General features: G+C 31.8%; 8 protein-coding genes and 1 non-coding gene across 9 annotated transcripts; 5 read left to right on the forward strand and 4 right to left on the reverse strand.

The window, feature by feature from the left end:
• Nucleotides 1–4,633: 4,633 nt before the first annotated feature.
• Nucleotides 4,634–5,278, forward strand: LOC131600247 (uncharacterized). Its single transcript, XM_058872436.1, has 2 exons — nt 4,634–4,699; nt 4,784–5,278. The coding sequence occupies exons 1-2, from the start codon at nt 4,642–4,644 to the stop codon at nt 5,113–5,115; spliced, it is 390 nt and encodes a 129-aa protein (XP_058728419.1). The 5' UTR covers nt 4,634–4,641; the 3' UTR covers nt 5,116–5,278.
• An 8,913-nt stretch (nt 5,279–14,191) lies between these two features.
• LOC131595870 (phospholipid-transporting ATPase 2) lies at nt 14,192–27,530 on the forward strand. Its single transcript, XM_058868374.1, has 25 exons — nt 14,192–14,406; nt 16,075–16,302; nt 16,827–17,040; nt 17,496–17,612; nt 17,775–17,867; nt 17,991–18,165; nt 18,254–18,420; nt 18,914–19,018; nt 19,310–19,407; nt 19,499–19,641; nt 20,038–20,134; nt 20,275–20,384; nt 20,471–20,635; nt 21,660–21,814; nt 21,888–21,968; nt 22,187–22,307; nt 23,073–23,179; nt 23,779–23,910; nt 24,194–24,347; nt 24,569–24,686; nt 25,118–25,291; nt 25,513–25,564; nt 25,768–25,895; nt 26,552–26,702; nt 26,999–27,530. The coding sequence occupies exons 2-25, from the start codon at nt 16,178–16,180 to the stop codon at nt 27,335–27,337; spliced, it is 3,321 nt and encodes a 1,106-aa protein (XP_058724357.1). The 5' UTR covers nt 14,192–14,406; nt 16,075–16,177; the 3' UTR covers nt 27,338–27,530.
• LOC131600935 (small nucleolar RNA snoR26) lies at nt 14,472–14,581 on the forward strand. Its single transcript, XR_009283537.1, has one exon. It is a non-coding gene; the product is annotated as a small nucleolar RNA snoR26 (small nucleolar RNA).
• A 3,750-nt stretch (nt 27,531–31,280) lies between the features above and the next one.
• LOC131598291 (uncharacterized) lies at nt 31,281–31,808 on the reverse strand. Its single transcript, XM_058870907.1, has one exon. The coding sequence runs from the start codon at nt 31,806–31,808 to the stop codon at nt 31,281–31,283; it is 528 nt and encodes a 175-aa protein (XP_058726890.1).
• A 5,014-nt stretch (nt 31,809–36,822) lies between these two features.
• LOC131598292 (uncharacterized) lies at nt 36,823–37,350 on the reverse strand. Its single transcript, XM_058870908.1, has one exon. It carries the CDS (start codon nt 37,348–37,350, stop codon nt 36,823–36,825), a length of 528 nt encoding a protein of 175 aa, XP_058726891.1.
• A 9,150-nt stretch (nt 37,351–46,500) lies between these two features.
• Nucleotides 46,501–47,649, reverse strand: LOC131598293 (albumin-2-like). The gene is made up of 2 exons (XM_058870909.1): nt 47,609–47,649; nt 46,501–47,507 (listed from the first exon to the last, which is right to left on the reverse strand). The coding sequence occupies exons 1-2, from the start codon at nt 47,647–47,649 to the stop codon at nt 46,517–46,519; spliced, it is 1,032 nt and encodes a 343-aa protein (XP_058726892.1). The 3' UTR covers nt 46,501–46,516.
• A 33-nt stretch (nt 47,650–47,682) lies between these two features.
• On the reverse strand, nt 47,683–48,346 carry LOC131598294 (uncharacterized). Its single transcript, XM_058870910.1, has one exon. The coding sequence runs from the start codon at nt 48,295–48,297 to the stop codon at nt 47,683–47,685; it is 615 nt and encodes a 204-aa protein (XP_058726893.1). The 5' UTR covers nt 48,298–48,346.
• A 7,375-nt stretch (nt 48,347–55,721) lies between these two features.
• LOC131598295 (uncharacterized) lies at nt 55,722–56,282 on the forward strand. The gene has a single exon (XM_058870911.1). The coding sequence runs from the start codon at nt 55,722–55,724 to the stop codon at nt 56,280–56,282; it is 561 nt and encodes a 186-aa protein (XP_058726894.1).
• Nucleotides 56,283–59,015: 2,733 nt separating this feature from the next.
• On the forward strand, nt 59,016–59,684 carry LOC131598296 (secreted RxLR effector protein 161-like). The gene has a single exon (XM_058870912.1). The coding sequence runs from the start codon at nt 59,016–59,018 to the stop codon at nt 59,682–59,684; it is 669 nt and encodes a 222-aa protein (XP_058726895.1).
• Nucleotides 59,685–72,089: the final 12,405 nt, after the last annotated feature.

The raw sequence follows: 72,089 nt of genomic DNA on the forward strand, positions 1-72,089 counted from the left end.
TTTGTGTATGTAAATAGTTGAACTTATCGAGACTTTTTGTTAATACTGTTTGAATATTTGTATCGTTTTTGTTTTGTTACGTTTTCGTATAAATATGTACCGTTCGATAGTTTTGTTGTCTTTTTGTAGGTATTTCCGCGTATTCGGAGCTTTAAGGAATAAAGTGACGAAGACACAGCTGCGAACGTGTTTTGAAGAAATAAAATTTATTGTTCTGTTGAGTGCACTTAGCGCGCTTTTTGGGGCTTAGCGCGGTCTTGGAGCTAAAAGATCTTGGTCTGGCAAAATGTAGGGCGCTTTGCGCGGTTTTTTGGGGCTTAGCACGGTTGGCGCTTAGCGCGCTCATCAGCAAAGGCGGTTTGATCAATAAATGAGGGCATGCTTAGCGCGGTTTTTGGCGCTTAGCGCGGTCTGCGGTTTTCAGTTTTTATATTTACAGTTCATAACAGATTTTTTAGGTTTTTTATCATCCATTTCCCCCCTAGAGTGGCTCTGATCCATTTTTGATAGTTTAGAGGCTTAGGAAACACCATTGGGTGCTACATCTTGTCGATTGGCTATGGATTTGTCTCGATTGCTTTGACACGATGAAAGTTTTCGGTTCATCTCCTTTTTCCCTATGTTCCATTCCAATGGTGGGTTTTGTATGTATATTTTTCCTCTCTTGTATGTATATTTGTTGATCTTGGGATCGTTTAAATATTCACTTTACAAATCATCATTGTTGTTGTTCTTGATCTTTTTGCTTAAATGCTTCGGATTTGTGTTGTTGTAGAAATAGACATCATAGATCTTGATTAGGAATGATAACTACTAATTTATGAATTGTATAAATAGATTTGGGGCTAATAATCGTAATAGGTATCGAGTTTAATGTCTTCGTGTTGTTTGTGTCGTTGGAGAAATTGCTGATGTGAATAGTACGGTTGAGCTTCCGTTGGTGTTGTAGAAATGGACACTGATGTGGCGTCTCGCGTGATGCCCGGTGATTTTGATGCGTATTGTGAGTGTTGAGTGATAGATCTTCAGATTTAAGTATTCGACGTGTAGAACGAAATGCAATTCCATAACTATTTCTCTTAGACTATTATGATTGTTTATTTGCTTTATTTACTTTTCTCGCATTTTACTTTCCGTAACCAAATCATGAAACTTAGAATACGAGAACATTGAACGGCAGTTTTTCTCTATCAATCTTTGTGGACTACGATACGATATAACCTATATCACTCGGTAATAATAAACCTATTACTTTTTGCTTGCCGCTTTACCGCTTCAACAATGGGCTACTGAAAAGAATATGCATCTTATCGGTATAGGTAGTACCAATTGATCCTTATTAACTTTCCTTCAATCATGCCGTCACATACCAGCACAACCTCTGAATCTCTCTCATTCCGATATGGCGACCACTCCTTGCTATATTCGGCTTGAGTGTTACATGAGGTGTAACCACTCTTCGTCCTCTTTGGCCTCGGGTGTTTCACATTGCATTATTGTTGTTAACTTGATAAATAAGTTGTGTGATTGATGTGTGAATTTTATGATGATTATTTGGAATGGTGTGGATGTGTGAGATGCGGAATATATGACTATGCATGATCATATTATTATATGTTTAATATTAAACATTCTTTTTTATTGTTGAGATATCTCATCCCTTATGTTTGAATGTTGCCTCTGCGTGGGTAACGTGCAGGTAGTCAAGATTAGTCTGCTAGTAAAGTAGCTTAGAAGATGTTGCTCTTCATCTTTATTTTGAGTTTGACGTCATTGCTCTGATACATAACACCACAGGAGAGATAAACGCTTTGTTGTTTTATTATTTGATAGTTTGTTTGGAGTCGTAGGAACTCCTAATTATCTAAATAATTAATATTGTTTTAATATTGCTTTGTTGGATGCAATTTGTGTTGAGAAATATTTATGATACTTTTCCGCTGCATAATAAAAGTTGAAAACTGTGTGATAAATAAATTTTGAGAACCCGTGTTACGGAGCTGGACATTTAATTGTGAAGTTTTTATGAAGATGTGACACCGTTGTTGGTGGTTGTAAGTTGATTTAATTCGTATTATATGGAGAATATTCCTTGTGGGTTAAAAGGGTGTTACACTAGCCAGAAGTAAACCTGCACTGCCCAGCAGCTCAAAAGAGCCAAAGTCGATGCCCCGCGTCGATTCAATCGATCTCGACAACTGCTTCTCCAAGGACGATCTGAAGGATCAGAGAAAGAGAGAAAAGAAGGCCCAACCGACCGCGATAGGTTCCCCGACATCAACAAGCGACCAAGAGCCTGCAGATCCTCTACGTTCCATTCCTGACGGGGAGTTTGAGGTTATCCTCCTCAGCGATGATTCCATCAAAGGAGTCAAGATTGGTACCGACTCGGAGAGGAAGCAGTTCGAGGTTTGCTTGAGGGAGAACGCTGACTTATTTGCGTGGAACACCTCCGAGATGCCCTATTATATTTCTCGGAGGTGACTTATTTCTCAGAGGTGTTCCACGCTGACTTATTTCTCGGAGGTGTTCCACACTGACTTATTTCTCCGAGGCCCTATTATAAAAAGTTAAAATAAAAACCCTATTATATTTTTTGTAAATAAAATTAAAAGTATATTATTTTAAGAGTGAAGTCCAATTTTAGTCCCTCACAAAAACTGTAGAAGTTAGATTAGTCCCTAAGAAAAAAAAAGTCCCTATTACATCCCTTACAAAATTTAACCGAGTCATATTAGTCCCTCAACTAACATTTTTTTAAAATCGGTTTTTTCTTACTTTTGAACCGTGACTGGACTGCTAATAAAGACTCATTTTAGTCCCTGACAAAAAAGAAAGAGTTCAAATTAGTCCCTAAGAAAAAATAGGTCTATATTTAATCCCTTACAAAATTTAATCAAGCCATGTTAGTCCCTCTTTTAATATTTTTTTCAAATTGTTTTTTTTTTTAAATTGTGACTGGACTCCTATTTTACGACTGTTGAATTGAAATTATTTATGAAGGGATTGTAGATAAATCATCGCGATACCACGACGTTCTTTTCTTTGTTTGGTTTATTATCAGGCTTATGAGTTGGTGACTATGGTTTTTGTTGTTATATATTCTTGTGTATTAGGTGTCGTTATTGTTTTAGTTGTTAATGATCTTTTAGGAAGGTTTAGTTTTGTTACTAAGGTGATTTAGGATAACTTCTTGCTTTTGTAAATAATACTTCTGAAAGCAGGTCTATCTTGTCAAGTCCAGTCATAGTTTAAAAATACGAAAAAAAATCATTTGAAAAAATATTAAAAGAGGGACTAACATGGCTTAGTTAAATTTTGTAAGGGATTAAATAGAGACATTTTTTTTCTCAGGGACTAATTTGGACTCTCCCTTTTTTGTGAGGGACTAAAATGGGTCTTCACTGGTGGTTCAGTCACGATTCAAAAGTAAAAAAAAAATCGGTTTGAAAAAAATATTAGTAGAGGGACTAACATTGCTCGGTTAAATTTTGTAAGGGATTTAATAGGGACTTTTTTTTCTCAGGGACTAATCTGACCTCTACAGTTTTTGTGAGGGACTAAAATGAGACTTTACTCTTATTTTAAATATAATATGTTTGTTAGTACTATATTATCTTTTATAAATCCTATAATTTAGTTTTAAATAGAATACATGTCTAAATTGTATAAAATGATATTTGGATATTTGACATTAGAGAAAAACTAATAGAATATAGTGAAAGAATGTTGATTATGTATAATTTTTAAAAGAGAAATATTGTATAGAATAGAGATAAAATTTAATAAAGTGAAAAAAAATCAATGTATTATTTTGGAGTAAGACAATATAAATATAAATATATATTTTTAAAATATATAACTATACGGATCTAATGGGCTATCCATGACCCTTATGAATTAGTCCCAATGAGTAAAAGACTCTTTAAGGCTGGACTAAAAAAGCTGAAAAAAAATATGGACCTTAATTTTAAGATTCAAGTTTTATAATTTTTCGGGTCTGACGGACCGGCCATATGGACCCGTCCATTTTGACCGCTGTTCCACATCATGTGATTGTATCCCACTCATTTAAAATACGATATAACCATGTATTTGAATTCAAAAAAGAGAGCGAATTTAAAACTTAAGTATTTTTTAAATTGGATGACTAAGTCTGTGAGCTGGTGAAAATAAAGAGAAACAATTATAATCAAGCTTTCTAAAATATTAAGAAAAATATAAAGATAACAAATATTCAAGTTATTTTAAATTTGTTTTTTTTTTAATTTGTAATAATCAAATTAATTAATATCCACATTTACTACAAAAAAAAATCAAAAAAAGAAGCTGTAAATAACATGTTCCCAACAATATTATATTCAAGAAAAAATTAACATTTTTTACGAAGAAATTATTATTAAAATTGAAATTACCAAATAAAAAATAAAAAGCAAATTTTTTTAATATTTTTTATGGCTTTTTTGTAAACCTAAATTTAATAACATTTTGTCTTGGTCAATTACTATTTAATAAGTTCATTAACTTAAATGTAAACTTTATGAAAATGAATATTATTAAATTACCTTATACTCCTATTCCTTGATTAGGTTTTCAACTATAAATAAGACAACACAAGAGTTAACAACAAAAACAAAAACAATGGAATCCACATTCAAGTTCCTCATTTCCATAATCTTCTTTACCCTTCTTATCAATGGTATTATACTCTTATATATAATTCTCTTAACTATGATTTTTTTTTTAATAGTTTTTAATCTTAACCCTAATTTTTTATTTTCAGAATCATCAAGCTGTGCATTGAACAGCCTTCAAATTGTCCAAGAAAATACTGGGGCACTTGAACAAGGCAAGCCTGTATGGAAGGTCTCAGTTATCAACAACTGTGATTGTGGACAAAGCCAAATACTTTTATCTTGTAAAGGTTTTCAAACTGTGGTACAAATTGATCCATTAGTCCTTAAAATGCAAGGAGACAATTGTCTCTTATTCAATGGCCATCTCTTGAGTTATAAAGATATTGATGCATTTGAATATGCATGGGATACATCCTTTCCTTTTGCTCCTGTAAGTGCTGTTACAAGTCCTCCTCCATGCCATAGCCCAAAAAATTAAATACAAGTATAGTATTACTATTAATTAATGTAGTCAAAAAAATAATATGGATTTCAAAGGATTTAGGATAGAGTCTTTCTTTGAATTCAGTGTGAGATTGTAATTTTTATATTTTTATGAGGTTGATGTTCTAAAGTGATGAAAACAAGAACCTTATATATTATTTATTGTTTGAAAGTTATCAATTTAAATGAGGTACAAAAAACTTGCTATAAATATTTGTTCTAATTCATTTGTGGTTGGTAGATGTGTTTATATAGTAAATGAAAATTTCATGGCTAATGGTTGGATAGGTATGTATGATCACCTTGACAAAAGACCAAGCAACTGTTTGGTTTTTGTTGTGTGTCTCTAAGGTTTGTTTCTCACATTCAAATGTTCATGTTAATGTGATTTGTTGAGGCTACAAACTCAATCCTAATATCTAACGCGATCATCTTAATTAGGGCTCAAAATAACAAGTCATAGTTTAAAATTATACATCACTTTGTATAAAAAATTGGCACAATTAGAGTAATTATACATCAATGATAGTTTATTTTTAGTTGAAAATTAAACGTACACGGTACTTATTCATGGGAATGCCTATTTGTGCAATGCCCATTTATTATTTGGAATAATATGAAAAATTGCAAAAATCCCTAGTAGGCCTAATTTTAGGCCTTAAATGTGAGGCTTAATTTTAGTCCTTATAGATGAATAATTATATATAACTTTCGGGAACATTCATTCCATCTTTACTATTTATCTTTGGCTTTGGCTAATATGCATAAGGATTTTACTTATGCACCATGCATAAGTCTACATAAGTCATTGGATCATGTTTTTAATCCAGTATTGAGTATTGAGTATTGAGTGGTGAGTATTGAGTATTGAGTAATAACAATTGATGTCTAGAATTTGATCCAATGATCCAAGGGTCCATAATAATCTATGCACGGTGCATAGATTTTTATCTATGCACGGTAACTGCACCCTTTATCTTTCATTTTGGTGAAAAATCGAAAAAATATCACTTTTGTCTTATATCACTATTACGGAAAAGTGATATCAAGACGGTTGGAGAAGTTTTACCACAACGACTGACCAACTGTTGTGAGGTAAGGTGTGATTGTGTGTACGAAATTTTTCACTATGGTTGCATGATCGTTGTCATAAACTATGTAGCACACTATCTGTCACAATGACTAGCTTAAATAACTGTTGTCATGAATGTAGGGTCATGAGTTCAATACTCAGTTGCAATCAAAATTAAAACGCTTAGAAAAATTACATTTTACTACGGGTATATATCAAAACTGTTGTGATATATATAAGAGTTTATTATAAAATATGGGATTGCTTATTTTTCCTTGCCCCTCATTAATCATATACAAGATTTTTAAGATAATAATGTGAAAAATTAAATTATGAGTGAAATCTCATTTTAGTCTCTCAAAAAATTGTAGAGGTCAGATTAGTCCCTAAGAAAAAAAGTCCCTATTAAATTCCTACAAAATTTAACCGAGCCATGTTAGTCCCTCAACTAACCTTTTTTAAAAATCGTTTTTTTTTTACTTTTGAATCGTGACTGAATTGCTAATAAAGACTCATTTTAGTCCCTCACAAAAAAGGAAGAGTCCAAATTAGCCACTAAAAAAAAAGGTTTATATTTAATCCCTTACAAAATTTAATCAAGCCATGTTAGTCCTTCTTTTTCAAATCGAATTTTTTTAAAAAATTGTGACTGGACTCCTATTTTACGACTGTTGAATTAAAATTATTTATGAAGGGATTGTACATAAATCATCGTGATACCACAATGTTCTTTTCTTTGTTTGGTTTATTATCAGACTTATGGGTGCGTGACTATGGTTTTTGTCGTTATGTATTTTTGTGTATTAGGCGTCGTTATTGTTTTAGTTGTTAATGATCTTTTAGGAAGATTTAGTTTTGTTACTAAGGTGATTTAGGATATTTCTTGCTTTTGTAAATAATACTTGTGGCGAAAATAATACACATGGTATGTTGGAAGAAAATTAGTTTATACCATATCACTTAGGTTTTGATGATAACAAAATATTTAATGAACAATTAGGTACACTAACATATGTTCAAGTGTGCAGGATCATTAGTCAAAGAATTTACCGGACTCTGACTCTGATAAGAACATATGAAGATAAGCTTGAGACTCAGATTATGAAAGATCAGAATATGATGACTCAAATTCTGAATAATAAGATTTTAATGTCTCACATCTAGGGAAACCAGCTTCTGGTGGAAACTTAGACTATTGAAAATGATTTCATTACGATGTCGCCACAAGCACCAGGGTACTGCCATCCAGATTTCACCGACTCAATTGTTGGCACCTAACGGTTTCAACACATTCACCATTTGAATAAAATGATCACAACAATTAAGCTCTTCCACATAATATAAACCCAACCAAAGGAAAATCTTCCTCCAAACCACCCTTGCACAATAACACGAAATGAAAAATTGGTTAACCTCCTCCAACTAATCACATACAAACACACATACAGAATCTCAATTTTCCATAACTATTCCCCTTTTTCAGTTGGAACTTCGTAGGAAGCCTATCATGCATTAATCTCCATCTAAATATTTGCACCTTTGATGGAACTTCAATTCCATATCACATTCAACACAGCCCTCGCACTACTATCACCCACCACAACCATAGAGTCTTGCACAAGTTTAGCATAATAAGACATGACCGAATAACAATGTGAATCTTATAACGGCCAAACCAACACATCCCTATTCTGACCAGATGGAACCACTCGATCCAACATTGCCTTCATGCCTGTTAATTTAGTATTGGCCAATTGATTTAAAACCTAAAAGCAATTATCACTGTCCATTCCCAACCATTTCCTTCCTAACACCCCGTATTATGAATACTATTGTTAGCCTGTTAGGTTCCTTAACAATCTGATATAAATTTGGAAATGTGTATCTAAAAGCTCTATATCTGATTAGTGCCAAATTGTAGTTATTTTTGTGTATAGTTTAGCGGCACTTATCTTCTCTTTTTCCTCAATTTTGATGAATTTTAGTGTATATTACATAAATATGTAGATTTTGTGTTTAATCGAGTTTTTGATTCATTTATGTGCCAACTAATAGTTTTTCATTCATTTTGTAGGTATTTGAGCATGTGTGGAGCATTGAGTAATAAAGCTTCAAGGATGCAATTTTGGATCAATAAAAGAAGAATCAATTGAAGAAAATAAGAAGCTGCTTCTGGTGTGAGTCGCCCGGCGGAGCAATTGGCTCACCGGGCGAGCGTGGAAAATTTGTGGTCTCACTTCTGCCTTGGCCCGCTTCTTGGTCGCCGGGTGGAAGAACAAGGAGTCACCGGGCGAAGCAAATCCTTGTTGATTGTTGTCTTAGATTTTTGCTCTGTGCTGAGGATTTGGGTTGTTTTAGAGATAGACTTCTTGAATCCTTATCTACGATGATTATCTGTTAGTTTCTGAATTTTAGATATACATTTAGAGCTAACAATCTTTATGGGTGTCGAAGCTTAATGCTTTCGTGTTCGTTGTGTCAGTTGAGAGATCGTCGATACGATTGATATGGATGTCTGCTGTGTTGTTGAGGTGTGCTGAGAGATCGTCGCCGAGATGATATAGTAGTTCTCTCTACTTTAGGTTAGAAATGACTCAGGGTGTGAGCGATGCCGGATGATATTGACGAGTATTGTAGGTTGAGTGTAACTGGTCGATAAGTTTAAGTTTGTGAGAAGTCGATTATATACCAGGCTTGATAAGTCTTTTATTTCTGAAGAATAAATTCTTTTTGTGTTCATATTTACTTTTATGTTTTTATTCTTTAAATAATTCAATCAAAACTCATAACTTTGGAAACTGTTGAACGACAGTTCAATGCACTAGTCCCTGTGGAGACGATAATTTCCCGGATAAATACTTCCAAATCTTTTATTGCTTGTCGCAATTTACCGCTTCAACAATGTCCCAACCATTGAATATTCCAAAACGAAGTTGAATCACTATTACCCATCCTGCTCAATGTAACCCGAGTAAAACTAGTGTTTTCGATCAAATCCCCTAACGCCATCAAATCTATCCACCATTGAGACTCAAGGAATTTTATTCCAAATTGTGCCATAAAAAACACCTATGAATTTTGATAATGTCACACTCCACTTTGGTCGGAATTTTGAAAAATAACATATGATACAACGGCAAATTAGTAATAACATAATTCAACAAATTCACACTTCTCCCAATCGATAATAACCTCCCCAACCATAGTGAAAACTTAGTCTTCATACCTACAAAAATCGAATTCCAAAAGCTGATTTTTCTAAGATTTCCCCCCACAATGAGACCTAAAAATTTGGATGGCAATCTTCCCCATTTCCAACACAGAAAATCTCTAGCAACATGCAGGAATGAATCTTCCACTCTATACCAAACAACTTGCTTTTCCACATATTTATCCTTAATCCAGACACCATCTCGGATCCTCTGAAAATCACCTTGATAGACCACAAGTTCAACCATGTCACTTCACCCACAATAATGGTATCATCGGCAAATTGGATAAAATCATAAGGTTGATGACCATTACATGCAAAACCAGAGAATTATCCTCTCAGAGCAGCCATAAGAAACATTCCTGCCAACCCTTCCGTAACTATAGTAAAAAGATAAAGAGACAATGAGTCTCCCTGCCTCAAACCTTTGAGGATGATAAACTCTTCAGTTGGGCTTCCATTCACTAAAACAAACATATTACTCCTAAACGCTCTACCCTCCATCCATCTCAACCATCTCCCTTTATACCCCATACTTATCATCATTTCTTTTAAGAAATTCCAATCTACACAATCGTATTCTTGGATAAATTCCACCTTCAAAAGTATACACCTTTGTGCATAATCCACAATCTCATTAGCACCAACCACCCCATCTAAAATTTGTCTTCCAGGAATGAAGGTTGTTTGGGTTTTAAATATCAGTTTCCCAATAACCTTACCCAATCCAGTCGCTAGAAGCTTTGATATGATTTTAGAAACACACAAAATTAGACTAGTAGGCCTAAACTCCTCCAAATTTTGTGGGCTATCCACCTTAGGAATAAGGGCAAGAAAGGCTGCAGTCATAACCCGAGGAAGCTTTTTCCTTAAAGTAAAATTCCTGCAAGCAAGACACAATCTCCTCGCCAAGAAACTCCCAACAACGCTTCACAAAAGCCAAATTCAAACCGTCAGGCCCTGGGCTCATATCCCCCCCACAACTGATTACGACCTCTTTAATTTCATCCCTTGAAAACTCCAACTCTAAACCATCCCTCTCCACATGTGAGAGTCTATTGAATTCAACACCTACAAATCTAGGTCTTGGATTTTGTACCTCTTTAAATTTATTCTTGAAAAAATTGTTAACAAAACATTTCAGTTCCCCCACCTGCTCCGACATCCTTGAATCTGACCGTAGAGAAAAATTGCATTTTTTCTCACCCTATACATCTTAGACATGTGAAAGAACTTGGAATTCCTATCCCCCTCTTTAACCCACCTCAATCTTGCTTTTTGTTTTATCATACTCTCTTAGAAATTTAGATTCCTCCATAATTCCGTTTGAATATGATTTCTTCTCACAACCACTTCCTCAATCACTTGACTGCTACAACTCATAGCCTCATATTTTAACACATTTAATTCCTCCACTTGATCTTCTATTTTCAAATCCAACTTCCCAGTGAAATTCAAGTTCCACCATCTGAGCATGTCGCGAAGAAATTTGAAATTTTCTCTTAGAACAAAAGCGGCATTACCTTATACAACACGAGAGCACCACTCCTCCTTTACAAATGTAAGAAAATCCCCATGCTCGAATCAACAATTGAACACCTTAAAAGGTTTCGGGCCCCAGTATAACGATTTTGATTTTTCCCGACACTTGCGTCACCAGCTTCCAACCATTAATAATTCCTTTAGATAATAAGATTCTGTCAGTTCTGCTTCTGACTTTTCCATTTGAGTTGATCCAAGTAAATTTGTTTCCAAACAATGGAAGATTCGTAAGTTCCAACAAGCTCAAGAAATTAGACAATTCCTCCGTATCATTCCTACAATCCAACAACATTCCTTTTCTTTCGTCCTTCGATTTAACCGCGTTGAAATCACCATCCACAATCCACCCTCTACTGGTAATCTTTGCTTCCAACCCAACAACTTCAACCACAAGATTATTTTATCCCGAATAAGACAAGGAAAGTAAATATTAATAAAGTAACAATTGATACCTTTCCACAAAGCATTGATACCCAAAATTCCATGGGCTTTAAAACTAGAAATTGGAACAATCACTCATTCCCTCCATACCGTTAGCAAGCCCCCTAATAGCCCTTCAGCTCTTAATTCAGACCAATTGCAATCCGAAGACCCCCATAAATTATAAGCAACGAACTCCTCCATCTTTTTCACTTTAGTTTCCTAAAAGAAACATAAATCTGCCTTTGCCTTCACCATTATTTGACTAATTCATTTTCTCTTAGACGAATTTCCGCCCCCCCGAATATTTAATGTTCCAATATTCATGGGATCCTGATTATTTTCTCCTTCTCAGCTTCAAAGCAGCTACGATATCTAGGTTCAATGTTCCTAACAATGCTTTCAAAAACCTCATCATCTTCCTCCAGATTGTGTTAAAGTTGATTATGTTATGCTTTAGAGATGCTTAAAGATGAAAATAACAAAATCTTATTGATGTCTATAAAAGATTCTACAAATGCTTTGGTAGAGTGGATTCTATATAAGTATGTGTAAGAGAAGTATGAGTGACAAAAAATTATATAATATTCGTTTAGGATTTAAATTTTTATTTTGTATTTTTAATTACTTTTACTCTTTTAGTTGAGATTTGGTTTTATGATATATTTTATAGTTCTTTATTTAATTTGTTATTTGTCTTCAACTGTTTGGTTATGAATTTTATATTGAGATTTATATTTATGCCATTGAACTACTTTAAGCAAGCATTAATGTATTTACATTTATTTTATGATTTTTAAATTGACTATCATATATCTTCAAATCAAATCAAAGAGCATTTAAGAAAAGTTAAAAAAATAAAATACGTTCCTGAGACTCTAGACATGTTTTGAAGAGATAGTGATCATAATATTGTGGATATGTTCCTGAGACTCTTTCAAACCAAACCTAATAAGTTAGTCAAACCATCTTGATCAATGTGACTAGTGTTTCGAAGATTGGGTCTCTTCATACTTAGTTATTTTTAAACTTGGTTATTATCATTCTCTATCGAATCCTTCAGCTAAAATTTCAAGCTAACATATGCCCTAAAAAATGCCACTTTCGATCATATGCATGAGAGGGAAGAAAGGTGGCATTTTTAGTAACTGCTCGACACTGTTCAAGATAGTCTGCACACATCATAGTCATCAAGACCACCTTTCTCCAAACCATCACATCAAGGACGTGCATGCAGATTGTCATCATCACTCTGATTTCCTAGGACAATCATGAGCCATAAATTTAAATCATATTAAAAGAAATGATTTAATTTAATTTTTTCTCAAAAAATTAAATGCCAACTGCTTATTTCGAGATGCCGCTTATCCAGATTTTTAGAGGGAAATTGAAAAGTTTTCTCCTTGTGGCTATATATACGCCAATTCCTCATTTCTTTTTTTCTTTTGTCTATTTTCTTCTTCCAAAGCAATTATACATGGTTTCAATTAGAGTTTATGTCCAGTTTGTCAATATTCAAACATATAAGTTCCTATTACAAATACTTTTTTGTTGTATTTTTCTGCAAAAATTGTCTTAGGATTTTTTCGAGTTTAATCCATTAAGTGAACTAAAACTTGTGATTTAATTTATTAAAAATACCAGTAAAAAGAGCGGGGTAAAAGCACAAGTATGAAAATGCATTATCGCATTAATCTGCAACTCAGGAAAAATAAAAAATGGCAGAAATGCATAGAAAACTAACTTTCTCAAAACACATTGCTCATCTAAGTTAGGATTAGATATACGATCATCCCTGTCATTGTAGCGAGTTTTAATTTTTCCCTATTTTTTTTTTGATTTTTCCCAGTAATAATTTTTTTTTTTGAATTTCCCCCCTAAGCGTACAATTTTAACACTGAATTTGGGAGATAAATAAAAAACTTTTTTTTTACAGAGGGTAACTAGTGCCCTTAGGAGGCAAAAGACATTGATTTTTTACATTTCAAGGGGGATACAATTTTTTTTATAGGGATTAAACCGAATCTCGCCTATATTCCAAGAGCTAGTGGGTAAAGTGGTATTAACCCTCTAAACTATCTATTCAACACCATGTTGGTCAATTAAATAACCTATATAAACTACATATTACATAACCTATCAAACACATTGCTCAATTTTTACAAATGTATAAAGAAATAAAAAATGTATAGATAAATAAAAACTTACTAAATGCGAATTTGATGGTGAACTCTTTGATCGATTGATTGTTGATGATAGAAACTTGAAATTGAGCTGAGAGAGTTTGAGAGATTTTGAGAGGTTTTGAGAGAATAAAATATAAATGAGAAATGAGAAGAGTCTGACAAATTTTTGATCAAAAACGCGTTCGAAGGTGCATTTTCCTAAATTATACAAAGATACATTTTCGTATTAATTTTTGATATAAAATTGGCGTCTGATTCAGTAATAACTAAAATATATGAATGAATTGTGTTCTGTCGTATATTTCCGTATTATAAGAATAATTTTATTTTTTTACTAAGATGTGAAAGAAATCTTTAAGTAGTAATCCTTATGTTTTTTTTGACAGGTAATCCTTATGTTTGGATATATTAAAATAGACGGAGCGAAACAAAGTGGAATGAAGTGAGTGTAACGAAATGAAATAAAGATCTTATTCAATTATTTAGGTACTTCACGATGGAATAAAATGATTTTCTCCTTCCACCCAAATTGAAGAATAAAAAAATAACAAATATAATGAAATACATTTCATCCCTCAATTCCATTCATTTTTAATTAGTACAAACAATAAAATATAAATTTATTTCATTCAATTCCATGATTCCAAACAAAAGGAAATTCAGTAGAGAGTTGCGCTCATCTTATAAAATAAAAAAGTTGGACTAATCGGCGAAGACCGAATACAAATAAGAGGGTCCGAATAGCACCGAGAGGGTTTTACACGGTTCTAAAAATACTGAAAATTCACCATCATTCCACACGCAACTGATAATCGGAGACACGATCCATCCGCAATTCGAAGAACCAGATCCAAGGTATGAACCTATTATCCTTTTTTCGATTTTCACAATCAACTCATGAAGCTTCGTATTCACTCTTCCGAGCATCAGTGACGAACAATTTCAATTCGTTATCCTTGCACTTTGATTGTTGGTGAAGAAACTTACGGGGAATTGTTTATTTTGTTAGATTAATGGATCTATGATGTTATTTTAAACTGCGTTATCTATATGAAACTTCAATAAGGAACTGAGGATGAACTATTATGCTGAGATCAATTTGATATATAATCTGTAGAATTTCCGTGTTGCAGTTGTTTGTTTTGTTTAGCGTGATATATAGAAATTCACTAGGAAATATTATGAAATGACACTTGTGAACTATTTTAGCATCCATATCAACTAATTACGAATTGTAATACTAAAACATTCTAATAAGAGAGGAAATGAAATTAAGAGTGAAGTCCTCTTGCATAGGTAAAGATATATCGACGAAATTGGAAGAATGTATACGAATTTGCTAAAATTAAAAGAAATACATAAAATTAAGTGCAATTGAAGTTGGATTCTGTAAGCAAAACATCTAAAATATTATGTGTTTGGTTTGGATGCTGAGAGAGTATACCCATGTGAAAATGATTCTTGTTTCTTCCTTTCGCTCCGATTCAATCATATGAATTACGAGTTTCTCAGATTTAAATATTTCTTCGTCAATGTCTGCTTTTCGTTGGGCTTTGGGTTTTTGGAGCGGCTGGACCCATCCAGGATAAATTATTATAGTAATGTTTTTTTGTTGACAAAACAAGATGTTAGACTTTCATTTCAATTTTTTTTTGACAGTGTTATTATAATTTTGGATTATTTTTAATGCTATTTCATCCTTAAAGTTTTTTATGCATATTATTTAATAATTTTATATTGAAAATATATAATAACTAAAAGAAAGTTAATAGTATTTTATTAAATTGTCATTAATTATTTGGAAGTTTTAATGCATTAATCATTATTATAAATATAAAGTGGAATATAATGTTATGTTAAAATTGATTCAAGTTTGTCAGATCACTGTCCTATTTATCTATTTGTGGATTAGTTGAATTGGTATCATACACCTTTACGTGTGTTGGATTGTTTGTATGGGTTATAAAGAGTTTGTCATTAAGAAATGACGATTGTTCAATTTATTTGGATGAGATGGGTTCGTTTTGAAGGAGAAATTTAAATTAATCAAAGAAAGTCTTGAGGAATGACATTTAAATCATGAAAGGAATATTATAGGGAGACTAAAAGTGGTCAAAGAGGGAGGAAATTCAATTATCCTAAATTGTGCGCGGAGTTCTTTAGAGCATTTTGCAGTTAGATAATTCAAGAATAACAAAAGAGAAAATATGGTAATTTTTTGTTTTGTTTTTGGTACAAGTTATTCGAGAGAACTTATTAAAATAAGTTGGAAATAACTTGTGTATATGCCATAGACTATTGTTATAAGTTCTCCCAAACACCCTGACTCGTGCTTATGTCATATAAGCTCAAATGAGGTGTTCATTAGTCAATCCAAACAAAGTTTAATATGACCATGTATGCTACTTATTGAGATGCCCAATTTATTTTAATCATCTTTGATGATATTCTTCCCCTGCATCTATTTTTCATGAGATCGTGATATATATTTGAAACTGATTTTTATCTCCTTGTTGGTTGCAGGATATGCCTGTTTGAGATTTTTTAGAAATTGTTCTAATTGAGCATTGCAATATAGGTGTAGAGGATATCTATCTATCCACAATTAGATGCTCAGAATTCGACAATGAAGCGTTATGTTTACATCGATGATGATGAGTCATCTCATGATCTTTACTGTGATAATCGAATATCAAATAGAAAATATACTTTATTGAACTTTCTTCCAAAAAATTTATGGGAACAATTCAGGTAAATTTTCTTCTGATGCTGCTTATTACTCATTGTCATTACATTGCAAGTACGACAACATTGATGCACCCACATAGGCATTTTTGCACACCTTAAAGTGTTTTTAGTGTGATTTCATTTCCTGGTATACTGGTTTACTGATACTAATCAACAAAGGTTTTTGATCGCAAGGAGGGAAAATTCATTTGATTAAATCCTCAGTTTGGACATGCACCATATAGTTTGCACTAGGGAAACATGATTTAAAAGAGTGAAGATGTAAGTAAAAAATAGAACATTAGCTGTGTTTATAAATGTAGAGGATTAGAACAGTTTTAATTTCACATTAATGGAACCCATTTCAGATTCCAGGGATCCAGCCTTATTTTAATTTCTTATATTGACCAATCTTCGAGTGTTTTAATGATTACAACATATATTTTCCTTAAGAAAAAACTAGTTTTGCTTTGGTGGGAAATTTGTGTGTCAAATTTCTAATGAATATAAATATTCTTTAACCCAGCTGATTTTCCCCCTTTTTTCAGCCGGTTCATGAATCAGTACTTTTTGCTGATAGCTTGCTTGCAGTTATGGCCTCTCATTACTCCAGTAAATCCTGCCAGTACATGGGGTCCACTTATCTTTATTTTTGCAGTCTCTGCATCAAAAGAGGCATGGGATGATTACAATAGATATCTTTCAGACAAAAAGGCAAATCAGAAGGAAGTATGGGTTGTTAGGAAAGGTGTCAAGAAACTTGTAAGAGAACCATACTTTATTTCTTAAATATATTTTTGTTTTGTTTTGTTTTTTAGCTTACTCAAGTAAATATAATTTAGCTAAAAACAAAGCAGCCCAGAAGTAAAACAAGTTAAAAAGAACTTAGCTTAAGTTTCCTGTAGTTGGTCTTCAATAACTATCCTTCATTTTGTCTTTTAGTTTATAAAAGGATAATCTGTTGATTTGTTTTGAAGATATTGGTACTCTTTCATTTCGGTATTATTTACTGAGTTTAATCCAAATTCTTTGCATAAGCTATATGTTAGGGTTTTTGAAATATCAGGAATTATGTATAGGTGTTTCCCTGTAGGCCTGTATCAATGTTGGAGGTAGTAAGAGTGATGTGTTCTTTCTCATTTTAAATGATTACCGTGTTCCTTTTAATCAGTAAATTTAACTAGTTTTTGGTGGGGGTTTCATTGACGGTGCTGCAGATTCAAGCCCAGGATATTCATGTAGGTAATATAATATGGCTACGTGAAAATGATGAAGTGCCTTGTGACCTTGTTTTGATTGGCACGTCTGATCCCCAAGGAGTTTGCTATATAGAGGTAACTACGTCATGATTCATGTTAAAAACTGGTCTTCTACTTGTGTGTGGCATTGCAATAAAGATTCCTCCAGCACTCTTTTATATTTCCTATTTTTTGGAAAAGAACAACACAATTCATTGTGTACATTTCAATGACTTTACGATATGGCATTATGTCCAGACTTCTGCACTGGATGGTGAAACTGATTTGAAGACGCGGGTCATACCATCTGCTTGCATGGGAATTGATGTTGAACTATTACACAAAATTAAGGCAAGATTTATTTATCGTAGGAACTATATTTTGTAGAACTGTTTGAAGTTTACTGTCAATAGTAATTATGTATGACCATTTATTACTTACTCTTGTTCTTTGTATGTGTGTGCATGTGTCTAGGGTGTAATTGAGTGTCCCAGTCCAGATAAAGACGTCATGAGATTTGATGCAAACGTGCGTTTGTACCCCCCTTTTATTGATAATGATGTATGCCCTTTAACCATTAAAAACACAATTCTTCAGTCATGTTACTTGAGAAATACTGAGTGGGCATGTGGAGTTGCTATCTATACAGGCAAGTCCATGTATTACATATTAAACTCTTAAAATCATATACTTTTTCAGCAAGTTTAAATTTGTATCTGGTATGTTGTTTTCTTCAGGAAACGAAACCAAATTGGGCATGAGTAGGGGTATCCCAGAACCAAAGCTCACTGCTATGGATGCCATGATCGACAAGTTGACTGGTGCTATATTTATATTCCAAATTGTTGTTGTATTGGTTCTTGGCATAGCGGGTAATGTTTGGAAGGACACAGAAGCAAGAAAAGTATGTCACAATTTAGAACTCAATCTCTTATCCAATTGTGTCAAATCCTATCCTTGTTAGGATTTGTTGAGTCATTTTTGGAATCTTTGTAGTGCTTGCTATTTTATCCTTTCATCTAGTTGTGCTTCCATTGAGGGAGCTTGCATCTTTTGCAATTTTTATTTTTATTTTTGTTTCTAGTAAGACTAAGTTGGCTTGCTTGTTACTTCATTTCTGTTCCACGTGAAATATATACTCAATTGTAAGGGTACCAATATGCATCCTTCATGGTTTTTTTTTTTTTTTTTTAAATTTTGGATTTAATTATCATACTCCTTTGCCTCATTTTAATTTTGTATCTTTCAAATATTTTCCCCTATTTTACGTATGTTTACTTATGCCATGTTTCACTACCTGCTTGTTATTATTCTCTTGAAGTTCCCATGTTTTGAAATGTTATGATTTTGAGTCATGTAGATAGACCCTCATGTTTTTTTTCCTTTTCTTTTTCAAGCAATGGTATGTTCTTTACCCTCATGAAGGCCCTTGGTATGAGTTATTGGTAATCCCTTTGCGGTTCGAGCTTCTTTGTTCTATCATGATACCCATTTCAATTAAGGTGAGCCACTGGTTACAGGTTTTGACATTGCATTCCATTATATAGTTCAACATGCTTTTCATTTATATTCACATTTTAAAAACAACCGTAGTAAAAGAAATTGAGTGGTAGTTTTTTGCAGGAAGAACATTGATGACCTTATTAACTAAATAAAAGGATGTCATAAAAACTTATGTTCTTTTAGAAGTTAGTATTTGAAATAATGCTAATACCAGTCATTATTTAATTTTGGATTATTTTAAGTGTGACCATATCTAAGGTTGATACAATCAACTGTTCCATCTCTGACAGGTATCTCTGGATTTAATGAAGAGCTTGTATGCAAAGTTTATTGACTGGGACCATCAAATGATTGACCTAGAGACTAGCATTCCATCTCATGCAACAAAGTGAGTGGCTGAAGGATCCTGTTTCTAATTACTTTGATGAATTGGAGTCTTTAACACATTTTTTATGAGTTATGTTTGTCATATGTGACAGTACAGCGATAAGCGAGGACCTTGGACAAGTAGAGTACATTTTGACAGACAAAACAGGCACCCTGACTGAAAATAAGATGATATTTAGAAGATGTTGTATTAGTGGCATTTTCTATGGAAATGAGAGTGGAGATGCATTGAAAGGTGTGTGGTTTATGAAACTCTTTACTTGTATATCGTTGTTACATAGTAACTGTATTAGAACGCTTTTTCATTACTGGAAAGAAATTGAAAAGAAATATTAAGCTGCTACTACAATGCATTTGATCATTTGTTTGGTTATGGTATATAAGTTATAACATAATGAGGAACTTAAGGCATTCAGGAGTGAATGTAGCACAGGAAAGATTGTATAAATTATAGATATTTATGCTTGCACTCATTGATATTTTTCTTTGATCCCTGAATGCTATGTCAAGATATTTGTTTTGGAATGCAAGTTTCCAAGTTTCCTGCTTGAATAATGACCCTATGATATGCTATGTTTTGGAATGCAAGTTTACCTGCATGATTAATGACATCCTGCGATATGATATGCAGATGTAGAGCTTCTTAATGCTATTTCCAGTGGTTCTTCTGATGCTGTACTATTTCTTACAATTATGGCAATATGTAATACTGTCATACCTACACGAAGGTGATTCTGCCTTCATCCTTGCTAGGCCACAGATATGAAAACTGTCAAAACTGGCATATTTCTTAGTCAAGACAATTTTATTAAACCTTGAGGATAAACGTTTTAAGTTTCATACTTGTTTCTGGTACTGTTGCATATAGCAAAACTGGAGATATCTTGTATAAGGCACAGTCTCAGGATGAAGATGCTCTTGTTCAGGCTGCTGCTCAGCTGCATATGATTTTCTTCAATAAAAGTGGAAACATTCTTGGTACATTTTACTTGCTATTTCTTTTGGAAGCACAGCTAATTAGTTGGCTACTTGGGCTCATATAATCACGTTCTTTAATATTTCAGAAGTCAAGTTCAACACTTCTATACTTCAGTATGAAGTCCTGGAGATCTTAGAGTTCACTTCTGATAGGAAAAGAATGTCAGTAGTGTTGAAAGATTGCCAAAATGGAAAGATCCTTCTCCTGTCAAAAGGAGCAGATGAGGCTATTCTTCCATATGCTCGTGCTGGTTTGTTTTATTTTATTTTATTTGTTTTCGTTTTTGCTTATTTAATTTTAAGAGAATCAAATGTTATTTACATATGATGTTTCTTTCAATTTATATCACGACTGTTTGATAGTACCTTCTCCTCCAACTTCATTATAATTTTCTTCTATTCATATGAATCGGCGCCATGCTGGCTTAGATCCAGTTAAAGTGGTTTCAGTCGAGTAGGAAGTAAGCTATCAAGATTTGTCTCTCATGCCTTATTGTTAGAACTTGGAACCACCTTTTGTTATATCCTTACCAAATACAGATGCTAAATGTTTCTCAGTTATTTTAATCTTTTCCTTTTTTTTTTCTTTCTTTTCAATCTGACTTATATTACATGGACAGTTTTTATGCTATGTATGGTGATGTATTTTAACTGTCCCTTTTTATTTTGGTTCTTGTTCCTTCTCTGTGACCTTGTTTACATGGATTGGGACAAACCAAGCCAATCTAATCCAAGTCCAATCAAACTTTATCATATAAGGTAGATTAATTGGATAGCTTTAAAGCTGACATAACTGATAACAGTTAAATGAAACCCAAAATTAAATATTTGATTCGGACTTCTAATCACTGCTTAACTTACCAATGAATATTCCCATGTTTGTGTATCTATCTATTCTACATCACGTGTACACACGCGCACGCATACACACGCATCATTTGCTATAACTATGACTAACACACTCTGTATCTATGCTTATATTTTTGGTTATATTTTACATAATGCAATGCAAACAGTTCTGCCAAAAATTGCAAAAATCAAATTTAGAGCAAACCAGTTAAGGTCAAATCATTATAACGGGTTTCTTGACATTCTTCATAAAACTTTGCTTTCATATGTTGAAATTTTGTCCAAATTTATCAGGTCAATTTTACTGATAAATGTTTCAAAACTGAACTGAAACACCTAGTGGACTACCTAGAATGTGATTACTGTGATACCCACATTTGTTGAGCCATTATTTAGTTTTACAACTGACACTATTACTTATTGCAGGGCAGCAAACCCGTCACTTCATTGATGCTGTGGAACAATATGCTCACTTGGGATTACGTACACTATGTTTGGCTTGGCGTGAGTTAAAGAAAGATGAATATCAAGATTGGTCTTTGATGTTTAAAGAAGCCAGTAGCGCTTTGGTTGATAGAGAGGTAAAGGAGACACTTTTTACTGATTTTATATAATGTAAAAGAACCTGTCTTCTTAGTCTAATATGATTTTCAGTGGAGAGTAGCCGAGGTCTGCCAAAGAGTAGAACATGACTTGGAAATTCTTGGTGTTACGGCGATAGAAGACCGCTTACAGGTGAATATGCTGTATTTGTTGATAGCAATCTATTTTAAGATAGTCCTTACCTCTGTTTTTGTTATCTGATTTAAGATCGTAATTATAAAATCCTATAATTTTACCGAAATTCTATCTCTTTAGATAGTTAAAGGGATAAAGGGAAAAAAAATTAAAGTAGGACTTTCCCTTGTGTTTATGTGATGACCATCATTTCTTTTTTATTTGATATCTTTCAGGATGGAGTTCCTGAAACCATAGAAACACTAAGGAAAGCTGGAATAAATTTTTGGATGCTAACAGGAGACAAACAGAATACTGCAATACAAATTGCACTGTCATGTAATTTCATTTCCCCAGGTAGTGCACATTAGTGATCATGCAAACATTGTAGTTTTATTCTATGTGTCATGTAAATAGTAATCTTATTGTGTCTGTCCAAAGAATCAAGCTACATAAGAGTCTCAATATGATCTATGGTTGCCTTACCATTCTCTTATTATATGTAGAAACAAATGGACTTATATATATGTGTTTACGTGACAAATCTCCTTTTGTCTCATTTATTTGAGGAGAAGCTTATAAATGGTAAACCTGTCTAATTCCTTAACCGTGGCAGGGTGGGAGTAGATTTTTTAACTGGGGTAGCCAAAGAGAATGAATAGCATATTGAAGTGATTAAATTAAAAATAAACTGTTTTCAAAATCAAATTATATATAAAATGAAGAAATTTTAAACTTTTGGGGTGATATACACGCCTCCTCAAAGAACACCTGGCCTCTCCCTGACTGATATGGTACTTGACATAGTTCCTTTGCATGATTACAAAAACTTACTACCCATTAAATATTTTCACATCATTTCTTTATTTACCCTACCCCTTTATGATACACGATCCTCTCCATTTTTTTCTCACCAATTTTTGGATCACTAAAGTTGTGTAAATAACACATCTCTAAGACATGTGACATATATTAAGTATTTATGTGGCTTTAAATTTTAAATTTTACTATTGTTCATTCAATGTCATGCATTTTTCTTGGGAATTTTTTATTTTATTTTATTTTATTTATGGTTGCCACACTCCCGAGCCTTTTTCAATTTCCTCCCCTTTAAATTCATAGAACCGAAGGGACAGCTTCTACTAATTGATGGAAAAACAGAAGACGAAGTTTGCAGAAGTTTAGAAAGAGTGCTTCGTACAATGCGGATAACTACCTCAGAGCCCAAGGTACGCTTACTTTGTATCAATTTTGAATCCAGTGATTGGGAAGCTTTGCTTACTTGATGTTCTTTTTCTTGTTCATTTCTGGTTTTTGAGTTTTGTGGTTTCTTTTGGACCTTGGAGGATATGTTATTATTTGCTCGTGGTACTCTGTCTTTCTCGTATTTACTAAATTTATTTTCCAATCTTAAGTAATAATAAAATTTTGTGAAATGCTTCTTGTATTGTATGCATTCATTGCGGTGTTCAGAATAGAACATTCTTTTTAGTAAACAAGTATAGTTCAGAATAGAACATTCTTTTTAGTAAACAAGTATAGTTCAGAATAGAACATTCTTTTTAGTAAACAAGTATAGTTCAGAATAGAACATTCTTTTTAGTAAACAAGTATAGTTCAGAATAGAACATTCTTTTTAGTAAACAAGTATAGTTCAGAATAGAACATTCTTTTTAGTAAACAAGTATAGTTCAGAATAGAACATTCTTTTTAGTAAACAAGTATAGTTCAGAATAGAACATTCTTTTTAGTAAACAAGTATAGTTCAGATCAGGATAGTTTAAAAGTTTTGAAGTTAATCTTTTCACTGTTCTGCTCGGTCAATCAGGATGTGGCTTTTGTTGTTGATGGATGGGCTCTTGAGATAGCACTTAAACACTACCGCAAAGCTTTCACGGAGCTGGCAGTATTGTCAAGGACTGCTATATGCTGTCGTGTGACACCGTCGCAAAAAGCACAGGTGTTTTTTTTCAACAGTACTGGTTTATAAAATTATGTTGCTCGGTCTTGTTTTAAGAAGCTATATTTTATATTTATTTTTTCTAAGTTTCTATTCTCTGTTATATTCTAGGTTTGTCCTATCTTGGTTTTATTTAATTAACTTATTAGAAGATGAAGGACAAAACAAAATATTTTTTGTTTTCCTCTTGGTGGGGATCATAATACTGCTGTCTATATTCTTTCTGTTAATTTATCAAAAAATTTAGGCACTGGTGTGACTTGTATACCACTATTTGATGCAGCTTGTACAGATATTAAAATCATGTGATTATAGAACATTGGCAATTGGCGACGGAGGAAATGATGTAAGGATGATACAACAAGCAGATATTGGTGTGGGCATAAGTGGCAGAGAAGGATTGCAGGCAGCAAGAGCAGCTGATTACAGCATTGGAAGTAAGCCTTTGTATATGGTTCAGTTTATGTTACTGTTCTGTATCACAAATAACTTTTCCATGTTATTCTTACTAGCTACAATAATTTGATCCAACACTCTTTTGAAAGCTTGTATTTTTCTCTTGTTGGAAGTATGAGGCAAATTGGCGGCTTCTCTTGTTTTATCTGCACAACTACCAGATTTCAGTAATTGATATTATGATTCTATTGTTAATTTGCAGAGTTTAGATTCCTAAAGAGATTGATTTTGGTCCATGGCCGGTATTCATACAACCGTACAGCATTTCTCTCGCAATATTCATTCTATAAGTCCTTATTGATATGCTTCATCCAAATCTTGTGAGTTTTCTACCAACAACGGCCTTCCTTTTTCTTTTCATCATTAAACCGTAAACTATTTCGATTATTGATGCATGTAGAAAAATATTCTGAATATTAATTCGATTGTATTAAGAGTACAAGCACTGATCTCAATATATAGACAAGCTCTTACTATGGGTCTGATCAATGAGACTAATACAAAAAAATATATAATAATAGTATACATACATATACATACACAACAATGTCCTAGCCAGAAGTCCAGGGTAATTGTTTATTATGAAAGTACACAAAATCCCACTCAAGTTGCTCAGAAAAGTAAACATTAACAGCGTGTTGTTTTTCTTTTCTCTCTATCCTTTTGTGGTTGTTGTTTGATTACGACAAGTACATTTCAATTTCTTTCTATTCTCAAACTTTTAAAATACTGACAAGTTATTGTATTTCAGTTTTTCATTTATTTCAGGCGTCTCTGGAACCAGCCTCTTCAATTCTGTTAGCTTGATGGCTTATAATGTTTTCTACACTAGTGTTCCTGTTTTGGTCAGTGTGCTTGACAAAGATCTTAGTGAGGAAACTGTGCTCCGCCATCCTCAAATTTTATTCTACTGCCAAGCAGGAAGGTTTGCCATTTTTGCTGCTATTTTTCTCACTTCTTAAAATTCTACCAAGGCTTCTCATATATTTTTTTTAAATATTGATAGCTGCATTTTATGACAGCAATCAAAATTTATTACAGCTGAAAATCCTTTTTAACAAACCAAAGTGTAAAGATGTTATTTAATTGTGTTCAATATAACAACTTCATTGGTGAACATCAAACTAACTATCAGTATTGGAACAGGCTTCTAAATCCCAGTACATTTGCTGGATGGTTTGGGCGATCCCTCTTCCATGTAAGTGTTGCTTATGAGCGAAATTATATATATGATAACCAATATCTATAAATTACTGATTCTTAATAAGCTTATCGTCTCGAGTGGTGAATTGTGAAATGTTCCTTGAAAAATAGAATAAGTTCTGCCCTAAATCTATTATTTAATTTCGGGAACATTTAATGGCAGTATAGTTCCTCATTGTTATTGATTGTCATTTGCAGGCAGTAGTTGTATTTATAATAAGCATACATGCATATGCCTATGATAAGAGTGAAATGGAGGAGGTTTCAATGGTTGCACTTTCTGGTTGTATATGGTTGCAGGCTTTTGTAATAACAATGGAGACCAAGTAAGCTTATATATTAGTACAGCTTTAGATGCTTTTTTGTTAGTAATTGTTGGGATTTCTGCCTTAATTGCGGCATTTGGCTTGCCTTTGCCTTCATCGCAGCCTCCAACACCTTCATTGTGTTGGGTTTGAAGGGGCGGATTTAGTACCACATTGCATAGAGATATTGTGTTGTGTTTATAAGTGGGGGCAATCCTCACCTTACAAGCCGGTTTTGTAGGGATGAGTTAGGCCCAACCCAAATTTTGAGAGTAATGAATTAAAAGAACTAGCTTAGGTTTTTAGTTTCCTTTCTTAAATGAAAATGCTTTTTCTTTTGGTTAGACATTTCTTAGTAAACTACACTTCCCTCCCCCTCCTCAGATCTCCCTCTAATTTTAATAACTACACTCTCCTTACTGGAGTGATGAATATGTATTATGTAATATTAATACTCTCTATCCCTCGGGTGAGGGGAGTGTATTTTTTAAATTATCGAGAAATAGTGTAATTTTAAAAATTAGAGGAGAGAGGTAGTGTAATTTAAGCATCTCAAATGTAATTTAATCGGTAACAGAACCTGAAAAGATTGACTAGTTAGAAAGTATGTTAGTTGCTTGAACCTGCTGGAAAAAATTATATGGTTTGATTGTTTGACCTATGTTTGATGCCTGCAGTTCATTTACAATATTGCAACATCTTGCTATATGGGGCAACTTGGCTGGCTTTTATGTCATAAACTGGATCTTTAGTGCTCTTCCTTCGTCAGGGATGTATACAATTATGTTCCGGTTGTGTCGACAACCATCATATTGGATAACAATATTTGTAAGTACCTTTCTTCATCTTTTGCCATCAATGGAATGATCTTCACTCCCTTCATGAAGAAGCCATCAATGGAATGATCTTCACTCCCTTCATGAAGAATGCATACATGATTTTGCCGTGTTTATTATTTTCTTTATAAGTTTTTCTAAACAAAAAGCAAAGGGAAAATGTAGTGACATTTTTGTAATAACTGAAAATGTTAACAACAAACATAGCAAACATAATCCTATTATTTCCTTGTTCTTGTTTCAATTGTTAGTTCGTGAGATTTCACAAATAATTCTTTTACGATGCAGCTCATGACTGCAGCTGGGATGGGTCCAATTCTAGCCATCAAGTATTTTAGATATACATATAAATCGAGCAAAATCAATATACTTCAGCAGGCTGAACGTGTAGGGGGACCAATTTTGTCTCTTGCCACCATTGAGCCTCAGCTCAGATCTATGGAGAAAGATGTTTCTACCTTGTCAATAGCACAACCCAAAAACAGAAATCCTGTATTTGAACCTCTGCTATCAGATTCTCCAAATTCTACGAGAAGATCTTTCGGACCAGGAACACCATTTGATTTTTTTCAGCCACAGTCAAGATTATCATTTTCTAACTACACAAGAAATAGCAAGGACAAGTAAAATCAACAGGCAGTTGGAAGAGCTCTATATGCTGCAGCTTAATTTGTATATCCCTTTTTGACTAAGTATACATTGTTAGTTCCTTGTTTACTGATATTATTATTGTAAATTGCCCCCTCTAAAATGCTTTTACATAACTGATGTCATTAAGATAAAAGGAAATAAATGCTCACTAATTTATAGATTATACTTATATAGTTGTCTTGTAAAGGGACTATAACTGTCATTTTTAGAAGGGAAGGTAAATTATTCCATGTAAACTCAAAATAGTCAGATTGAAATTCTTAAAGGGGATTGTTGGTTCCTTTTCGCATAAGTCTAATGTTTTCACTCGACTCACCCTTCTTGACTTTGAGGGGTCTCCCAGTCCATCTCATAGTACACGTTTACTTGTGCTTTGTATTACCTCCTCCTACAATATACATTATAAAAAAATATTAAAAATTATTGTCACTTTTAACTTTCAATAAAATTATAATTATTTTTAAACTGTTTGACTTACATATTTTTGAGCTTATAAGTTCATGTGAAAAAAAAAACTATTTGACAATGATCTTATCACACGTTTATATCTTATTTTATTAGTTTATAATTTATTTTTCAATTATTATTTCAATTAGTTTTTTTATCTTATACTTAGTTTTTTATTATTTTTTTAACACTTTTAATCTTACTATTTTAACTAAAATTTATTTTTAAATCTTTTATAATTTTAAATAAAACAATTGTATATTAAATATAAAGAATATAAAAGTAAAATTCTTTTGAAAAAAAAATAGTAACTAAAAATTTACGTTTACCCTTTATAATTGTGTTGAATTAAATAAGGATATTTCTCACATTTTTTTTTACTTGAGTTGAATTAAATATAATATTCTTTTACGAGTAGATTTTCTTTAAAACGGAAATAAGGAAAATGTTAGCATATTATGGTTCTTTAGGCTATTATTTTTCTGAGTATTATATCATAATAAAAAAAATTTTATGATTTTTTTTTTTGAAATGACGAAATGAGAAATTTAACCCTATTGATTGTAAAACGGTTGACATGTTTTAATTTTTTTCACATTAGTGTATCAAATTATAAGGAAGTGTTCCACAAATATTTTTCTTTTGCATGTGAATTAAGTAAGAATTTTTTAAGCGTCGATTTTTCACGAAATGGAAACAACGCAACATTTAGCTAATATTTTACAAGGAATTAGATAATATCACATAAAAATTATTTGCAAAGTTTCATGATACTTAGAATAAGTCTTGATTTATTTTGATTTTTCGATCGAAACACATATATGTGTTTTGATAAAAAAATTAAAATAAACCGAGACTTAGTTGGCATGCAATGAAAGTTTGCCGATACTTTATATATGTTATGATATAACTTCCTGCAAAATAATAGCTTAAAACTCATTCATATGTTAATGTTTTTCTTGTTTCCATTTTATAAAAAATTGACTTGTAAAATAATTCATATTTAATTCATCTCAAGTCAAAAAAATTTAAATTATTTGGAGAGATATCTTATATTGTGATAAACTTTCTTGCAAAAAATCATAAAAAAATGAATTCTAGGTCATAAGAATGATGTGTTCGAATTAGTTAGGAGTTAGCTACGGATTAGCTGTAGATTATTTCTAACAGCACAAACTACGTTATATTTGTGATAGTCGCTTTTACTGCAAGTGAGCATTAAGGGTTCCAACCCTTGTATGGCTGCTTCCACAAGTCTTTGAGGCACTGAAAGTGCAGGGCCAAGTTTAAATTGTAAGCCAACTAACACCAAAGATTCGTTGCAAACGGACATTGAAAAAAGAGATGAAAAAATGTTTCTTTACAAGAGAGGCATAAGGAACACATAGAAGTCAGGTGACACCCTCTTAGCTTCAGGTTATCATCTGTAGGGAGTTTGTTGTACATCATGTGCCAATTTAGCATAGATTTTGAAGGCGGTATATCTCTGTATCAGAGGGACTTAGCCCAAGCAAGAGGTGGGTGATACTTTCTCTTAAAATTGTAAGCAATTTTTATGGTAAGGGATCCTTCAGAGGAGCTTGACCAAAGGTAAGGTGTTTTCACTCACTTCAGTAGGAAAGGTGACTTGAGACACAAGATTGTGGATAAAAGGAAACAAGAATTCAACATTTGGTGGCAATCTTCATATGTTTGTGGTGATATAATCACTGACATACTGAGGGAATGCGTTGATACCTTCCGCGTTTAAAATGAGGACTTGATCTTTAGTTGTGGTTCATGCAAGATATTGATGTTCAAACATGTTGATCATAATCATGAATATTTTGTTGTTGGACAAATGTGCCTTTAGAATTAATTTGAAATTTGCATCAAACACCTTCTGCTATGTATCATCTAATCTCATGGTGCAATTATTACATGAATTTAGGCTATAAAAGTTTTATTTGAAAAATAAGTTTTTGTAATAGACATTAAATAATTATTTATTAAATAATTATTTTAAATATATTAAGTCATCCACTCGTAATAGAGAAATTAGTGTTCTTTTATCGTTTATATAACAATAATAAGCACGACGAATTAGAATTAATGGTTAAATAAATAAAAATAATTTAGGGCCAAGTAATTCATCTTAACTCGGAATAATAAAATATTCCCTTATATTATTTAAGACTCTTATAGTCTTATTATTAAATAGTAAAAAAAAAAGGTGATTTGTGCTTCTAAATTACTCTCGATTGTTTTAATACAATTTATTTACTGCACAAATTTGGGTAGAATTGTCAAATTTTTTTAAAGGAATAAGCAAGATGATTTGGAGAATTCCAACTCACACCCTTATTTAAATGTCATATCTATCAAATGAACCGTCTCAAAATTCTTAAAAGAAAACATGCATATCTATAATATAAGAAAATTAATGGTTGTGGAAAAGTCTAAAATACCCTTATTTGATTTTTTGCAACCACATTAAAGTTGTGGTTTTTTGGTCTTTGTACCATAAAGTTCTTAATCTATAATATAAGAAAATTAATGGTTGTGGAAAAGTCTAAAATACCCTTATTTGATTTTTTGCCACCACATTAAAGTTGTGGTTTTTTGGTCTTTGTACCATAAAGTTCTTAATTTTATTATTAAAATAATACAACTCATATATTTTATCAAACTTATCAAATCTCTCTCTATTCTCTATTTTTTTCTCTTTCATCAATTTCTCACTTCTTTCTTCCAAGAAAAAAACTATCAATCTCTAATCTATAATATAAGAAAATTAATGGTTGTGGAAAAGTCTAAAATACCCTTATTTGATTTTTTGCCACCACATTAAAATTGTGGTTTTTTGGTCTTTGTACCATAAAGTTCTTAATTTTATTATTAAAATAATACAACTCTTATATTTTATCAAACTTATCAAATCTCTCTCTATTCTCTATTTTATTCTCTTTCATCAATTTCTCACTTCTTTCTTCCAAAAAAAATCTATCAATCTCTAATCTATAATATAAGAAAATTAATGGTTGTGGAAAAGTCTAAAATACCCTTATTTGATTTTTTGCCACCACATTAAAATTGTGGTTTTTTGGTCTTTGTACCATAAAGTTCTTAATTTTATTATTAAAATAATACAACTCTTATATTTTATCAAACTTATCAAATCTCTCTCTATTCTCTATTTTTTTCTCTTTCATCAATTTCTCACTTCTTTCTTCCAAAAAAAATCTATCAATCTCTAATCTATAATATAAGAAAATTAATGGTTGTGGAAAAGTCTAAAATACCCTTATTTGATTTTTTGCCACCACATTAAAATTGTGGTTTTTTGGTCTTTGTACCATAAAGTTCTTAATTTTATTATTATTATTTTTTTTTGGAAGAAAAGACTTTCATATATCCAAAAAACAAGAGAGTACACGGCGATCGCTAGGATCCAGCCAACCAATAACCAATGTGACAAGAAAGTATCAAAAGCCTATATCAACATAAGTCTAACAATATGAGGCTTTAAGATTGGGCTATGCCAACCTCTGAAAACAATTTTATCAATAATTCCTTGAGCAATGGCTGAACTCTCGCACTGATTACCAAAACAGCAACTGTTACGAAATGCCCAAGCTCCATAAACTGTCTCTGTCACTGCCAGCCTGAGAAGGGCAGCCTTCCATCCTTTGCCTTTACCAATATTAATGATCCAACAAAGTTCTTCATCCCAATTATGTGGAGCATGTTCCAATTGAATCCACTTCAGAATAATGCACCAAATCTTTCTCATCTCCTCACACTCAAAGAAGAGGTGTTGGATGGTTTCAACATTATTGCAAAAACTGCATTTGCTATCCTTCAACATACCCATCTTCACCAGTCTGCTTTTGGTGGCTAGCCTATTGTGGCAAGCAAGCCAAAAAATCAGTTTCGCCTTCGGTCTAGCATAATTGTGCATCAACAGTTTATACCAACTAGTAACAGCACCAATACACAAGTTATCATAGGTAAGCTTCATATTAAACTTACCTTGCTCAAGCATAGAATTCCAGTCATCTTCGAGGTATGTTATCGTTGTTCTCTGTGTCAAGATGTTACGCTTCTTAATTTTATTATTAAAATAATACAACTCTTATATTTTATCAAACTTATCAAATCTCTCTCTATTCTCTATTTTTTTCTCTTTCATCAATTTCTCACTTCTTTCTTCCAAAAAAAATCTATCAATCTCTAATCTATAATATAAAAAAATTAATGGTTGTGGAAAAGTCTAAAATACCCTTATTTGATTTTTTGCCACCACATTAAAATTGTGGTTTTTTGGTCTTTGTACCATAAAGTTCTTAATTTTATTATTAAAATAATACAACTCTTATATTGTATCAAACTTATCAAATCTCTCTCTATTCTCTATTTTTTTTTCTCTTTCATCACTTTCTCACTTCTTTCTTCCAAAGAAAATCTATCAATCAATAATATAAGAAAATTAATAGTTGTGGAAAAGTCCAAAATACCCTTATTTGATTTTTTGCCACCACATTAAAATTGTGGTTTTTTGGTCTTTGTACCATAAAGTTCTTATTTTTATTATTAAAATAATACAACTCTTATATTCGATCAAACTTATCAAATCTCTCTCTATTCTCTATTTTTTTCTCTTTCATCACTTTCTCACTTATTTTTTCCAAAAAAAAAAAATCTATCAATCTATAATATAAGAAAATTAATGGTTGTAGAAAAGTCTAAAATACCCTTACTTGATTTTTTGCCACCACATTAAAATTGTGGTTTTTTGGTCTTTGTACCATAAAGTTCTTAATTTTATTATTAAAATAATACAACTCTTATATTTTATCAAACTTAATAAATCTCTCTCTATTCTCTATTTTTTTTTCTCTTTCATCAATTTCTCACTTCTTTCTTCCAAGAAAAAAACTATCAATCTCTAATCTATAATATAAGAAAATTAATGGTTGTGGAAAAGTCTAAAATACCCTTATTTGATTTTTTGCCACCACATTAAAATTGTGGTTTTTTGGTCTTTGTACCATAAAGTTCTTAATTTTATTATTAAAATAATACAACTCTTATATTTTATCAAACTTATCAAATCTCTCTCTATTCTCTATTTTTTTTCTCTTTCATCACTTTCTCACTTCTTTCTTCCAAAAAAAATCTATCAATCTATAATCTATAATATAAGAAAATTAATGGTTGTGGAAAAGTCTAAAATACCCTTATTTAATTTTTTGCCACCACATTAAAATTGTGGTTTTTTGGTCTTTGTACCATAAAGTTCTTAATTTTATTATTAAAATAATACAAATCATATATTTTATCAAACTTATCAAATCTCTCTCTATTCTCTATTTTTTTCTCTTTCATCAATTTCTCACTTCTTTCTTCCAAGAAAAAAACTATCAATCTCTAATCTATAATATAAGAAAATTAATGGTTGTGGAAAAGTCTAAAATACCCTTATTTGATTTTTTGCCACCACATTAAAATTGTGGTTTTTTGGTCTTTGTACCATAAAGTTCTTAATTTTATTATTAAAATAATACAACTCTTATATTTTATCAAACTTATCAAATCTCTCTCTATTCTCTATTTTATTCTCTTTCATCAATTTCTCACTTCTTTCTTCCAAAAAAAATCTATCATTCTCTAATCTATAATATAAGAAAATTAATGGTTGTGGAAAAGTCTAAAATACCCTTATTTGATTTTTTGCCACCACATTAAAATTGTGGTTTTTTGGTCTTTGTACCATAAAGTTCTTAATTTTATTATTAAAATAATACAACTCTTATATTTTATCAAACTTATCAAATCTCTCTCTATTCTCTATTTTATTCTCTTTCATCAATTTCTCACTTCTTTCTTCCAAAAAAAATCTATCAATCTCTAATCTATAATATAAGAAAATTAATGGTTGTGGAAAAGTCTAAAATACCCTTATTTGATTTTTTGCCACCACATTAAAATTGTGGTTTTTTGGTCTTTGTACCATAAAGTTCTTAATTTTATTATTAAAATAATACAACTCTTATATTTTATCAAACTTATCAAATCTCTCTCTATTCTCTATTTTTTTCTCTTTCATCAATTTCTCACTTCTTTCTTCCAAAAAAAATCTATCAATCTCTAATCTATAATATAAGAAAATTAATGGTTGTGGAAAAGTCTAAAATACCCTTATTTGATTTTTTGCCACCACATTAAAATTGTGGTTTTTTTGTCTTTGTACCATAAAGTTCTTAATTTTATTATTATTTTTTTTTTTGGAAGAAAAGACTTTCATATATCCAAAAAACAAGAGAGTACACGGCGATCGCTAGGATCCAGCCAACCAATAACCAATGTGACAAGAAAGTATCAAAAGCCTATATCAACATAAGTCTAACAATATGAGGCTTTAAGATTGGGCTATGCCAACCTCTGAAAACAATTTTATCAATAATTCCTTGAGCAATGGCTGAACTCTCGCACTGATTACCAAAACAGCAACTGTTACGAAATGCCCAAGCTCCATAAACTGTCTCTGTCACTGCCAGCCTTAGAAGGGCAGCCTTCCATCCTTTGCCTTTACCAATATTAATGATCCAACAAAGTTCTTCATCCCAATTATGTGGAGCATGTTCCAATTGAATCCACTTCAGAATAATGCACCAAATCTTTCTCATCTCCTCACACTCAAAGAAGAGGTGTTGGATGGTTTTAACATTATTGCAAAAACTGCATTTGCTATCCTTCAACATACCCATCTTCACCAGTCTGCTTTTGGTGGCTAGCCTATTGTGGCAAGCAAGCCAAAAAATCAGTTTCGCCTTCGGTCTAGCATAATTGTGCATCAACAGTTTATACCAACTAGTAACAGCACCAATACACAAGTTATCATAGGTAAGCTTCATATTAAACTTACCTTGCTCAAGCATAGAATTCCAGTCATCTTCGAGGTATGTTATCGTTGTTCTCTGTGTCAAGATGTTACGCTTCTTAATTTTATTATTAAAATAATACAACTCTTATATTTTATCAAACTTATCAAATCTCTCTCTATTCTCTATTTTTTTCTCTTTCATCAATTTCTCACTTCTTTCTTCCAAAAAAAATCTATCAATCTCTAATCTATAATATAAAAAAATTAATGGTTGTGGAAAAGTCTAAAATACCCTTATTTGATTTTTTGCCACCACATTAAAATTGTGGTTTTTTGGTCTTTGTACCATAAAGTTCTTAATTTTATTATTAAAATAATACAACTTTATATTTTATCAAACTTATCAAATCTCTCTCTATTCTCTATTTTTTTTTTCACTTTCATCACTTTCTCACTTCTTTCTTCCAAAGAAAATCTATCAATCAATAATATAAGAAAATTAATAGTTGTGGAAAAGTCCAAAATACCCTTATTTGATTTTTTGCCACCACATTAAAATTGTGGTTTTTTGGTCTTTGTACCATAAAGTTCTTATTTTTATTATTAAAATAATACAACTCTTATATTCGATCAAACTTATCAAATCTCTCTCTATTCTCTATTTTTTTCTCTTTCATCACTTTCTCACTTATTTTTTCCAAAAAAAAATCTATCAATCTATAATATAAGAAAATTAATGGTTGTAGAAAAGTCTAAAATACCCTTATTTGATTTTTTGCCACCACATTAAAATTGTGGTTTTTTGGTCTTTGTACCATAAAGTTCTTAATTTTATTATTAAAATAATACAACTCTTATATTTTATCAAACTTATCAAATCTCTCTCTATTCTCTATTTTTTTTCTCTTTCATCAATTTCTCACTTCTTTCTTCCAAGAAAAAAACTATCAATCTCTAATCTATAATATAAGAAAATTAATGGTTGTGGAAAAGTCTAAAATACCCTTATTTGATTTTTTGCCACCACATTAAAATTGTGGTTTTTTGGTCTTTGTACCATAAAGTTCTTAATTTTATTATTAAAATAATACAACTCTTATATTTTATCAAACTTATCAAATCTCTCTCTATTCTCTATTTTTTTTCTCTTTCATCACTTTCTCACTTCTTTCTTCCAAAAAAAATCTATCAATCTATAATATAAGAAAATTAATGGTTGTGGAAAAGTCCAAAATACCCTTATTTGATTATTTGCCACCACATTAAAATTGTGGTTTTTTGGTCTTTGTACCATAAAGTTCTTAATTTTATTATTAAAATAATACAACTCTTATATTTTATCAAACTTATCAAATCTCTCTCTATTCTCTATTTTTTTTCTCTTTCATCAATTTCTCACTTCTTTCTTCCAAGAAAAAAACTATCAATCTCTAATCTATAATATAAGAAAATTAATGGTTGTGGAAAAGTCTAAAATACCCTTATTTGATTTTTTGCCACCACATTAAAATTGTGGTTTTTTGGTCTTTGTACCATAAAGTTCTTAATTTTATTATTAAAATAATACAACTCTTATATTTTATCAAACTTATCAAATCTCTCTCTATTCTCTATTTTATTCTCTTTCATCAATTTCTCACTTCTTTCTTCCAAAAAAAATCTATCATTCTCTAATCTATAATATAAGAAAATTAATGGTTGTGGAAAAGTCTAAAATACCCTTATTTGATTTTTTGCCACCACATTAAAATTGTGGTTTTTTGGTCTTTGTACCATAAAGTTCTTAATTTTATTATTAAAATAATACAACTCTTATATTTTATCAAACTTATCAAATCTCTCTCTATTCTCTATTTTTTTCTCTTTCATCAATTTCTCACTTCTTTCTTCCAAAAAAAATCTATCAATCTCTAATCTATAATATAAGAAAATTAATGGTTGTGGAAAAGTCTAAAATACCCTTATTTGATTTTTTGCCACCACATTAAAATTGTGGTTTTTTGGTCTTTGTACCATAAAGTTCTTAATTTTATTATTATTTTTTTTTTTGGAAGAAAAGACTTTCATATATCCAAAAAACAAGAGAGTACACGGCGATCGCTAGGATCCAGCCAACCAATAACCAATGTGACAAGAAAGTATCAAAAGTCTATATCAACATAAGTCTAACAATATGAGGCTTTAAGATTGGGCTATGCCAACCTCTGAAAACAATTTTATCAATAATTCCTTGAGCAATGGCTGAACTCTCGCACTGATTACCAAAACAGCAACTGTTACGAAATGCCCAAGCTCCATAAACTGTCTCTGTCACTGCCAGCCTGAGAAGGGCAGCCTTCCATCCTTTACCTTTACCAATATTAATGATCCAACAAAGTTCTTCATCCCAATTATGTGGAGCATGTTCCAATTGAATCCACTTCAGAATAATGCACCAAATCTTTCTCATCTCCTCACACTCAAAGAAGAGGTGTTGGATGGTTTCAACATTATTGCAAAAACTGCATTTGCTATCCTTCAACATACCCATCTTCACCAGTCTGCTTTTGGTGGCTAGCCTATTGTGGCAAGCAAGCCAAAAAATCAGTTTCGCCTTCGGTCTGGCATAATTGTGCATCAACAGTTTATACCAACTAGTAACAGCACCAATACACAAGTTATCATAGGTAAGCTTCATATTAAACTTACCTTGCTCAAGCATAGAATTCCAGTCATCTTCGAGGTATGTTATCGTTGTTCTCTGTGTCAAGATGTTACGCTTCTTAATTTTATTATTAAAATAATACAACTCTTATATTTTATCAAACTTATCAAATCTCTCTCTATTCTCTATTTTTTTCTCTTTCATCAATTTCTCACTTCTTTCTTCCAAAAAAAATCTATCAATCTCTAATCTATAATATAAAAAAATTAATGGTTGTGGAAAAGTCTAAAATACCCTTATTTGATTTTTTGCCACCACATTAAAATTGTGGTTTTTTGGTCTTTGTACCATAAAGTTCTTAATTTTATTATTAAAATAATACAACTCTTATATTTTATCAAACTTATCAAATCTCTCTCTATTCTCTATTTTTTTTCTCTTTCATCACTTTCTCACTTCTTTCTTCCAAAGAAAATCTATCAATCAATAATATAAGAAAATTAATAGTTGTGGAAAAGTCCAAAATACCCTTATTTGATTTTTTGCCACCACATTAAAATTGTGGTTTTTTGGTCTTTGTACCATAAAGTTCTTATTTTTATTATTAAAATAATACAACTCTTATATTCGATCAAACTTATCAAATCTCTCTCTATTCTCTATTTTTTTCTCTTTCATCACTTTCTCACTTATTTTTTCCAAAAAAAAATCTATCAATCTATAATATAAGAAAATTAATGGTTGTAGAAAAGTCTAAAATACCCTTATTTGATTTTTTGCCACCACATTAAAATTGTGGTTTTTTGGTCTTTGTACCATAAAGTTCTTAATTTTATTATTAAAATAATACAACTCTTATATTTTATCAAACTTATCAAATCTCTCTCTATTCTCTATTTTTTTTCTCTTTCATCAATTTCTCACTTCTTTCTTCCAAGAAAAAAACTATCAATCTCTAATCTATAATATAAGAAAATTAATGGTTGTGGAAAAGTCTAAAATACCCTTATTTGATTTTTTGCCACCACATTAAAATTGTGGTTTTTTGGTCTTTGTACCATAAAGTTCTTAATTTTATTATTAAAATAATACAACTCTTATATTTTATCAAACTTATCAAATCTCTCTCTATTCTCTATTTTTTTTCTCTTTCATCACTTTCTCACTTCTTTCTTCCAAAAAAAATCTATCAATCTATAATATAAGAAAATTAATGGTTGTGGAAAAGTCCAAAATACCCTTATTTGATTATTTGCCACCACATTAAAATTGTGGTTTTTTGGTCTTTGTACCATAAAGTTCTTAATTTTATTATTAAAATAATACAACTCTTATATTTTATCAAACTTATCAAATCTCTCTCTATTCTCTATTTTTTTTCTCTTTCATCAATTTCTCACTTCTTTCTTCCAAGAAAAAAACTATCAATCTCTAATCTATAATATAAGAAAATTAATGGTTGTGGAAAAGTCTAAAATACCCTTATTTGATTTTTTGCCACCACATTAAAATTGTGGTTTTTTGGTCTTTGTACCATAAAGTTCTTAATTTTATTATTAAAATAATACAACTCTTATATTTTATCAAACTTATCAAATCTCTCTCTATTCTCTATTTTATTCTCTTTCATCAATTTCTCACTTCTTTCTTCCAAAAAAAATCTATCATTCTCTAATCTATAATATAAGAAAATTAATGGTTGTGGAAAAGTCTAAAATACCCTTATTTGATTTTTTGCCACCACATTAAAATTGTGGTTTTTTGGTCTTTGTACCATAAAGTTCTTAATTTTATTATTAAAATAATACAACTCTTATATTTTATCAAACTTATCAAATCTCTCTCTATTCTCTATTTTTTTCTCTTTCATCAATTTCTCACTTCTTTCTTCCAAAAAAAATCTATCAATCTCTAATCTATAATATAAGAAAATTAATGGTTGTGGAAAAGTCTAAAATACCCTTATTTGATTTTTTGCCACCACATTAAAATTGTGGTTTTTTGGTCTTTGTACCATAAAGTTCTTAATTTTATTATTAAAATAATACAACTCTTATATTTTATCAAACTTATCAAATCTCTCTCTATTCTCTATTTTTTTTCTCTTTGTACCATAAAGTTCTTAATTTTATTATTAAAATAATACAACTCTTATATTTTATCAAACTTATCAAATCTCTCTCTATTCTCTATTTTTTTTCTCTTTCATCACTTTCTCACTTCTTTCTTCCAAAAAAAATCTATCAATCTATAATATAAGAAAATTAATGGTTGTGGAAAAGTCCAAAATACCCTTATTTGATTATTTGCCACCACATTAAAATTGTGGTTTTTTGGTCTTTGTACCATAAAGTTCTTAATTTTATTATTAAAATAATACAACTCTTATATTTTATCAAACTTATCAAATCTCTCTCTATTCTCTATTTTTTTTCTCTTTCATCAATTTCTCACTTCTTTCTTCCAAGAAAAAAACTATCAATCTCTAATCTATAATATAAGAAAATTAATGGTTGTGGAAAAGTCTAAAATACCCTTATTTGATTTTTTGCCACCATATTAAAATTGTGGTTTTTTGGTCTTTGTACCATAAAGTTCTTAATTTTATTATTAAAATAATACAACTCTTATATTTTATCAAACTTATCAAATCTCTCTCTATTCTCTATTTTTTTTCTCTTTCATCACTTTCTCACTTCTTTCTTCCAAAGAAAATCTATCAATCAATAATATAAGAAAATTAATAGTTGTGGAAAAGTCCAAAATACCCTTATTTGATTTTTTGCCACCACATTAAAATTGTGGTTTTTTGGTCTTTGTACCATAAAGTTCTTATTTTTATTATTAAAATAATACAACTCTTATATTCGATCAAACTTATCAAATCTCTCTCTATTCTCTATTTTTTTCTCTTTCATCACTTTCTCACTTATTTTTTCCAAAAAAAAATCTATCAATCTATAATATAAGAAAATTAATGGTTGTAGAAAAGTCTAAAATACCCTTATTTGATTTTTTGCCACCACATTAAAATTGTGGTTTTTTGGTCTTTGTACCATAAAGTTCTTAATTTTATTATTAAAATAATACAACTCTTATATTTTATCAAACTTATCAAATCTCTCTCTATTCTCTATTTTTTTTCTCTTTCATCAATTTCTCACTTCTTTCTTCCAAGAAAAAAACTATCAATCTCTAATCTATAATATAAGAAAATTAATGGTTGTGGAAAAGTCTAAAATACCCTTATTTGATTTTTTGCCACCACATTAAAATTGTGGTTTTTTGGTCTTTGTACCATAAAGTTCTTAATTTTATTATTAAAATAATACAACTCTTATATTTTATCAAACTTATCAAATCTCTCTCTATTCTCTATTTTTTTTCTCTTTCATCACTTTCTCACTTCTTTCTTCCAAAAAAAATCTATCAATCTATAATATAAGAAAATTAATGGTTGTGGAAAAGTCCAAAATACCCTTATTTGATTATTTGCCACCACATTAAAATTGTGGTTTTTTGGTCTTTGTACCATAAAGTTCTTAATTTTATTATTAAAATAATACAACTCTTATATTTTATCAAACTTATCAAATCTCTCTCTATTCTCTATTTTTTTTCTCTTTCATCAATTTCTCACTTCTTTCTTCCAAGAAAAAAACTATCAATCTCTAATCTATAATATAAGAAAATTAATGGTTGTGGAAAAGTCTAAAATACCCTTATTTGATTTTTTGCCACCACATTAAAATTGTGGTTTTTTGGTCTTTGTACCATAAAGTTCTTAATTTTATTATTAAAATAATACAACTCTTATATTTTATCAAACTTATCAAATCTCTCTCTATTCTCTATTTTATTCTCTTTCATCAATTTCTCACTTCTTTCTTCCAAAAAAAATCTATCATTCTCTAATCTATAATATAAGAAAATTAATGGTTGTGGAAAAGTCTAAAATACCCTTATTTGATTTTTTGCCACCACATTAAAATTGTGGTTTTTTGGTCTTTGTACCATAAAGTTCTTAATTTTATTATTAAAATAATACAACTCTTATATTTTATCAAACTTATCAAATCTCTCTCTATTCTCTATTTTTTTCTCTTTCATCAATTTCTCACTTCTTTCTTCCAAAAAAAATCTATCAATCTCTAATCTATAATATAAGAAAATTAATGGTTGTGGAAAAGTCTAAAATACCCTTATTTGATTTTTTGCCACCACATTAAAATTGTGGTTTTTTGGTCTTTGTACCATAAAGTTCTTAATTTTATTATTATTTTTTTTTTGGAAGAAAAGACTTTCATATATCCAAAAAACAAGAGAGTACACGGCGATCGCTAGGATCCAGCCAACCAATAACCAATGTGACAAGAAAGTATCAAAAGTCTATATCAACATAAGTCTAACAATATGAGGCTTTAAGATTGGGCTATGCCAACCTCTGAAAACAATTTTATCAATAATTCCTTGAGCAATGGCTGAACTCTCGCACTGATTACCAAAACAGCAACTGTTACGAAATGCCCAAGCTCCATAAACTGTCTCTGTCACTGCCAGCCTGAGAAGGGCAGCCTTCCATCCTTTACCTTTACCAATATTAATGATCCAACAAAGTTCTTCATCCCAATTATGTGGAGCATGTTCCAATTGAATCCACTTCAGAATAATGCACCAAATCTTTCTCATCTCCTCACACTCAAAGAAGAGGTGTTGGATGGTTTCAACATTATTGCAAAAACTGCATTTGCTATCCTTCAACATACCCATCTTCACCAGTCTGCTTTTGGTGGCTAGCCTATTGTGGCAAGCAAGCCAAAAAATCAGTTTCGCCTTCGGTCTGGCATAATTGTGCATCAACAGTTTATACTAACTAGTAACAGCACCAATACACAAGTTATCATAGGTAAGCTTCATATTAAACTTACCTTGCTCAAGCATAGAATTCCAGTCATCTTCGAGGTATGTTATCGTTGTTCTCTGTGTCAAGATGTTACGCTTCTTAATTTTATTATTAAAATAATACAACTCTTATATTTTATCAAACTTATCAAATCTCTCTCTATTCTCTATTTTTTTCTCTTTCATCAATTTCTCACTTCTTTCTTCCAAAAAAAATCTATCAATCTCTAATCTATAATATAAAAAAATTAATGGTTGTGGAAAAGTCTAAAATACCCTTATTTGATTTTTTGCCACCACATTAAAATTGTGGTTTTTTGGTCTTTGTACCATAAAGTTCTTAATTTTATTATTAAAATAATACAACTCTTATATTTTATCAAACTTATCAAATCTCTCTCTATTCTCTATTTTTTTTCTCTTTCATCACTTTCTCACTTCTTTCTTCCAAAGAAAATCTATCAATCAATAATATAAGAAAATTAATAGTTGTGGAAAAGTCCAAAATACCCTTATTTGATTTTTTGCCACCACATTAAAATTGTGGTTTTTTGGTCTTTGTACCATAAAGTTCTTATTTTTATTATTAAAATAATACAACTCTTATATTCGATCAAACTTATCAAATCTCTCTCTATTCTCTATTTTTTTCTCTTTCATCACTTTCTCACTTATTTTTTCCAAAAAAAAATCTATCAATCTATAATATAAGAAAATTAATGGTTGTAGAAAAGTCTAAAATACCCTTATTTGATTTTTTGCCACCACATTAAAATTGTGGTTTTTTGGTCTTTGTACCATAAAGTTCTTAATTTTATTATTAAAATAATACAACTCTTATATTTTATCAAACTTATCAAATCTCTCTCTATTCTCTATTTTTTTTCTCTTTCATCAATTTCTCACTTCTTTCTTCCAAGAAAAAAACTATCAATCTCTAATCTATAATATAAGAAAATTAATGGTTGTGGAAAAGTCTAAAATACCCTTATTTGATTTTTTGCCACCACATTAAAATTGTGGTTTTTTTGGTCTTTGTACCATAAAGTTCTTAATTTTATTATTAAAATAATACAACTCTTATATTTTATCAAACTTATCAAATCTCTCTCTATTCTCTATTTTTTTTCTCTTTCATCACTTTCTCACTTCTTTCTTCCAAAAAAAATCTATCAATCTATAATATAAGAAAATTAATGGTTGTGGAAAAGTCCAAAATACCCTTATTTGATTATTTGCCACCACATTAAAATTGTGGTTTTTTGGTCTTTGTACCATAAAGTTCTTAATTTTATTATTAAAATAATACAACTCTTATATATTATCAAACTTATCAAATATCTCTCTATTCTCTATTTTTTTCCTCTTTCATCACTTTCTCACTTCTTTATTCCAAAAAAATTCTATCATTCTATAGTATAAGAAAATTAATGGTTGTGGAAAAGTCTAAAATATCCTTATTTGATTTTTTGCCACCACATTAAAATTGTGGTTTTTTGTCTTTGTATCATAAAGTTATTAATTTTATTATTAAAATAATAAAACTCTTATATTCGATCAAACTTATCAAATCTCTCTCTATTCTCTATTTTTTCTCTTTCATCACTTTCTCACTTCTTTCTTCCAAAAAAAATCTATCAATCTATCTATAATATAAGAAAATTAATGGTTGTGGAAAAGTCCAAAATACCCTTATTTGATTTTTTGCCACCACATTAAAATTGTGGTTTTTTGGTCTTTGTACCATAAAGTTCTTAATTTTATTATTAAAATAATACAAATCTTATATTTTATCAAACTTATCAAATCTCTCTCTATTATCTATTTTTTTTCTCTTTCATCAATTTCTCACTTCTTTCTTCCAAGAAAAAAACTATCAATCTCTAATCTATAATATAAGAAAATTAATGGTTGTGGAAAAGTCTAAAATACCCTTATTTGATTTTTTGCCACCACATTAAAATTGTGGTTTTTTGGTCTTTGTACCATAAAGTTCTTAATTTTATTATTAAAATAATACAACTCTTATATTTTATCAAACTTATCAAATCTCTCTCTATTCTCTATTTTTTTTTCTCTTTCATCACTTTCTCACTTCTTTCTTCCAAAGAAAATCTATCAATCAATAATATAAGAAAATTAATAGTTGTGGAAAAGTCCAAAATACCCTTATTTGATTTTTTGCCACCACATTAAAATTGTGGTTTTTTGGTCTTTGTACCATAAAGTTCTTATTTTTATTATTAAAATAATACAACTCTTATATTCGATCAAACTTATCAAATCTCTCTCTATTCTCTATTTTTTTCTCTTTCATCACTTTCTCACTTATTTTTTCCAAAAAAAAATCTATCAATCTATAATATAAGAAAATTAATGGTTGTAGAAAAGTCTAAAGTACCCTTATTTGATTTTTTGCCACCACATTAAAATTGTGGTTTTTTGGTCTTTGTACCATAAAGTTCTTAATTTTATTATTAAAATAATACAACTCTTATATTTTATCAAACTTATCAAATCTCTCTCTATTCTCTATTTTTTTTTCTCTTTCATCAATTTCTCACTTCTTTCTTCCAAGAAAAAAACTATCAATCTCTAATCTATAATATAAGAAAATTAATGGTTGTGGAAAATTCTAAAATACCCTTATTTGATTTTTTTCCACCACATTAAAATTGTGGTTTTTTGGTCTTTGTACCATAAAGTTCTTAATTTTATTATTAAAATAATACAACTCTTATATTTTATCAAACTTATCAAATCTCTATCTATTCTCTATTTTTTTTCTCTTTCATCACTTTCTCACTTCTTTCTTCCAAAAAAAATCTATCAATCTATAATATAAGAAAATTAATGGTTGTGGAAAAGTCCAAAATACCCTTATTTGATTATTTGCCACCACATTAAAATTGTGGTTTTTTGGTCTTTTTACCATAAAGTTCTTAATTTTATTATTAAAATAATACAACTCTTATATATTATCAAACTTATCAAATATCTCTCTATTCTCTATTTTTTTCCTCTTTCATCACTTTCTCACTTCTTTATTCCAAAAAAATTCTATCATTCTATAGTATAAGAAAATTAATGGTTGTGGAAAAGTCTAAAATATCCTTATTTGATTTTTTGCCACCACATTAAAATTGTGGTTTTTTGTCTTTGTATCATAAAGTTATTAATTTTATTATTAAAATAATAAAACTCTTATATTCGATCAAACTTATCAAATCTCTCTCTATTCTCTATTTTTTCTCTTTCATCACTTTCTCACTTCTTTCTTCCAAAAAAAATCTATCAATCTATCTATAATATAAGAAAATTAATGGTTGTGGAAAAGTCCAAAATACCCTTATTTGATTTTTTGCCACCACATTAAAATTGTGGTTTTTTGGTCTTTGTACCTTAAAGTTCTTAATTTTATTATTAAAATAATACAACTTTTATAATTTATCAAACTTATCAAATCTCTCTCTATTCTCTATTTTTTTCTCTTTCATCACTTTTTCACTTCTTTCTTCCAAAAAAAATCTATCAATCTATAATATAAGAAAATTAATGGTTGTGGAAAAGTCCAAAATACCCTTATTTTTGGGAATGATACCTAAACAAAAATGAAGTCTGTATACGGGAAAAAATCTATTATTGACCTAAATATTTTTATATACGAGAAATGGTATTTATGATCAAATATTTTTGATAAAAAATGGTATACGGGAAAAAATATATTATTGATCTAAATATTTTAATATACGAAAAATATATTATTGATCTAAATATTTTTTTTTTAATAATGGTATACGGGAAAAAATTTATTATTGATCTAAATAATCTTATATACGAAATTTACTATTGATCCAAATATTTTTGTGAATGATACCTAAACAAAAATGAAAAAAATCTATTATTGATTTAAATATTTTTATATACGAGAAATGGTATTTATGGTTAAATATTTTTAATCCAAAAATGGTATACAGGAAAAAATATATTATTGATCTAAATATTTTTATATATGAAATAATCAATTATTAATCTAATTTTTTTTTATTTTTAAAATCAATGATGTATTCAAATTCGCGTAACCGAACAGAACCCGTGCGTATGCACGGGTTTGTTACTAGTATTACATGAAGAAAGAAAGCCATCGCATGGCCACTCATTACATCAAGAAAGCTTATAAAAAACATTACATCAAAGAAATAGAAAACAAAGAACCACACACTTATTTCAAGGAGTAAATAAACTTCAACAACCGAAGTCTTTATTCAAATCACACCATGATATTGTCATTATCATTTTAAACATCGTCATGATCCTCATCCTGATGATGGTGATCATCAAGGCCAGCATTATTGTGAGGCAATATGCTACGAAGAGATGGCCAATTGGGAAGGATTGGCTTCACTCTACCATCAACCAAGTAGTCATCAGTTGTGTGTGGTGCGAAGTTGATGAGTGCATATAACTCTCCTTTGAAAATGTAAGCCTCATTATACTTATGAGAAGCAAAAGATGCATCAATCCCACTTGCAAAGACCGTACCTATCAAACTAGGAAACCCATCCGTGATCTTTTGGATGTTGTTAATAAGATTCTTGGAATCATAGTTTATAAGAGCGTATTTATCGCCTCTGAATAAGTAAACTTCCTTGCCAACACTCGACCTAAATGCAGTATCTATGCCGCTTTCAAACACTGTATTCTTGAAAAAGGGAAACATGTCAGTTATTTTCATGGGACCTGAGAGTATTTTGTCATCGGTAGTTCTTGGAGCGTAATCCATGTAGGCACAAAGGTTTGTAGAGAAGATAAAAGCCTTATTATCATCTGTATCAAAGGCAGAATCTATTCCATATTCTCCAAAAGCAGTCCCAATAAGAGAAGGAAACCCATCACAAATAAGAAGGGGGCCATTCAATATTTTGTCGCCTGTTGAGTGGGGAGCATAATTCAAAAGCACATACTCATTTTTTATGAATATGTAAGCTTCGTTTGTGTATGATGAACGAAATGCAGCATCTATATAGCTAAGTGCATTTGTTACATCAGTGCCATACCACTTAAGGGCAGCCTCAGAGTCAGTATTTGAGACTTGCCTCTTTTGTCTTTCACCTGGTGGTGGAAGGGGTGGATAGGTTTCATGTCTGAGTACCCTTCGGACACGATCTTGATCATAGTAGTAATACACAGGCATCTGAATTAAGAGTAGGTCTGTAGTGGGATCAGACAATGGATTGAAATGCCTATTTATTATCAGACTGTTGTCAGCTCTTTGACACCTCGGATGCCTGCATAACACAATCACAATACAAATTTAAACAATATTTCTTTCTAAATTATTTTTAGAATAAGCGCTAATGTAGCCATCTCAAGTTTTTGAAGGCGCTACGTTAGTCGCAGTTTAACCATGACAGGACAAATAGAGACCATGTTTAACCACAATTTAACATTATACTGAGGGACTTACGGAACTCGCTGTGTTGCTGGGTTATACTGAGGGCGTGTGATGGTGAATAACTGAGCAGATCGAATGTATTGACGTGCAATTCCGTCAACAAAGCAGACTTCAGCTTGAGAAGGGTATTGGTAATTTGTAAGTGTAGCAGCAACCCAAATCCCACCAGGTGCATAGATCTCATAGCGGTAAGCTTGGATCTGTCCTCCACCTGGAAGTGTTTCTACATCAGGCTCTGGACGCCAATCTGTATTGAGAGTGGTGCTAAGATAAACATGTCTTCTAGGCCTATTTGTATTAAGAGGTGCCCCAGCATCATTAACATAGTCATACAAATCATATAGAGTGTCAATTGGAGTGCCTGGTACAGGAACTGCTCGGAAGCCATTTGGAAAGACCTCCTGATAAGGTCTCCTGTCCCAACGGAACAAGTGGCGGGTGACATCACAGTCTAGAACACCAGGCCTGTATACTATGTTTGCTAAAGGAGGGTTTCTTCTAAAACAATTAACAGTTTGAACAGTGTCAATCATATTTTGAGCTTCTTGTATGTTTTGTTGTGTTACAGGTTGATTAAAGCTTGATGCACACCCTCTGCATGGAGACTCTGGTGGAATAGACATGCTTTTGTAAAAGTATTGGCAGCTTGGTACTAGAATATTTTAGGATGAGATATATATCTTGGGAGATTAATGAACCCAATAGGGAGATTCAGGATACATATATACACACATATGCTAGTGTTTTCTTTATTACTTTATCATGAATGACTTAAGTCTTTATTAAATTATCTACATTAAGGATCTTATTTTTCAAGACATTGTTGATTTTAATATGAGTCTTGGTCTTTGTTTATTTATTTATTTAAATTAATAAACAGTTGCCATCATCATTATAAATTAAGTGAGTCTTTTTTTATAGTAAATTTTTTTCTTTTTTCTTTATGAATGAAAATATATATTAAAAAGTGCAGGAGTTACTCAAGCTATAAAGTTTGAATTAGCTTTCACTTTTGTGGAAAAAAAGTCCAATAAAAAAATAAATTTATTTCTGGTTCAGTTTGAATAATGACATGTATTTTTTCAATTATTTCCAATCTAATTTAGGGCAGTTTAATAATTTAAATAGTAGGAAAACATTTACGCATCACGTGCACGTTTAGCGAGCTCACGTAGAGGATCGAATTAAATTGTAAAAAAGTGTGAAACGTAAAATGACGAGCACCAAATTCAAATTTTGAAGACGACGAATAAATCAGACCACCAACACGGTAACAAATTCATTAATCAATAATTCGCTGAAAATGAAGAAGAAGATATAAACTCATCTCAATTAGGCGTCCGACCCGCTAACAAAAGGCATCATTAATTCAAACTAGTTAACCACATCTGAATGAAACCAAACTAGTAAATCAGATCCAACCTAGAAACACAAGATTCTTCCATGTCTATCTACGGTCTGTTGGAACAATTAGGATTTTCAATAAATTGAAGAAGAAGGAGAAGAGAGAGAAACTATATTATGAAAAGGGATTTTATTGAAATGAAAACTCTACTTTATGATTTACATCGTTACCTGTATATACAGGAAACCAAAACATACAAAGTACAAGCTACAGTATTCGACTCTTTCGAAGACATGCTTACACTTCGAAACCACAACTATATGTTGTATTCGACTATGTCGAATACAACTAACTCTACTCAGCTAACCTCGACTATGTTATCCACAACTACTTCGACTAGGTCGAATATAACCTTGTCAAACACAGACTTGCCTACTGAAACAATGAATTATTAGCTTCTAACACACCCCTAATTTATGTATTCAAGGCTTCGCATCCCGATGCCTCTCTTCAACTCATTAAACCTGACTTTCTTCAGGGGCTTGGTGTGTATGTCAGCTAGTTGCCATTGTGACTTGCAATGTTTAAGTTCAAGTTGTCCTTTATTTACTTAATCCTTAAGAAAGTGATACCTCCTCTCTATGTGATTATTAGACCATGACACACAGGATGATTTGCTAAGTCGGTATTTGACTTGTTATCGACAAACATCTTCATTTTCTTAGGTTCCATAATCTTGAGCTCTGCAAGCAGCATCTCTATCCATACTGCTTGACATGTTGCAAATGACGCAAGCATGTACTCAGCTTCACAAGATGACAAAGACACAATGCTTTGCTTTCTTGAGCTCCAAGAGATTGGAGCACCTCCTATCATGAATATGAAGCATGCAATACTCTTTTTTTCCGTCTTAGTCTCCACTAAAATCTGAATCAGTGTAGCCACACACTTATGCATTGTTCTTCATTTTATTTTTGTTTAGCATCAAAACACCATTGTCGATTGTCCCCTTTATGTATCTCAACACCCTATTGTCTGTAGTGAGATGACATTTATGTGACTTCTCCATAAACCCGCTCAAAAGTCCAACACTTTGACAAATGTCAGGTCTGGTATTGTGTAAGTACCATAGAGATCCAATGGTTTGTTTGTACAATATCGCATCTACTAACTCATTATTTGTTTCTCTTTTCAACTTTGCTTCTGTCTCCAATGGTGTGTTTGTTGCATTATAGTTGCTCATCTAGAAAATTTTCAAAATGTCTTGAGCATACTCCTTTTGATGCAAGAATACTCCTTCACTTGTGTCTTTAAACTCCATTCCTAAGAAATTTGACATATTCGATAGGTCAGATATTTTAAACTCCTGCATCTGTTTCGACTTGACTTTTTGTATCTCTACTTCGCTTGCTCCTGTAATCAATAAATCATCCACTTACAAGCTTAAAATGATTCGACTGACCCTGTCTGCATCATTGACATATACTCCATATTATGAAATACACTATGAGAAACTTGCTTTGATCAGGAAGTTGTCTATTATTCTATTTCAAGCCCTACGGGGCTTACTTCAAGCCATATAGATTCTTCCTCAATCTGTACACCTTTTGCTCTTGCCCTTTGATTTCGAATCCTGGTGGTTGAATAACATATATCTCTTCTTCCAGTGGCCTATTGAGAAATACTGACTTTACATCCAATTGATGTATCTTTCATCCTTTGTATGTTGCAGTCAACACAATAATTTTAATTGTCTCCAACCTTGCAACACGTGCATAGACTTCATTGAAGTCGACACCAGGCTTTTGTAGAAAACCTCTCGCACTTAGTCTTACCTTATATTTGTAAATTTCACTACTTGGCCTCAGTTTTAGCTTGAACACCTACTTCACATCAATTTTCCTTTTGCTAGATCTTTCGACAAGTTCTCAGGTATTGTTTTTCGCAATTGCCCTGAGTTCTTGCTTCATGGCTGCCAACCAATTCGAATCAGCCATGGCTTGATCCAAATTAATTGGTTTTTATTCAACCATCATCATCACTTCTCCTATGAGATCACCATCTGCATCATTTACTTGATCTGGAAATCTCTCATATCCAACTAGCCTTGTATACTCAGTTCTTGTACTAGTCAATCCTCTAACATTATGCTCGAGTGGTTATTCATTTTGAGTGGTTATATCTTCATTTTAATGGTATGCTTCAAGCATAGTTGGGTCTGTCTCTTGCATATGTCGAACTCAATCTTGAGTCCAATTCATCCATTTGCTTTCGTCCACCAGAACATCTAAATTGATCACTAGTTTATCATCATTTGGCGAATACACCTAGTATGTACTACTCATATGATAACCTATGAGCACTATGACCTGACATCGATCATCTAGCTTCTTCCTCAATTGCTCATGTACATGCCTGAAACACATTGATCCAAATACTCTAAGATGACAAAATTTGGCTCCAGTCCTGTCCCAACCTCATAAGGTGTGCTGTCGACTATATTCTTGGTTGGACATCTATTGAGTATGTACACTGATGTCAAAACTGCTCCCCCATAAAATCTATTTTGCATTTCTTTATCTGTCAAAATACTCATGGCCATGTTCAGTACACTTATATTTTTCCTCTCAGCTATACCATTATGATGAGGTTTATAGGGTGCAACGACCTCATGCTATATACCTTCTTCGTTGCAATACCTTGCAAATTCCATAAAAGTGTATTCACCTCCACCATCCATTCTCAGTTTCTTTAGATTGCACTCATTTTATTTCTAGACATACAACTTAAACTTCTTGAACTGTGTGAATACCTCACTCTTCTTTTCAATAAGATAAATCCACAAATATCTTATGAATTCATTTATGAAAGTTGGGAAATAACAATTATCTCCATTTGACCTGACTTTCAAAGGTGCACACAGATTAGAATGAACAAGCTCTAGCTTTTCCTTTAATCTCATGAAAAATTCATGCTTGAATGCTTTCCTAGCCTACATTGCTTTGTAACACTCCTCACACACCCGACTTGGTTCCTTCACTTGAGGTAAGCCATACACCATCTTTTTCAGGTTGAGCATTCCTATACTTCTGAATTTTAGATGTCCACCCTTGTGATACCATAAGTAGTCTTTATCGCCATTGATAGTTGAATTCAGAAATTGATGATCAATCGTGTTGATATCTACTTTGAAGGTTTTGTTGTGTGCCTGTGATGCTTTAAGAATTATTCTTTATTCACCCTCATACATTCATGTTGTACCCTCTTGCAAGTAATTGACCTATGATTATCAAATTACTTGTTATCGAAGGTACATACAACACATCAATGATACTGGCTTTCCGACCATCCTTTGTAATCACATATATGTCTCCTTTTTCACTTGATATGACGTTCCTACCATCTCCAAACTTTATCACTTTCTTAATTGATTCATCTGACTTTGTTCATCAATTTTTATTTACAATCATGTGGTTACTGCATCCTGAATCCAGGAACCACATATTGGTTTATTCATCTCTCGATTGAGTATTGGCCACAAGTAGCTCATCATTTGAGTCATTTTCTCTAGCATATGAAAACTACACTTCTTCATTATATTTTGCATTTGGTTTCTTCTTCCTTCGACAATGTTGAGCATAATGACCAAATCCTTGATGGTTGTAACAGTGCACATCCTTCATGTCAACATTCTTCCCCACATACTTGTTAATCATGTATTTCTTGGTGGATTCACTGTGATTTTTTAAATTCTTGCTTGACTTCTCATCATTAGCAAGATTCTTTCTTTGCTCCGTCTTTTCTTTTCCAGACTTCTTGATGAATCTTGTTTGCAATAACTGTTCAACCACCTTCTCCCTTTCTGAGTTCCTTTGATTCAGCCTCATCTCACGAGCCTCTAATGAAGCTTGAAGTTCTTATAACTTCATCTCAACTAGGTTCTTGAAATCTTCGATAGACACTACAATGTAATCAAAATTAGTAGGAGAGAGAAAAAAATATTCACACATAATCTCCACCATTTATTTTAAAATCTAATGGTTCATATTCATTCTCATATTCTCATATAAAGAAGGCATTCTCATATATATATATATATATATATATATATATATATATATATATATATATATATATATATATATATATATATATATATATATATATATATATATATATATATATATATATATATATATATATATATATATATATATATATATATATATATATATATATATATATATATATATATATATATATGAGGAGGGATCAAATTACACCCGGATAGTTACACCAAGAGTTACACTCGCTTGTAACTTCGCCTCAGATAATTATTTTTGAAAATCAACCGTTGGATTGAAACATATTATCATATAGATCATATGTATAAAGTTTGAGAATAATCTATGATGATTTATTATGCCATCGAATTACATCAAAATTAACATTATATGAACAGTCTATTTTGAGTTAATTTTTGTGCATCGTGATGACATAGTAAATCGTCATAGATTAATCTCAACTTTTATAGGTATGATCTATATGATATTATGTTTCAATCCAACGGTTGATTTTAAAAAAATATTTATTCGAAACGAAGTTATGAACGAGTGTAACTCGTGGTGTAACTCTTCGGGGGTAATTTATCCCTCCTCATATATATATATATATATATATATATATATATATATATATATATATATATATATATATATATAATTGTAAATAGGTCTCTACTATTCAAAAGTGACAAAGAGAGAATAATAAAAAAATTAATTCATTTTAGGAACGGTTATCATTTATTTAGAAACATTGCAATTTACAACCTTTAATAAGACTATTTTAAAAATGAAAGTCTTACCTTTTTAGTCCTATTTTTTATCCATTGATTATAGTTGTTGGTTTGGGTCTTTAACCAACTGACATTTTTTCCTTAAAATATTAAAGTCAGTCTTTTCAATATTATTGCTAAAAGTCATTCTTTTTAATTTATATGTTTCTTATATTGATGTCTATTAATTTAAGTACTACAATATTTTAAGAAATCACACTGTTTTAGTGGCAATTTAGAAATTAAATGGACGGCTTATTTTTATTTGAATTAGGCGCATAGTTGTAATAATGTGTTATTCTAGTTAGATGAGTGAAAGATATTGGTCCGTAATTCTTGCACTACTAGAAATACACGGTTTACCTGTGGAATTTCCTGCGGAATAATATTCCGCAGGTATACCTGCGAATTTTTCTGGGAAATAACTAAATAAAGAAATATTTCCTGCGGAATAAGATTTCGCAGAAAAATCCACAGAGATACCTGCGGATTTTGCTGCAGAAAGTATATTTTGAATAAAAACCAGTCTAGGTGACAAAATCCGCAGGAAAATTCGCAGGAAGCTTTTCTGCGGATTTTGCTGCGGAAATGCTATTTTGAACAACGTTTCTGTGGATTTTACTACGAATTTACAGTTGAGTTGTGTTTTATTATTTTTTAAATTATAAAACAATCTAAAATATTTTTCTTTTAATAAAAGATATTTTTTTAAATTAAATAAAAGGTAGTTTTTAAATTTAATATATTTTTTCCAAAAATTCAATTTGTATTTTAATAAAAAGTATGAAAATTTTAAAAATATTGTATGACCAAAATTTTAATGGTGTAAAGATATTTAATTTACATTTACATAAAAGGTATGAAAATATTGTATGACCAAAACTTAAATAGTGTAAATATTTTTTTTAAAAAAAATATATGCCCAAAATTCAAAGTGTGGGTATCGAATCACAGTTTTAATACGTTAACATCAAAGTATCAACCACCAAGACATAGACTTATTTTATTTATTATCTGAAACAAGATTTACTACACGTTTGTTATTTTGAAAAATAAAACCTAACAAAATTATAATTCAAGATGTTTTCAATTTAAAGGAATACTAAAGCGTAAACGTGCTTTCCAGATTGAGATTAACCTAATATTTACAAAACGCTTCTACTCTCGGCTGTAAAGTCACTGAATCCAATCCCATTCATTTGTGAAACGCTTCTCGTGCTTCTTCAACCACATTTCTTGATGCCAATCAAACAGTGGTAATATTGTTTCTTTCTCATCCATTTTATTTCTTTAGTTCATCATAAAAACACTTTGAATAATCCATTATTAAACGTGGTTTTGTGTTAAGGATTCCGTCATAGTTCAGAAGGAATTTACTAAGAGCATGACTTCACTGGCTTGTCCTTGTAAGTTGTTGTTGTTCGCAATCGATTCTCGCTTTCAGTTGTTAGCTTGTGTTTTGTGTTGAAATATAAACTTGATTTGAGCCTAAATTAATTATTTGATATTTTGGGCTTAGCTATTTTGGGCTTAGATAATTTTGGGTAGTGTTTCTAGAGAATTCTTGTAGTGTTTGGAATGTCTAGATATTTCTTATAGTTGTAAAATTCTCTAGAATACTCTTTGAATCTCTAGAGTTGAGAACTCTCTAGAATTAGTGTGTCTAGAGTTCTCCTTAGAGTAGTATAAATAGAGATGTAATCCTACACATTTGTATTAAGCAAAATACAAAGTTCTCTCTTCCATAAAGAATTCTCCTACCTATCAAGTTTCTATTCAAGCCTCCAATATTTCTAAACACTTGTCCTACACACAAAAACAACCTTAATTCGAACAAAGTGGTACCAGAGCTTCAAGGTCCTCAAAAGATGGCAAATGGAGGTTTCCCTTTTCAAATGCCGATGCTCACAAAGAACAACTATGATAATTGGAGTATCAAGATGAAGGCGCTACTAGGATCTCAAGATGTGTGTGATGTCGTTGAGAAAGGCTTTAAGGAGCAAGATGAAGCCTCACTAAGTCAAGGTGCAAAAGATACATTGAAGGAGTCAAGAAAGAGAGATAAGAAAGCTCTCTTCCTCATTTATCAATCGGTGGATGAAGATACTTTTGAGAAGATATCCAACGCAACGACGACCAAAGAAGCGTGGGACAAGCTTCAAACTTGCAACAAAGGAGTTGAGCAGGTAAAAAAGATCCGTCTTCAAACTCTTAGAGGTGACTTTGAACGTTTGTTTATGGAGGAGTCCGAGTCAATTTTTGATTATTTTTCTCGAGTATTGGCCGTAGTCAATCAACTTAAAAGAAATGGCGAAGATGTTGATGATGTGAAAGTCATGGAGAAAATACTTCGCACTTTAAATCCAAGTTTTAACTTCATTGTTACCAACATTGAAGAAAACAAGGATTTAAAGACCATGACCATATAGCAACTTATGGGTTCCTTACAAGCATATGAAGAAAAACAAAAGAGAAAAACTAAACAAAAGGAGGCTATAGAGCAACTACTACAACTCAACATAAAGGAAGCAAACTATGTAAACTACAAGAGCCAAATAGGACGAGGACGTGGCCAAGATCGTGGACGTGGACGAGGACGTGGAGGAGAAGGAAGAGGAGGTTACAACAACTACTCTAACAACTTCAACAATGGAGAAAGAAGTTGGAATCCACAAGCGACAAGAGGTCGTGGAAGAGGAAATTCATGGTCGAGGTACGAAAAATCACAAATCAAGTGCTTCAACTGCAACAAGATTGGTCACTATGCATCCGAGTGTAGATTCTCGAAGAAGGTTGAAGAGAAAGCTAACTTTGTAGAAGAAAAAGGTGGAGAAGAAGAAACTTTGCTACTCGCATGTCAAAACCAAGTTGAAGAGAAAAGAAACAAGTGGTACCTCGACACTGGTGCAAGCAACCACATGTGCGGCGATCGAAGCATGTTTGTAGAGATCAATGAAGCGACAACTGGCGATGTCTCATTTGGAGATAACTCGAAGATACCAGTCAAAGGCAAAGGTAAAATTCTCATACGCTTGAAGAATGGTAGTCATCAATTCATATCCAATGTCTACTATGTGCCTAACATGAAGAATAATATTTTGAGCTTGGGACAATTATTAGAGAAAGGCTATGACATCCACTTGAAAGAACATAGTCTTTTATTAAGAGATTGTAGACATAACTTGATTGCTAAGGTGCCTATGTCAAAGAATAGAATGTTCCTCTTGAACATTCAAAATGATGTGGCAAAGTGTCTCAAGGCGTGCTATACTGATTCCTCGTGGCTATGGCATCTACGATTTGGGCATCTCAACTTCGAAGGTCTAGAACGTTTGGCGAAGAAGGAGATGGTGAGAGGCTTGCCTAACATCAATCACCCATACCAACTATGTGAGGGATGTTTAATTGGGAAGCAATTTCGGAAAAGCTTTCCAAAAGAATCAACATCAAGAGCCACAAAGCCGCTAGAGCTCATACATACCGATGTTTGTGGACCAATCAAACCCAACTCTTTTGGTAAGAGTAAGTACTTTCTCCTCTTTATTGATGATTATTCCAGAAAAACATGGGTTTACTTCTTAAAGGAGAAGTCAGAAGTGTTTGAAAACTTTAAGAAGTTCAAAACCCTTGTTGAGAAAGAAAGTGGTCTTTCCATTAAGGCCATGAGATCTGATCGAGGAGGAGAGTTCACTTCAAATGAGTTCAACAAGTATTGTGAAAACCATGGAATACGTCGTCCACTGACTGTGCCAAGATCGCCCCAACAAAATGGAGTAGCAGAGAGAAAGAACCGAACCATATTTAACATGGTACGAAGCATGCTCAAGAGCAAGAAGATGCCGAAGGAGTTTTGGGCCGAAGTAGTGGCATGTGCGGTTTACTTGACAAATCGCTCCCCAATAAGAAGTGTGCACGAGAAGACACCACAAGAAGCATGGAGTGGAAGGAAGCCCGAGATCTCTCATCTTAAAGTGTTTGGAAGTATTGCCTATACCCATGTTCCAGACGAAAGAAGAACAAAGCTCGATGATAAAAGTGAGAAATATGTGTTTGTTGGTTACGACTCAAGTTCCAAAGGATACAAGCTTTATAATCCAAATAGTGGAAAGATCGTCATAAGCCGCGACGTGGAGTTCGATGAAGAAGATTGTTGGGATTGGAGTGTTCAAGAAGAAAGGTATGATTTTCTTCCTTACTTTGAAGAAGAAGAAGAAATTAAACAACCAATGATAGAGGAACATCTTACACCACCGACCTCACCGATACCAAGGTTGGAAGAAACAAGCTCAAGTTAGAGGACACCACGACTAAGGAGCATTGAAGAGCTTTATGAGGTAACCGAAAACCTAAACGACATTAACCTCTTTTGTCTTTTTGGTGATTGTGAGCCTCTAAGCTACCAAGAAGCGGCGAAAAACATAAAGTGGAGAGATGCCATGGACGAAGAAATCAAGTCAATCACGAAGAATGATACGTGGGAACTTACTACACTTCCACGAGGACACAAAGCAATCGAAGTAAGATGGGTGTACAAGGCAAAGAAGAATGCAAAAGGAGACGTTGAGAGATATAAAGCAAGATTGGTGGCGAAAGGATATAGTCAAAGACAAGGAATTGACTATGATGAGGTATTTGCTCCCGTTGCTCGTCTTGAAACTATTAGACTGATCATTTTTTTGGCAGCCCAAAATAAATGGAAGATCTATCAAATGGATGTGAAGTCGGCTTTCCTGAATGGTTTCCTCGAAGAAGAAGTTTATATCGAGTAACCATTGGGCTATAAAGTAAAAGGGCAAGAAGAAAAAGTCTTGAAGTTGAAGAAGGCATTGTATGGTCTCAAGCAAGCACCAAGAGCTTGGAATGTTCGAATCGACAAGTACTTTCAAGACAAGAACTTCATCAAGTGTCCATATGAGCATGCACTTTATATCAAAGCGCAACGTGGAGATATTTTGATTGTGTGCTTGTATGTAGATGACTTGATTTTCACAGGAAACAGTCCAAGCATGTTTGAAGAGTTCAAGAAAGACATGGCAAATGAATTTGAGATGACAGCTTTGGGGCTCATGGCATATTATCTCGGCATAGAAGTAAAGCAAGGAGACAAAAGAATTTTCATCACCTAAGAAGGTTATGCCAAAGAAATACTTAAGAAATTCAAGATGGATGACGCCAATCCAGTTGGCACCCCAATGGAATGTGGAAGCAAGTTGAGCAAGCATGAAAATGGAGAGACTGTGGATCCAACTCTTTACAAAAGTTTGGTTGGAAGTTTACGTTACTTGACATGTACAAGGCCAGATATTCTCTATGCCGTAGGAGTCGTAAGTCGCTACATGGAAGCTCCAACAACAACTCACTTCAAGGCGGCAAAGAGAATTCTTCGATACATCAAAGGTACAACAAACTTTGGCTTGCACTATTGCTCTTCTAACAATTATGAGATTGTTGGCTATAGTGATAGCGATTGGAGTGGAGACTTGGATGATAGAAAGAGCACTACTGGTTTTGTGTTCTTTATGGGAGATACTGCTTTCACTTGGATGTCAAAGAAGCAACCTATAGTCACACTATCAACTTGTGAAGCCAAGTATGTCGCTGCCACATCATGTGTTTGTCATGCAGTTTGGCTAAGGAACTTGTTGAAGGAGTTAAAGATGCCACAAAAAGATCCTATGGAAATATGTGTTGACAATAAATCAGCACTTGCTTTAGAAAAGAATCCCGTCTTTCATGAAAGAAGTAAGCACATTGACACACATTACCACTTCATAAGAGAATGCATTGAGAGAAAGGAGGTGAAGTTGAAGTATGTGATGTCTCAAGATTAAGCTGCCGACATTTTCACCAAGCCACTCAAGTTGGAAACTTTCGTAAAGCTAAGGAGTATGCTTGGAGTCACAAATCAAGTTTAAGGGGGGATGTTGAAATATAAACTTGATTTGGGCCTAAATTAATTATTTGATATTTTGGGCTTAGCTATTTTGGGCTTAGATAATTTTGGGTAGTGTTTCTAGAGAATTCTTGTAGTGTTTGGAATGTCTAGATATTTCTTATAGTTGTAAAATTCTCTAGAATACTCTTTGAATCTCTAGAGTTGAGAACTCTCTAGAATTAGTGTGTCTAGAGTTCTCCTTAGAGTAGTATAAATAGAGATGTAATCCTACACATTTGTATTAAGCAAAATACAAAGTTCTCTCTTCCATAAATAATTCTCCTACCTATCAAGTTTCTATTCAAGCCTCCAATATTTCTAAACACTTGTCCTACACACAAAAACAACCTTAATTCCAACAAAGTTTTGTTCTGCCATAGCAAAATTGATTTGAAGAGAATAATTTATGTTTTGATGTTTTCATAAAATAATTAGAAAACTGATTTTTGTAAACAAGGTGTTTGTTGAAATGCCACAATGAGTTTTGTTATGTTGATTTTGAATATAACTTGAAAATGTCTAGTTGCTTGGTATGGTTAGAATTGCATAGAGTAAATCAATTTTTGAGAAAGTTACTTTCCCTAAGAATGAATGTGATATGCAGTAAGGAAACATTGAAGTTTGAGAGATCCAGTAAAGCATAATAGCGTGCCATAGTCAGCATGCAAGCATTCTCATGGATATTCTTTTTCTTCATTTTTAGAACAAAAAAGTATCACTATATAAATTATCATAGGAAACAACAGTGGTCTCTATAGAGTAATCTTGTCTAAAGCTTATACCAGATGTTATAATACCCTTTATTCCTCCTTGGAGACCATCCCTTCCAACTCTTGTGAGATCCATGGAAAAACCAGTTGTGATGTCAGCAAATTCAACCAATCCAAAATATACACTCTCAAGACCATTATTGTCATGTTTTGCTCGTAAGTGAAAACCACAACCTTGCTCTAATTTATTCATTGTTTTTTATACTTGATTTGTCAAATAAAGCCCTTCCTAAATGCTGTTAAGTGGAAAATAAGGAATGTTTTTATATAGCTTAATGTCAGTAAGCTATATGTTTCATTAACTTACACTTTTCATTGTATCTTATCATTTTTTTAATAGAGAAATGCTAAGAACATGGAACCTATTTTAAAATTGAGGGACCCACACATGTTTCAACCAATAAGATAGTGGGTGTTTGAGAGAGTGTTGAAAAGAGAGTGTTGCTAGCACTCCTCTTTTTAATATGTTTAAAAAGTTCTTCACTACTAGTTTAAAAAGTTGATATGTAAATAGATTTTGTCTAAAGTTTGATCAATTTAAAATGTTTGAAGTTTATATTAGCACAAAACTGAATGGTGGCTGACTTTAGTCAATGCTTAGTCCTTCTTAACTGATATATATGAGCACAAAACTGCATGTGATACTATATTATTCTGTTTCAGTTTATTCAATTAAACAATTTTAGTAAAAAATATTGCAACTAAACTATGCTATTCTGTTTTAGTTAGAGGTCTATATATTCATCTCATCATGATACATTTGGCATAATTAAGGAACCATTTAATTTACTACAGGATTCCTTTTATCATAACTTGACTGAGGAGGGATTTAAAAGAGTACAAGACTACAACTCAACGCAGCTCTCGCTATCTCTCCCTCCTCAGATCAAGCTCTTGAGCTTAAAGTGAGATCTCTGCTCTATTTGAGAAGATTCAAAGATGTTGCAAATATGCTTCAGGATTACATTCCGAGTTACAAAATGGCCAACGATGATTCCGGCTCTGTTTTTTCCGATGGCTCTTCTCAACAGCTTTCAAGAGAACGCGTCAAGCTGTTATCTTCTTCGGATTCCTCTGATCCAGATGAGAGCTTTTTCAAGTGCTTCTCTGTCTCTGATTTGAAAAAGCGAGTCATGGCTGGTCTCTGCAAAAGTTCTGAAAATGAAGGATATTGGAGGTAATAAAAAAATTACTAGTCCGTTTAATTAATGTCATTATTGTCTCCGGAACTTTAAAAATTAAAATGGTTTCCTTTAAAACTAAAATAGTTTCTTTTTACAGTTTCTGTTTTATGTTTAATGAGTTTTACCAATGAATTTGGATATTAGATGGAGAGTCCCCAATATCATGGGGTCTGAGTTAATGCTTCTCTGCCAGCTAGTAATGAAACTTTTAAAAATACCTATCAAATTCAATGCACATTGAAAGGTATATCAAAGCAAGACCAATAAATAATTAATGTAATATTAATAGTTTGCTTAATTTGGTTCACATATTTCAACTGTTTTGGTTTGGTAGCAAGTTTCTTCTATTTCAACTGGTGTTGGTCCGACGACAGTTTCTCTCTATGGAACAAACTGTTCCCCGGCGACGGTATTTCAACAATTCGTTCCTATCAAGACTGTCTTCACGATCTCAAACACTTGAAGCTTCTATACAACAAAATTTTACGTGATCGTAAACTCGCCGGTCCGTTATGGAAACGTCATAATGTTCAATACAATGAGATTCCCGGGAAACTATGCACTCTCACCGCGAAAATTCAATTCCTAAAACAGAAAATGGCTTCCGGTGAAACACGTAATGTGGATTACTATGCTTTGAGTGTTAGTAAACGGCTTGTTCTGATAGTTAATGTGAATATTATCATCCTTGTTGTTAGTATGCTAATTGTAGTTCCTTCTTCTGCTAGGCTGATAGATATGTCCCTGCCATCAGGCTGATTTGCTATGTGATAAGAGTTATTGTAGTGCTGAATGTTATCTTTAGATTTGTTGTCTGAGTTTCCTTAGGGAACAGATAGTCAATAAATTCTTCAATTTTGCTACTGCATGGGCTATAGTCAACATGGATAAATGTATGGTTGTGTATTGAGACTGCTACTGCATGCAGTTTTATTAAGATTTTGTATATTTTGTTTGGGTCCCTACTAAGATTTGTTGTACTCTAACTTGTCAGGTTTTGTATTCCTTTAAATTGAAAACATCTCAAATTATAATTTTATTTTATATTGTAATTTAAATATATAATTTATAATGGTTCACAGGTAAAAATTTCCTGCGGAATTACCTGCGAATTTATATTTCCTGCGGATTTACCTGTGGAGTTACCTGCGGATTTATCTGCGGTTTGTTTCCTGTGGATTTATCTGCGGAATTACCTGCGGAATTTCATACAGAAATTATTACCCACGAAGGTTTTAGCTCGGGACAAATAGCCGCAGGAAAATCCGCAGGTAACGTGTTTCCTGCGGAAATTTAGCTAAAATCCGCAGGTAATTCCGCATAAAATACGTATATTTCTAGTAGTGTTGTATTTTGTTTAATCTATTAATGAAAATGAATTGTTGATAATTATAAATCAACAATTTAGAAAACATTTAAATAATTAGATTTTCATTTTTATATTATTTATTATAACTGTTTTTTTTTTTTACAACACTCAAAACTATAGTTAGCCAATTAACTAATTGTCTTGTTAACTTGTATGATAAAAACACTTTTTAAGGATTTAAAATAATAAAATAATAATGAAAAAATAAAACATTTTAATTTTTGATGCCCTGAATAAAAAAGTTTCATAAAATATTAAGCTGTTGTTTTTTTTAACTGCAGATATATTGAGAAAAAGAAAGCTGATACAAAAAGGAATGGAGACCAAACCAAAACCCTATCAATAAGTCACAAACCTAAAGAAAGGCATGCCGAGCCTGTTCTTTACAAAATCAGCTCTTAAGAAGGTAGAGATGAAAGAAAAAAAGAGTATAATTAGGTAAGGACAACCCATGATTAGCAAGGGCATCCGCACAACTATTCCCTTCCCTAAAGATATGAGAAACCATAAAATTCTAGTTATTAACTATATCTATACAACCCAACCATCTATTCCTAATTTGCCAAGGAACTTATTCAGGTTTGATCGAACGTTGGCCTAATCCTATCCCCAAGAGTTCTTCTTAGGATTTTTACTATAAACTTTGAGCTTTTAACAAGTTATGTCCACAAACCTTGTTAAAATCTGATCTTGATATTTTAACAGGCTTATCCCTAACCAAAAGATATCTTTTACCCCAGGCTATATTATCGAATCGACTTAGAGATTTACGTCTGATCTCTTTAACCAAAACAAAGCTTTTTTTTTTGGCGAAGCTTAATAAACCAATAATAGAAATTTTACCACATGTTGATCTCAAGAACCAAAAACTCGATCTCTTAAAGGTATTGCACCTTTAAGAATTTAAACGAACATCACGACCACTTACAAAAATATCTTCCTCACAAATAAGGCTTCACTCAAAAGCACTCAGGCAAACACAAGTGGAAAAAAATAAGATTTTCAAGGAAAGGAAGAAAGGTAAATTCCAAAGAAATATGAAATCGATGGAAAGTGGTGTGATTTGAAGTGAGGAAGACCCACCCTTATATAGTAGATGGAAACGCCAAGAAAGGAAACGATTCATGGGTTGAATTTATTATCTAATCAATTAGCAATATGTTCTATCGATTAGACAACTCAATTTTAATCGATTATAAAGCCCATTTAAGGAGGTTTTTATATATAGCCATTACAAGACTTAAATGTGATATCTTTACTGATTTCACAAACATTTATCAACCTTTTAATTGATTATGCAAGTGTCCCAATCGATTAGATTTATGAAAAGTCTTTCTAATCGTTTGTTACATTTATTTAATCTATTACATAGATCATTTTTAAGATGAAAATATATTTGTGTGTGTGTGTGTGTAGCCTTAATACTCTTAAGCTACTACCTTATTTTTATAGTACCCAATTCACTCAGATTGAATGATAGACATGGCCTTGCAAGCTTTCACACTTTTCATGAAAGAAGCTTCAAGACTTTGCTGTATAGTATCTGATTGTAAAATCACTTGATCTTGAGTTATCTTATAAGATGATGCTTTAGTTATCATTAGTTTTGCGGCAGACTATTGTCATGTTGTTGTCATCATAACTCCAGATACTGATCCTTACTACTTGTAATCACATAGATCCATACTAATATCAAAATTGAAGAAGGAAATATTTATGAAGTTAGTCAAACTAGAGAAGCAAACCAAGATGTAATACAAGATATTTCAACATCTTACTCATACTTCTGAATTACCACATATGGACTTATGAGACTCGAGTAAGGATTTGTCGTTGAAGGGAAGACTGATGGTCAAGATGGAGGTCTCCCACCATTGAACAACCAACTGTGGTTAAGAAGAAGAAGCTAAATAAGAATAGTGATTATGGAAAAAAATTTCCAATTGGAGTTCCTTATCATATTTTTGGAGTTTTGATTTATCAAAAACATGATATTGTGTTTGGTTAAGATGATATTGGTGTTTCTCTTAGTCAATTGAATCTTAGTTACAAAATGTATGTTCCAGATATTGCTTTACATAATATTCCACATGTTGAAAAATCTGATCAAGATGGTGGTGGAAATGTGTTTAATGTCTCACTCATGTATGGGCCTATAATAAACCATCATCTCATTCATTAGTCTTTTTCTGATGAGAACCATGAAACCAATACGCGAAAATAATATGTTGATAAAGATGTGCCAAACATCCTGTCTGACATGTTGACAAAGTCTCAAATTCATAAGAAGAATGAGGATATTAGTAATTATGTCACTGACAAGGATGGTGTCATTAAGAAGGATGCTTATGAGGAAATCAGTATGGATACCGCTACTTATATCAACAACACAGATGGTTTCAATATAGAAGATAATGGGAATCTTATGATAGTTCACATTTATGTTGAAGACACTATGGTGTGTAGGATGTCAGTTAAGATGTAACAACATTTTGATTTGTGCATGGTAGGAGATGTTGCCTACTTACTTGAGTTTCAAGTGAAGCAAATGAAGGTTTACACCTGTGATTCCCAAACTTTATATGCTGGAAGTAGTTGCACTCAACAGTTATGGAATAATCAAATGCTCAAAGTTAGAAATGAATATGTTAACCAGGATGTGCAAGATAGCATGTATGACATGTTGGTGACTGATTTTCCTACTCAGAAAAAGAGTGAGAAAGTAATCCGTATCGTTTTTGAAGTGAATAGAAAGCTTGTTCAAACAAGAAACTCTAAACAAGATGTCATGGAATTTTTGTCCACCATAAGGAAAAAGAATGGTGGAAAGAGAATTCACGTGAATGATCCTACTTCCCCCATGGATAATGTGTCATCCCTTTCTGAAACAAGTATTCACATGTGGAAATACATTTTTCAAATAAGAATTACAACTGAGATAGAGCTAGGTAAAGAAGCTCTTTATTGCAAAGAAATCATGGAAGCTACTGGATTAATGAAGACAATTACTAATGTTTGTTCCATAAAGATTTGGTTGTAAGTAGCTTGTTAAGCAAGATGTTCATCACATGTTTTGTGACATCATGGCGTAATGATTGAGTTCTGATTTTAGATTTCCTTCATATTTGTTTTAAGTGTTATTTCTTCAGAAGATGCAGAAGTTTACTTTTGGAAGAAGTTTTTTAATCCAAATCAAGATGGAAAAGATTTTATTAAATCATGGATATGGATGATATGATTTGATTAAAGGATTTGGATTTGATTTAGTCAAATAAGATTTGACTTGATACGCATTGAAGAAAGATTTGGTTCAGATTTATTTAATCCAAGATTTACTCTACAAAGAAGATTTATAAGAAGAGATTTAATTTGGATGTTCTGGTGCAACATTTGGAAAACGATGTTCTAGCACGTGTGTAGTGTAACATCTGGCCTTTGTCTATGGATCATGATGGATGTTGTTAGGTGCAAAATTTCAGATTTTTTCAATCAGATTTGTTGCTATATCTTAGCAATGTGTTATAGATATTTGTTTGATTAGATTAAAAGATATCAAATCAATTTAAATGGTGATTTAAATTTGAAATTGAATTGTAACAAATCATATCTTTTGTTGTAGGCTTTTGTGGAACAAATCAAAACACAATCCAACTATATCTGGACGAGATCTTAACTAATATCCAAAGGAGAAAAGGCCAGAGTTAGCATTGTAATATAAGGAGACTCAAACCTCACGTTTGAGGTGTGCAAGTTTTAAAGATTTCTTGTGTTAGGGTTTATCTTTTGTGTCTTTGTTTGTGATATCTTTGTGATTCACACTAGCGCATGATTTCATATCTTAAGGCATATTATTTGGTTTATTAGTTGAGTTATAAAACCTTGTTCCAAGATTCTAATTTTTTTTAAGCTTGATAACAAAGTATTTGTATTAATTGTACACCACACTATTGTTTTAGACACATGGCATAATAGTTGGTTGCTTAGTTGAGTTGTATATTCAACACTGAATCATTCTGATTATTGATGTTAATTGATCACTTGGGATTAGTGGTTGAGTGGAATTGAGAGGGTCTTATATTTAAATAGAGAATTCAGAGTAAGTCTATTTGTCCTTCTAACTATTGGGAGATAAATAGTTCTATAGGAAGTCCTAAAGAAAGTCACTAGGATTAGGAAGAGGAATTTAACAACATGAGGTTGTTGTTCTTATAAGACTAATTGTGCTAATTTTGAAGTAGTGATTTTACTTTCTTAGATAAAGTGCCCCCCCAGATGTAAGTGTGGTTTATATTGAACCGGGTTAATAATTGTTGTGTTATTTATTCCTTTATTGCTTCATCATCTTGTATAAATTAAGTTGTTATATCTTGCTGGCAAACATGTTTTTTGTTCTGGTTTACAATGTCCCAGACATCGTATCTGATATCTATCCCCAAAATCTGTCATCTATCCTAAATTAGTTATACATGTTGTCCCAAGCATTTGGTCCAACGCCTGTCCTCCTGAGAATAAAATATCAGTAAATAAGATAAAGAAGAAGACCTCCAAAGGAGATGGAGTTGTTACTAATGTCTATGATGAGCGCATGAAAGGCATCGCAATAGGAGAAAAATTTGATGGCCAGGTTGAAGGAATTTCTTCTCTCGAAAATCCAAAGGAATTCAAGCATAAAAATATGAAAAAGATTTTTGATCCCTTTCCCCTTTCAATGTATGACCTAACCGATGTTGAAACTATTGCTAAAGAAACCTAAACGGCAACCAAAGAAACTAAAGAGACTCCTCGTCCTTAGGGTAAAGTCAACACCAAGAGTCCCCATGTTGGTATTCCCCCTAAATGTTATTCCTATCAGTGTTGTGCATCCAAACAAAGAATAAGGTAAATATTTTAAACATTTTATCCCAAACAGTGTTGTAGTATTCATTGTTATGAATCAAAATGTCGAGATGAGCAAAGTAAAAAATGATGAGTTTGAAAACCTTAATCAAACTATTGAAACCCTAAACGCTTGTGATAACCCTGTAAATGAGAATGTTATTGAAAAATTATTGAATGTTGAAGTGGTTTGAGTAAACCCATGCTTGAGACCACCACTGAAGATGACCATAAAATTGTCTGTGAAAATTCTATTCAAGATGGTAATAAGAATGTGTCTGATGTTGTTAGTGAAGATGGATGTACAATCAATAATGATGAAGAAGCCAATCAAGGTGATGGCTAGATGTCATTGAGAATGTTAAGAAACTGGTAAAAATATTTTCTAGATAAATCAATGATGATGAGAGTGCTAGAAACAACAAGGAAGATGATATAGAAGGCTGCCAATAGGAAAGTGAAAGTGGTGATGGTGATATCAGCAAATACGTCAATGAAATTGAAGGTGTTGTTGAGCAAGATAATGTGACTGCGAGTAAGGAAGTTAGAAATGATGTAAATGAAAACATTGAAGTCATTGTGGAAGTTGACAAGGTTGTTATTGAAGATGACCAGAATGATTTCGTGAATAATATCGACAAAAATACATAAGGTGATATTGATCTGAAGAAATTTCCAGTGAAGATGACCAAGATAATGTGAATCAATATTTCAATGCGAAAGATAATATCATTAAGGAAATCAAAGAAATTAGTGAGGAAACTAATAATATTTTTGAAAAATTTGTGGGTATGCAAAAAACTCCTAGAAAGCATAAGAAGATTGTTGAAAGGGATGTACCCATTGTAAAATCCAAAAAGAAAGGTAAGAAACCTGCTGCAAGCAAAAAGAAAGTTATGGTAGAAAAGAAGAAGCAAAACTATGGTAAAAATGTACTATTTTGATTGATAATAATAAGACGCCAAATGAGAAAAGAAAGAAAGGTCGTACATTGAAGAAGCCGACTGCTGAAAAGAAAGTGTAGTAATAAAAATAAAGAAGGTTGTTGTTCGTCCTAAGAAGAAAAACATTAAAGATGATATTAGTGACATTTTGGAAGACATTATGGATGAACATGCTACAAAAAGAATGAAATAAGTGGTTGGTGGCAAGAAACTTGCTAAAAATATCTATGTTGTTCCTTTGGATAACGTCTATTTTCATTATGAAGAAAGTGTTTCCAAATGGAATTTAGTTTTCCATAAAATAATATATCTTGAAAGAGAACTTTCTGATGATGCTCATAAATGTAATGAAATCATGGAACTCTTCATCAATACTTAGGTTCTATAAAAATGATGAATATTGGTCCTTTTTATCAAAAACTAGTAAAGGAGTTCATTGTTAACTTGCCAAAAGTGTTTAATAATGCTGGGAGTAGTGAGTACATGAAAGTACATGTATGAAGTTAATGCTTCTCTTTCTCAACTGCAATTATCAATTACTATCTTGGAAGAGGAATATTAATTATAGTTGACAGTGTTCTATCTCTGAAGACCATTGCTAAAGAAATCACGGGAAATATACATGGTGATTTACAATATAAAGGCTTTTTAGTTTCTTAAACCCATTGCGAGAAGTATGCAATTATGTTAAAGATTGGTGTTGCAGATTGGGTGCCTTCTTCCCACAAATTAGATATTACTCCCAATCTAACTAGTTTCTTGTATCAAATAGGCAATATGGCAGCTTTCAGTTTTGTAATTATGACTTTGAACAAGTGGTTAAGCATGTTGAATATTATATTGTGAAACTTCCAAATGAGATCCCCCTCTTTAATTTATGGTATATTAATTGGTCAAGAGAGTGATATTAGTTATTAGTGCTAAGGGCGAAGTTAGTGTTTCTCCTGGATTGTTGAATTTGAATTATAAACTATTTGTTGGTAAACATGTCTCTAACATTACACGGTCGTTGTCAATAAAACAACCAGAGAATACCACTATGTAAAAAATTGTTACAACATATAATATACACTCAACTAACGCAGACCCCAAACACACACACCCTCCAAAACAAATATTTAACTACATATCACAACACTCTAATACAAAGAGTATAAGAGAATAAAGAAAGTCAAATACAAATTTAAAGGACTTTTGACTGGTGCATCTTGTAAAGAAAAACTTGAATCCTATATATAGTTTTGAATTCCATCTTTCATCATTAAACTAAGCGATGTGGGACTTCTACAACATGTATATTTTCAACCAACCCCAACAATCTATACCTTTATTGAAAATAATACATTAACTTTCATTTTCTTCACCGAAAATTATACTCCACCGTAAAGAATATAGTCACTTGAAGCTACACCACTCCAAGAATTTTAAATTTGTCTTCACTGACAATCATAATTTTAAAAACTATCATATTCTCTCATGAAAAATATATTTCACTTGAAGGTAAACCACTTCAAGAATTTCACGTTGTCATCACCTAAAATCATATCTCTATCATGAAGAATAAATTTCACTTGAAGCTAAACAACTCCAAGAATTTCACATGTCAAAAACTAGGTTGAAAAACTTATGGTGCTACTACCTTGTTGGCAAGAAGCTCTTCAACCACTGACATAATCTTGCATAATATTGATTGTATCAACACATATTTAAACTTGCCACAAGTCAAAAAAAAATTCATCCATCAATTTTCTCTAGCCCAAACTGCACAGCAGAATTTGTGACTACAGCTCAACAATACTTTCACAATATTACCCTTCTTTTCTGAAGTGGAAGATCAGACAAAGCTGCAACCACAAAGTATACTAAGAGCACTTATCCCCAAATCGAACCAAAATCTCTGATACAGGAAAAAACAAACAAAAAATTGAGAAAAAAGAGGAACACAATCACATCACAAGAACATAATGTGGGAACTCCAAAATCGGAGAAAAAACTACGATCGTTGTCAATAAAAAACCAGAGGATAACACTACGTAAAAATTGTTATAACACATAATATACCCTCAACTAACCTATCACAGTACACCCACCACACCCTCCAAAACAAATATTTAACCACATCTCACAACACTTTAATACAAGAGTATTAGAGAACAAAGAAAGTCAAATACAAGCTTAAAGTGCTTTTGACTGATGCATCTTGTAAAGAAAATCTTGAATCCTATATATAGCCTTGGATACCCTCTTCCATCACTAAACTAAGTGATGTGAGACTTCTTCAACATGTATATTTTCAACCACTTCATCTCAATGATCTGTTTGGTGGTCTAATGTTTTTTTTGTTGTTTTGAGAACTGCTGTTTTTGTTTTTGGTTGAAATTTTTGTTTTTATGCTGAAGTTGTATGTTATGATGTGACTAATTTGTTTCTCTAACAGTGTTCTCTTACCTTTGTCTCTTTTGAGGCAATTAGGGGGGATATAACACATTTTATTCAGTTATGCATCTTGCTCTGGCATATTTGCGTTTCCGGTTATCCATTGTGATCTCTAATACAACTGAGGGCTTGTGATCATATCTAGAAGATTGTGCATAACATCTTAGAAGTGTTTCCTTGCATTCTTGAGTCTGATTTGGAAGAATGTGTGTAACACATTTTCTTTGTTGGTTTATCTAAAAAATAGTCAAAAGGGAGTTTGATATTTCATTTGATTGACAAATTTTTGTAGCCAACATGTTAAGCAATATGTTCTAACTAAGTGTGGGACATTCTGTCTCTGTAGATCTCTAGTGTGTAGGCTCGGTATGTTTTAATAATGCTTCAGTCTTTTGTTCTATATTTGTTTCCTTTTTAGCTCAATCAGAAGAGTGACTAAAACTGCATTATTTGTAAAAGCCTTTTAATTTGAATATGTTAGGAGAGTTTCGATTAGACCGTCATGTACTATTGACTACTATTTTAATGAATTTCCTTTCATTTAGTCTATGCCCTCTAAACGCAGACAACATTGTACCGAACTAGGTTAACAATTAATCCCATGTTATTTATTTAGTTTTCTCGCTCTTTGCTTCTTGTATATTGTATTGTCTCACACATTGTCTTAATATTGTGTGACATCTTGTCATTCGTCAAACATAATTTCAAAATATTTATCGTTGG

Source organism: Vicia villosa, linkage group LG4, assembly GCF_029867415.1.
Source record: "Vicia villosa cultivar HV-30 ecotype Madison, WI linkage group LG4, Vvil1.0, whole genome shotgun sequence".
Lineage (NCBI taxonomy): Eukaryota > Viridiplantae > Streptophyta > Magnoliopsida > Fabales > Fabaceae > Vicia > Vicia villosa.

Excerpts from the sequence above, each read along its gene's own strand:
- LOC131598291 (XM_058870907.1), bottom strand. The coding sequence starts at position 31,808 with ATGAAGCTTACCTATGATAACTTGTGTATTGGTGCTGTTACTAGTTGG.
- LOC131598296 (XM_058870912.1), top strand. The coding sequence starts at position 59,016 with ATGGATGACGCCAATCCAGTTGGCACCCCAATGGAATGTGGAAGCAAG.
- LOC131595870 (XM_058868374.1), top strand. The coding sequence starts at position 16,178 with ATGAAGCGTTATGTTTACATCGATGATGATGAGTCATCTCATGATCTT. Across the intron at positions 20,385-20,470 it reads TAAAAGTGGAAACATTCTTG|AAGTCAAGTTCAACACTTCT; the intron begins GTACATTTTACT and ends TTAATATTTCAG. Across the intron at positions 21,815-21,887 it reads GCGCTTTGGTTGATAGAGAG|TGGAGAGTAGCCGAGGTCTG; the intron begins GTAAAGGAGACA and ends TATGATTTTCAG.
- LOC131598293 (XM_058870909.1), bottom strand. The coding sequence starts at position 47,649 with ATGGTCTCTATTTGTCCTGTCATGGTTAAACTGCGACTAAC. Across the intron at positions 47,508-47,608 it reads ATGGTTAAACTGCGACTAAC|GCATCCGAGGTGTCAAAGAG; the intron begins GTAGCGCCTTCA and ends TGTGTTATGCAG.
- LOC131598295 (XM_058870911.1), top strand. The coding sequence starts at position 55,722 with ATGGCAAATGGAGGTTTCCCTTTTCAAATGCCGATGCTCACAAAGAAC.
- LOC131598294 (XM_058870910.1), bottom strand. The coding sequence starts at position 48,297 with ATGTCTATTCCACCAGAGTCTCCATGCAGAGGGTGTGCATCAAGCTTT.
- LOC131598292 (XM_058870908.1), bottom strand. The coding sequence starts at position 37,350 with ATGAAGCTTACCTATGATAACTTGTGTATTGGTGCTGTTACTAGTTGG.
- LOC131600247 (XM_058872436.1), top strand. The coding sequence starts at position 4,642 with ATGGAATCCACATTCAAGTTCCTCATTTCCATAATCTTCTTTACCCTT. Across the intron at positions 4,700-4,783 it reads CTTTACCCTTCTTATCAATG|AATCATCAAGCTGTGCATTG; the intron begins GTATTATACTCT and ends TTTTATTTTCAG.